Source organism: Psammomys obesus, unplaced genomic scaffold (assembly GCF_907164565.1).
Source record: "Psammomys obesus unplaced genomic scaffold, mPsaObe1.curated_primary_1811, whole genome shotgun sequence".
In the NCBI taxonomy this organism is placed as follows: Eukaryota; Metazoa; Chordata; class Mammalia; order Rodentia; family Muridae; genus Psammomys; species Psammomys obesus.
The window spans coordinates 1,536,491-1,593,505 of NW_026591497.1; the positions used below are offsets into that span (position 1 = coordinate 1,536,491).

At 54.3% G+C, this 57,015-nt stretch overlaps 1 protein-coding gene and 1 long non-coding RNA gene across 2 annotated transcripts; one reads left to right on the forward strand and one right to left on the reverse strand.

Moving 5' to 3' along the window:
• The first annotated feature begins 17,936 nt into the window (after window positions 1-17,936).
• On the forward strand, window positions 17,937-42,962 carry Rtn4r (reticulon 4 receptor). Its single transcript, XM_055610274.1, has 2 exons — window positions 17,937-18,184; window positions 41,303-42,962. The coding sequence occupies exons 1-2, from the start codon at window positions 18,163-18,165 to the stop codon at window positions 42,700-42,702; spliced, it is 1,422 nt and encodes a 473-aa protein (XP_055466249.1). The 5' UTR covers window positions 17,937-18,162; the 3' UTR covers window positions 42,703-42,962.
• A 7,713-nt stretch (window positions 42,963-50,675) lies between these two features.
• On the reverse strand, window positions 50,676-51,345 carry LOC129679286 (uncharacterized). The gene is made up of 2 exons (XR_008720536.1): window positions 51,084-51,345; window positions 50,676-50,955 (listed from the first exon to the last, which is right to left on the reverse strand). It is a non-coding gene; the product is annotated as an uncharacterized LOC129679286 (long non-coding RNA).
• Window positions 51,346-57,015: the final 5,670 nt, after the last annotated feature.

The window sequence follows — 57,015 nt, forward strand, 5'->3', positions numbered from 1 at the left end:
AGGAAGGAAGGAAGGAAGGAAGGAAGGAAGGAAGGAAGGAAGGAAGGAAGGGAGGGAGGATGGAAGGACGGAAGGAAGGAAGGAAAGAGAAAAGGAAGGAAGAAAGGAATAGTCTGTAGGCTTGCCAACAGGGTAGTCTAGTAGGGGCATTTTCTCGACTAAGGTTTCTTCTTCTCAACTCTAGGTTTCATCAAGCTGACAAAAAGCTAACAGGACACCCCTGGAGCTGCATGCTACACTGAGGCCCCGTCCCACTCCCTGCTCCACCTGGCTTCCTGCAGAGGCCAGTCCTGTCTGGGCCTAGACAGCTGGGCACGGTCGTGTAGAAGCCAGGCCAAGAAGGCTGCACAGTGGTCTGAGTCGGTACCATGACATTGGAGCCTAGGGTGGCTGATGGACTGCTAGGGAAAAAGCCGGATGGGTATGGCTGACTCACGGGCGGTATGACAAAGGAGACCTTGAAGAGCAGAGCTGGACTAATGCAAGCTTTGGGTTCTCTGTATGTCATGTAAAAACGCTTTTGTTTTACTCCCAAGTGTGGGGTTTTTAGTTGGGCTATGGTTTGTCCACACCCGTTAACTGTGATCTTTGCCAGTTGGTAAGGACCTTCCACACACCACACAAACAGGGGCGCGGTCTAGGACTCTGAGAGTATAAATACGAGGCTGAGAAAGAGACTGTGTGGTGTTCAGTGGAGTTTGGTGTGGAGTTCAGTGTTGGCGTGTGGTGTGTAGCAGTTTGGAGAGACCAGAGACCAGAGATGGTGTGGCGGTTTGGAGTTGACAGACAGAGAGAAACGCTTCGGGGCACAGCGGCGTGGAGGAGCCTGCTAGCTCTGCCTGCGGTTGACGGAGATTGGTGTAGAACCCTAAAAGAACCCCTTGACCCTCTAACTAGCCAGGAGAAGTAAAGGGGTCTGGGCCTCCTCTCCCCACTTTTCTCTCTCCTACTTACTAATAAGGTTGGGGGGGGGTTGGTAGAAGGAAGGCAGAGGCCTAAACACCCCAAGTAAAGTCAAGTTTTAAAAAGAGGGTGCCACCAGTTTCTTTCCGCCACAGTTGGACCCTGAACCCGGGGCTCCTGAAACCCACTCTCTGGGACTCTTCCCATGAGTCCCTCTTCCCCCACATAGTTCTGTGTCCTGCCCTGCTTCTGACCCCAGTGGAGAGTGTCTTCCCGCTTCCATGGCGCACTGAAGGCAACTTCCCGGAACCGGACCTGATGGGTGACACCTCTCCTCCCTGCCCCACCCAGACAGGCCCTCTGCTGAGCACGTCCCTTTCAGTCTGGGAATTGTAGTTTGGGGAGCGCAGTCAACCGGAGGGTCTCCCCCTGGGTCTACCTGCTGAGCCTTTGCCACCCTCTGGATGTCCCACTCCAGGGAGGCCCACAGAGAAAAATCTTGCTTGCCTAAAGACCGAAGTTTGAAGCCAGGGGTTCCTGCATACCTTATCACCAAGGTCTACTAGTCTACCGGGAGGAGATTCTAACCCAGGGTCTGCCTGCTCCGTGCCCCTGAGGGTTCCTGCTGCTTGTGTTCCTCTCTACCTGTTTTCCTCACACCTATGAGGGTATGGTGGCAATTCTGGGGCATATGCACATGATATGGCTGGAGGGAGTCGCCTGTTTTAATAAGAAACCCATTTTTTTAAAGATATGTTTGTTTTGTTGTATGCGTGTTTGGCCTGCCTGCATGTCTGTGCCACATGTGTGCCTGGTGGTAGATGGCACCAGACCCTTGTGAGCTGTCCTGTTGGCTCTGGGAATAGAACCCATAATGCCTCTGCTGAGAAGAGCTGGTCTAGGCACGTGAACTTGTGGTGAAGTATCTTGTGGATTTCCAAAAAGGAGGCGCAGAAGGGGTGAGGAACCCAGATTTCTCTCCCAAAGTCCTGGCTTCCTTGACTCCGTTGCTAAGTCAGCACTCACCAGACAGACAGGGGCACAGGGGACCCCCAATTAGGCTGCAGTTCAGTGGGCCTCCAAGTCTCCAGGTCCCAGGGTAACAGAGGTACTCCAGAGCTTGGCGCTACAGTCAAACGCCGTCTTTCCAATTATCTGCAGTGGCTTTGCCTTGGGGATAATTGGCTCCCTGCAGCTTGGCTCAGCCCTGGGCCACTGGAGGAAAGGCTGGCTGGGTTGGGACCAGAGATCTGCTCAGCAGGGCTGAGCATCCCCGAAGTCCCTGTACCTGCCACCAGCGCTGACCTTCTGCAGAGACGGCTGGAGGGAGGGTGTGTCCCCTGAAGATCACCAAGCCGTAGAATGCCTTGCTCTCAACTTTGTCTAGGCACTAGGGAGACCTCTACAGATGCCCTGCCCTTTCCTGGAGACAGGCTCCAGTTGCCACTCACAAAAATTTCAGTAGGCACTGGCCTTGCCCACTGCTTAATCCTTTTCACACATTTGTCCCCAAATACCTGCTGTCCTCGGGGCCCCTTGTCTCAACATTCAGAAGCCTGCAATGGCTGTCTGCAGCTCCCTGTGCCAGGGAACAGTCTACAGTCTACAGTTCCCTGTGCCAGGGCACACCAGGCAGGCTGGGTAAGGCCTGAGTGGTCACATGCAGCAAAGAGAGGCATGCCAGGGGCCTATGGTCTTAGCTGGGTTTCTGGTGACTTAAGGAAGGTAGTACTGGCTCTGTTCCCCTTGGTGGTCTGTGGTGCCCTCCACTCCTACATGGGCTGGGCTTTCTGCTCGCCACTGCTCTGGAAAGAGCCCCCACTGCACCTTTTTTGGGGTATAAGGCACCCTTAAGGCATCCCTGTCTGCTTCCTCTTTGGGCTGTGCATAAAGCCACCACCTACAGTCAGTGGGAGCAGCTTGGAGCAGGGAGGTGGGGAAGAAGCTCAGCTCTCCGCACCATTGGGTACCACTGCAGCGTATGGGAAAACCCAATAGGTTCCTGTAGATGTAGCACCCAGATCTGTGGCTGTACAAGGGGCAGGCTGTCCACACAGATGATGAAGGATGGAAGCCCTCCAAGTCTCAGAGGGCTCCTGAGCATTTCTCTAGGCAAGCATGGGCTGGGCTTCCTGTGGTAGGCTGGAGGCTGGCTGAACTGCCTCTCTCTACTAGGCCCCTAGCTTCATGGGTTCCTCATTTTGTAATGAGTTGAAGTGAGATGAAAGGGAAGTGGCATCCCTTGCCTCAGCAGGATGAGACAAGAGGAAGCCTCACAAGTGGCGAGACAAGGGCAGGAAAGCCTTGAGCAATAGTATGCACACATCCCAGGAGCCAGGGCCCTGTGGGAGCTTGCCCTCCATAGCTGTGCACAGTGGCCAGAGACTATCCAAAATATGTGCGATGCTGACACCATGGCCTGGGGAAGGTTCTCATTGGAATGGAAAGACCACAGCCATTCCTGACTACACAGAAGGAATTCTGAATGCCACCCCGCCATGCCTGGCGGCTCCCTCTGTGTAAATAGCTCTCACCCACTGTATTCTCTGCTGCCAGCCTCTCCAGGGCCCCTCCTCTCAGCCCTCCCTGTTCCCCCAAGCCCTCTCTCAGATCCCAAAATGTAACATGTCAAAGATTAAAGTGATCCCATCCAGTGGCCCTAGAGAGAGAGAGAGGTCTCCCCCGCGGTGAAGCCGGGCATGAAGGGCACCGCAGGACGCAGTCTGGTGAGCACACTGGCAGAAGGAAAGCCGGGGTAGCTGGAGCTCTCAGGCTCCAGCTCTAGGCTCCTCAGGAGACTTGGGGACTTGCAAGGCTCCAGGGCTCTGGCCTGAGGTAGGAAGCATGTCATATCTTTTATCAGTTCCCTCGGGCCCATGACTGGGGTTTTCACAAGTCTGAGGACCTTGAGGGCGGGTAGCCTTGGACACCCTTTCCCCCTCCTCAGGCTTTGGCAGAGAATACACAGGATAAATTAGTGGCTCAGTCCAGCACTGGCTTTGAATTGCCAGTGTGGTTGGTACACACTCTCACAAAGTCCTACTTCATGCATGTTTGCGGGAAAGAAATAGAGATAAGGGAGTTTAGCATGTGGATAAAGGGCATCTCCTCCCTCCCTCTTTTCCTCGCTCCTTTCCATCTGGATTAGAGCTTAAAAAAAAAACTGAAATACAATTTCTACTTCAGGATGGTAGTTCTCGTTGCCTCCTGTACCTGGGGTCAGTACCAGGAGTGTTATATCCAGTATTGTGGAGTCTGAGGGGAGGAGCCGGGAGGGAAGGTGAGGCCAAGGGTTAGAAACAGGAGTGGTTACAGCCTCATCTGCAACAAGAGAGACATAGCCACCAAGGCTCATGGTCCGCTGTGTGCAGAGCATGGATGGCTCTGCCCTTGAGCCCCTCACTCCCAGCCATCCTCAGATATGCCTAGTGTGGTCTGCTCCTGTGCCCTTGCACTCGCAGGTGATCCTCTCTGTCCATGTCTGGCTATCCCCAGTCTCTCTCTTTAAAAAGTTTTTATTAATTCTTTAAGCATGCATACAATGCTTTTTTAAATTTTAAGTTATATCCACCCCCGCTCACCCCTCTAACTCCTTCTGGATCCTTCTGGATGCAATACTCTCCCTCACATTGATCTCTTGTATGAGCTTTCCCCTTAAAATTGTCTTCTAAAAAAATTATTTCTTTGGGGCTGGAGAGATGGCTCAGAGGCTAAGAGCACTGGCTGCCCTTCCAGAGGTCCTGAGTTCAATTCCCAGCAACCACATGGTGGCTCATCTATAATGAGATCTGGTGCTCTCTTCTGGCATTCAGGCAGAACACTATATAATAAATAAATAAGTCTTTTTTTTAAAAAAAAGTTTCTTTTTGCTGGGTGGTGATCGCACATGCCTTTAATCCTAGCACTTGGGAGACAAAGATCTCTGTGAATGCCTGAGTGTATACATGCATACCACATGTATTTGTAAGAGCATGTACCTTCAGAGCCTAGAAGAGGGTGCTAGATTCCCTAGAAATGCAGTTATATAGGCCGTTATGATCTGCCCAATGTGTTCTGCAAACCAAACTCAGGTCCTTACTAGGTTCCATTTCTGCAGCAGCCTGTTCCTGGGGCTTCTCCCAGCTGGTCAGGAAGGTAACCATCATGGCACCTGTCCTGGTACACATACATAGACACTGGTGTGGTAGATGGCACAGGCTCCCTCATGGGGCAGCTCTCTGAGTGCTGGGTACCAGCCCTGCTCTTCAGCCGTCTAAGTTCTACCCATGGGCCAGTACTGTGCCTGGTGAAGGCTGGCACAGAGCCATGGGCTGTAAGTTGGGGCTACAACCTAAGGAACCGGGCCAGAACACAGCCGGGTTTCCACACGCTCCCTTCTCGCAGATAAGATTTTCTTCATCTTCCTAGCCTTGTGCAGCCACTGCCTGCTTACCAACCCAGCCCTTTGTGCCTGTGTTGTCATGGAGATGGGCCATTCACAAGCCCAGCGCTTTAGGGCTTAGCACCTCTCCTGGTAGGCTAGGGAGTGAGTATCCGGGATGATGGCCTGAGTTCCCAGCAGAAACTGCCTCCTCCTTTTGTCCAGCTGAATGCCACACCCTGCCAGAGCAAGTTTATCGAACCCAGTAATTCTCACGCTGGTGTGGGTGGCTGACTCTGAGCCCTACCTTAGGAACAGGTGTGCTTTTACAGAGATAGTCAAAGTGAATGGAATGAGGGAAACAAAAGCATCTAGTCTCTGAGGAGGGCTGGCCCCGCTAGTGACCCTGAAGCCTGGAAAAGTTCTTTACACACAGAGACACTGACAATGATTGATGGCTGACATGGAGATCCCTTCTTTTTTGAACCCAAACTGCCATTCCTGAGACAAACCCAGCTTCCTGCTGGGCCTGTGCACCCCAGAACATGACCTAGGATTCCTGTCGTCCTTCTTCCAGGCCCTAGAACCAGACAACTGACATGTGGGGGGCTTGGAGCAAGCTGAACCTGGCAACGGGGCTGGTTGCCACCCCTCTCCATGTGCCCTGGATGTCGACACTGTCTCTGAGTCACCCATCGAGAGCCTAGCAGGGCCTTTGAGGCTTTTCTGCTCCATCCTCTCCCTCCTGTGCACCACTCATAGTTTTTATCTCCCCGAAGCCTGTCCTTTAATCATCTCAACTCCTGCGCTAGGAAAAAAAATCTACAGCAGGGTTTTCCAATTGCAGCTAGACCCACTCCCCCACCCCTAAGGTAGGAGAGAAGTTGCTTCTCCCAGTGGCCCTCAGGGCAGGTCTGGGGACCACCCAGCCTCAGTTTCCCTTCTTGTCCTTCAGTCCATGCCCGTGGCTGTCTGGGGAGCTGAACTCTGTGATGTGCCCAGGAACAGGGTGTTTCTTTAGGTGTAGCTGCAGGCTTCCTAGTCCCAAGGTGGGCCTGCCATTCCACTGAGACAAAGACTTCCTGCAAGTTCACTCTGAGGGAGGAAGCCAGGAACGCAGGCAGCATCACAAGGTACAGGCCAGACAGCATCTGAGCTCCATGCCCAGCCCTTACCTATCCTAGACACCTGTCCCCCCTCAGCAGCCAGACTCAGGGCCGGCTCCAGGAGCGGACATGGAAAGTAGATCCAGCCAGATATGGTTGCAGTGTTTGGGTTGGTGTTGTACAGTGGGTTCTCCTTCTGAAAGGGTGCTGGAGATGGACTGTCTCTAGCTAGTGGAAAGGCCTGTCAATGCAAGGCAGGGCTGTCAAAACCCCACAAAGAGATACAAACCTCAGAAGACCTGATGTCTGATGTGTGCTTCCAGACTAGCTCAGACTCTGGCTCTGGCTCCCCTGGCAGGAGAGACAGCGTGCTGGCCACCCACTCCCCAGCCTCTGGGCATCCTTGGGGCCCCAAGCTATAGGCCTGGTTGTCTCTTGCATGAGACTTCAACAGGCCTACATGGACATGTCTGGAGGCCCGGAGGCTCAGACTTACCCCCAGACCCTAACAGGCTAGTCCCTGAGGTTCAGCACACAGCAACTCAGGAACAGAGCAGCCTTCCTGCCCCTCCACCCTGCACGCCACAAACAAGTTCCTAGGTGTTAACGGGGCCTGGCAGATGAAACCCCTGCCATAGATGGGGACCTATATGGCCTCTGCTAAGGTTAGAAATGAACTGTGAGGAAGCTAGATGGGTAGCTTCACTATCCAGAGAAGCCCCACCAACTGCGACAAGACCAGGCAGGGCTCCAGTTGGGAGCAGGGGGTTTGAATGTGGCCTCTCTGCTCTTCAGGCATCTCACCACTCCCTGCTTTGTGCTGAAGAAATGGAATGAAGCCAGTGAGGCCAGGAGTCTGCACCACAGCCACACTGAGGCCAGGTGGGAGGCTGCCCACCCTGGAGCCCCCACCTCCCACAGCTCAGGCGAGGACGCTGCTCTGCATCCGCCGTCTGCATCCTGGGGATGACCTCAGCCCGCTTCCACACAGCAGCGTGAAGGCACAGACATGGAACCCAGCAAGGCGGACATATGGATTAAGCCCACCAGGTCTCTCACCACTGACGAGAACGCTTCAGGATACTTCAGGCTGGGCTTGGTGCTCCCATGAGAGGGCTCTAGGACTCGGCAGGAATGGTCACAGACCACCTGAGCTGGGGCAAGTACTGCCCTGGGCAGCCTGGGGCAGGTTCTGCTTGGTATTGCTAATAAAGTCATCATTTTAAAATAAGCTTTTCTTTGAGAATAGTTCTAGATTTGCAGCAAAGACAGTACAGAAAGCTCCCATATGCCACATACCCAGTTTCCTGCTGTTAATACCGCACTCCTGCCATCTCTGATGAGCCAACACTGAGAATCCTAGCAACAAAATCATCCCTTCTCCAGATTCTCTTAGTTCTGACCCAATCTCTCTCTCTCTCTCTCTCTCTCTCTCTCTCTCTTTCTGTTCCACAGTCTGACTGTTGCTCACCAACTCCCCAAGAAGAGGGACAGACACACATTTGACTAGCTGGGCCTTCCACAGACACTCTGCACCCTGCCTCCTGGGCTTTCCAAGGCCTTCTCCAGGGGTCAGGCCTGCTAAGGTGGTAAGAAAACCCCCATCACATTAGGACACTTCTGCCTCTCAAGAAGCGCTGGAAACATCCTCCCAAGCTTGTTTCTTCATCTATGCCATGACCTTGGATGGCTGCTGTGACACCACACATGGCACCCTGAGGACCTTTTCTTATCTGTGTTATGATCATGGGGCAGGTGTCCCTTCCCAGAAGCCTGAGGGACCCACCGTGGGGTCTCTTTTGCCCACATCCAGATGGGAGGAGCTTGGGGGACAAAGCCTGCCCCCTTGAGGATGGTGTGGCTTCTAGAAGAGCCCTAGTTCTCATGCCCAATGTCACCTCCTGTGCACACAGCCATATTTCTGCCTCCAGATTAACCTTAGCTGAAAAGGTGACCTTTACCCAGAAATCAAGACACGGAGTGGGCAGAGCCATATGACTGATGGGTCTTGAAGAACAGTTTCAAGAACAGTTGCTAAGTCTCAGTCACCCCAGCAGCTGCCTTGTGTTCAGGCCTGTCAGGCACCTTGTCATCTACAAAGATAGCAAAATCTGTGTGTGTGTGTGTGAGAGGTCAGTCATGGGGCTGGGGCTGACCTCAGCCAGCTTCCAAGACACACAGGAATCTACACCAAGACACACATACGGCCTAAGCTGTAAGGAGGCCTGGTTCCCCACCCGTTGCACAGGTGGATAAGTGGCCTTGGTCACCATGGGTCAGGCACCCCACTGCTCTAACCATTGAGATTCTCTGAGTCAATACCAAGGCCTCTCTGGAACTCCCTCTCTCAAATCTCTCCTCTGGCCCTCTCCATTTTCAAGATTCTCCCTCACAGGAAGTAGGCGTCACTCTATGGTGATGATTCGTGCAAGTTTGGATTGAAAACCACCTAAGGGATCAATGAAAGATTTCCTAGTCACCTGTGTTGGTGTGGTGTGTGTGTGTGTCCCAGAGGGGATTGGATCACAGCAACCCTAGCCTAATGTAGGTGTGCCCAACCTGATGGGCTGATGGACTGATGCGCACTCTAGGACAGCTACGAATGTAGCCTAACAGAAAAGGGAAAGTCAGTTAAAACATGAGGTCGTCTGCTACTTTGGTGCGAACTTTGTAGACGGCAGCCCTGTGTCGTGATGTTCACAGCTGGATATGCCTGTGGGATTCACAATGCGATGTTACCGAGGCACTGCGCATGGTTGGAGAGAGTAGGTCCTGGGAGGTTGACCTTGGAGGCCGCTTCTGCTGTCTCCTCTATCTGACTCCTGTCCTTTATAAACCCGCTCTGCTTCACCATTCTCCTGCTGCCGTGACGGATGAAACCCTAAGCCAAACCAAATCTTGCCTCTTTTTTAAGTTCTGTGGGGGCTGGTGGTGGAGCGTCTGATTAGCATGCAAGAAGACCCGTGTTCAAGCCCTGGCACCTCCAGAACAAAAACAAAAACCTCGTTTAGAGTTTGTACATGGTCCACCTGCCCAGCTGTCAAGGTCCTTGTACTTATTGAAGCTGGAGCGTCAGAGCTGGGCTTGTTGGTGCCTGGTATAATCTCAGCACTTGGGAGGCGGAGGCAGGAGTGTTTCTGGGAGTTCAAGACTAGCCATCTCACTTGGTAAAGTGAGATGTCTCAACACCTGAACACAAACACACACATACCACGCACACACGCGCGCGCACACACACACACACACACACACACACACACACACACACACACACACGTTGCTAGGCATCTTTGTCACAACCTGCAAAAATAATATACCTCATTTCACTATCAGAGAAACCAAGGCTGGAAAAACAGAGACACTACCCAGGCCATGCCTTTGGGAGACCTGGTATTTCCTGGTCACAGATGACACACCTGGGATATGATGAGATGTAACTGGCTGGAGCATCAGGAAGGACAGAGGTGCTCACAGCCAGGGCTGGGGCCAGGAAAGGCCCCAGCTTAATCTGGCACTGCTCCTGAACAGCAGGACAAGAGCTAATTAATTAACACAGGCCATGGCTAACAGGGTGCTAATGAAGATAAAGAGGCTGAGCAAGCAGCTGTGAGCGCTTAGTATGGACCTTTTAGCAGATGGGACAGCCGAGGGTTCTCCTGCCACTGCAGCCTCACTGGTGGCAGCTCAAGGGTTGAGCGTCTGTCTCCCGTTCAAACGTTTCTTGTCAGGGACGGACACTCTCCCCCGGCCCTGCTGCGGTCACCACTGGAAGTCTCCTCATCCTGCCAGTTGGATCTGCAGGTGCTTCTTCTGTACATGTCCCCTCCAGCATCTCTCCAGCAAACCAGGTGTCCCCGAGCCAACCACCAGAGGGAGCAACCCAGCAGGATGGGCCCCCACCCTGGCCTCCCGGAGCGCGAGGGGAGGAGCTAGTGCCTAGAGACTTGCAAGGGGCATCTTACTATACCGTGGACAGGCATGCTTCTGGCTCAGTTTGGGTGAGGCTTGACGTATATTGGTGGGTCCCTTTAGTGTCTATGCCCCATTTCTCTCTGTTATAGCCCAGAACAGTCCTTTGTGAAATGAATTGCTGGTGCTTTTCACATTTTATCGTTTATCTGTTGATTTTGTTTCTCCCATGCAGCTACTTTTTTATTTTTATGAGGGTAAGTGTACTCTTTACTCACCTCTCACTTTACAGCTTTTAGGTTCTGTATAATTTCTAAGAGTGAGTTAAGATTTTGCAATTTTTTATTTGTGATTTGTTTGTTTGAGACAGGGTTTTACTAGGTAGCTCTGGCTGTCCTAGAACTGACTGTGTAGACCAGGCCACCCCCAAACTCACAGAGATCCTCTATACCAATACACCAGGCTTTGTGCTTTTGTTTTGTTTTTCAACACAGGGATTCTCAATGTAATAGCCCCGGCTGTTGGGCTCACTTTGTAAACCAAGCTGGCCTCGAATTCACAGAGATCCACCTGCCTCTGCCTCCTGAGTGCTGGGATTAAAGGCGTGTGCCACCACAACGAGCTTGCTTTGTGATTTTTTTCAAAAAGTAGTTTTATTGTTTTGTTTTTACTTCTTAAACCTTTGGTCCTTTGGAGACTTATTTTAATGTGAAGGATGGAGGCAGGGACCCAAACTTTCCAATTGGTTTGTTAATTCAGTTGTCCCCAAACCCTATCTTGATTGCGTATTTAGAATTAATATTTGAATAACTCACCTTTCTTCCCGGATTTTTATGTTTCTCCTTCTCATACCTGTAGTTGAGCCTTTTCCTGTACTTCTGTTTCCCATCATCTGATGCCCTAGCCTTCGAATGTAATGTGTTCTAGGCTTCAAAACAGCCTGTTTCTCCTTTCCTTGTCCTCTCTTTTCTCTCTCCCCTTCTTCTTCTTAACTCTTTTCTTTTTTAAAGAATTGTTCTTATGGGCATGGGTATTTTGCATACATATATGTCTGTACACCATATGCGTGCCTGGTGACCTCAGTGGCCAGAAGAAGGTGTCAGACCCTCTGAGACTGGAGTTACAGATGGTTGCAAGCTGCCGTGTGGGTGCTGGGAATTGAACCTGGGTCTTCTGGAAGTCCTTTTAATCACTGAGACATCTCTCCAGCCCTTTATTAAAACAAACAAACAGACAAAATAAAACTTTATTATTAAAAGCTTCAAATAAAAAATATCATACACATACCTGGTGCACACCTTAATCCCAGCCCTTGAGGGGCAGAGGCAGAAGGATCTCTAAGTTTGAGGACAGCCTGGTCTACATTGTGAGTTTCAGGACAGCCAGAGTGATGTAGAGAGAGCCCATTTCAAACAAACAAACAAACAATTATACACCATAATTAATCAAACCCAAAGACTCTAGAGATCAGTGAACTTTTGTGCCATTAGAGTAGCCATGTGGAACAGACGCTGTGGAAAGTTGGATCTTATACTTTCACTATCAAATAATTGTTATTTACTTAGTCACCACCAAAAATGAAAAATCCATGACACAGATAGAATTTTCAAAACAAGTAGGTTTATAATGCCGCTCATCACCTTCATCCCTCCCTCCCTTGCTCATCTCTTCTTTCCCGTGTCCTTCAGAACGCCTCTGCACAGATGCTCACACATTCAAAGGACAAGCAGTCAGGACCTCAGTGATGGGCTCCAGCACTGAGCTGTCCCCTGGGCTCATCACACCGGCCTTTCCCTTGCACCCTAGATGGATGACATTGGCATGGTGCTGTCCAGGGTGCTAACCCTGGCTCTGCCTCATCAGTGAGACAGAGAAGGGGCCTAAAGGGAGGGGCAGAGCAGAGGACCTTGTCCCTGAAGTCTCCTAGGACTAGAGATGCTCCTGGCTAACCTGAAAGCTCTGTGGCTTGAGATTTGGCCTCTATTGCATATCCACATGTATCCGGGTACTGTCAGCCTGGCCAAGCTGCTGAACCAGCACGAGAAGCCCAGTTACCAGAGCCTCAGAGGATGGTTCTGGACAAGGCTGTCACGGAAGGATCCAGGCCAAAGAAAGGTGGTTCTAGGCCTCCCAATGAGCTTTTCAGTCCAAAGCAGTATTTATGACAGGTAGAACACAGTAGTCTGTGATTCCAACTGAGCTTGGGGCTGGGAAGGGAAGCCTTTGGGAAACCTCACACCCAGTCTGAGAGTGGTGGCTGGGATCTCGGGGTCCAGGACACCCACAGCTCAAGATTCTGTGTCTAGTCCTTGACTAACCCCATTTCAGCCACACAGATTCAGTCCCATGGTGGGAGACTTGTCTGGGGTAAGCCAGTACATGACTGGGAAGGGTCAGGGCTGAAGGCAGGAATCAGGGCATGGAGCAGAGAGAGGATGGGACAGGCAGACCCTGTATGTCAAATACAAGCTAGGATACACGTGTACAAGACTGACAGAAAATCTTGGTCATCTTGGATGGTCAGCAGAATTCTGTCTAAAAACACCCCAGACTCAGAAGCCTGTCTGCTGCTTCCAACTCTACGAACTGTCTACACAGAGGAGTCATATGTGACCCTGACCTCTGCTACAATGGACAATGTGAAAAGGTGTGTTCTGTGCTCAGTGTATCCTATACCTGGGCCCCAGCTTTAGAACCTGCTTTTGGGACCTCTGTCTCACCTGAAAGCCAGGCCTGGTGACCCTGGACAGGAATCAGGGGTGGCTTGGTCTAGGTCGATCTTGGCAGCGGGGCTGTCCTGTGATTCTCAGGATGCTGAACTGCTTGCGGAAAGTGGAACAGAATATCGGGGTGCATAGCCATGTACACCTTTAGTCCCAGCACTCAGGAGGCAGAGGCAGAGGCAGGAGGATCTCTGTGAGTTCGAGGCCAGCCTGGTCTACAGAGCAAGTTCCAGGATAGCCAGGGCTACAAAGAGAAACACAAGACAACAAACAATATGGAGGTGCAGCTAGGTAAGAGCTAGGCAGTCTCTGTCCGGTCCCTTTGAGCTCCTGGTTGACCACATACTATGTATGGACAGACTCTTCACTCTGTGTTTTCTGAGGAATCTAGAGCAAGATCTTTCTCTCTTGGTCTCAGTTTCCCCATCTGTACCCTGAAGAGATGAGGAGGTCAAGGACTGGTAGGAGTGTGAACTAACCTCCCAAAGTATTGAATGACTAAATGTTGAGGGCAATAAGGAAGAGAAGGTGGATTCTCCTTAGTGCCCTGTGGATGGGACCACTAGGCTTTGGGTCAAGCTAGTCCAGTTATGTCCTCAGCTGGGCACGCTAAGGTTAACCACTGGAGTCCACATCTGGAAAAGAAAGCCGATTTGCACTCTCTGTGGGTGGCAGCGGGCCAAGCAGGTGCTTTGGGCCCTGGGGTGCTGGGAGATGCCGTACTGAACATGCGTAGCAGTGAAGGCGGCCTAGCAGAAGCCCTTTGCCGAGGGCCTAAGATCTCTGCAATGCCTTCTACACCCATTCGCATGGCTGCACGCTCCTGAGTCCACTCAGTGCCCTGACCCAGTTCTGACTGCCCTCTGGGCTCCTAGCCCGAACAGCAGCTCCCAGTGTAGTTAGCACTCTAGATGAGTGCTTCTAGAAAAGAATCCATATTCCCCACAGAGGCCGAGGAAGGGCCAGAAGCCACACCGATGATGTGTGTAGCCCTGCAGCCATGCTTCCCTGAGCCCTATCCCTGTACCAGATTCTGGGCCCTCTGGGCACAGGATTCATCTCCAGCTCCCCTGCTCTCCAGTGGGCTCTCTGTACCCACTCTAAGACCACCAGCTCAGCAGCATTCCCTAGGAGACAACCCTGAGAATCTGTCCCGCAGCAGCTATCAGTGTCCCAAGGATGTCCAAGGCCTGGAAGTATGGAGGACTCACTAATCCTTATGGGAGCTGGAAGGGACAGACCCAATCTTTGGGCCCAAGAGTCAGCACCAGCATCGTGCCTGGCCAGAGGCTCTACCTCCCTCTTTGCTCAGGCTCTTATCCTAGAGACAGGCCACACTGACCACAGTAAGAGCTGCCCCTGCAATGCGCATACCCTGCCAGGAGGTGTGCTCAGCACAGCAGAATCCAGGATGGTACCCTGTAGGAGGTCCTGACTCAGAGCCGGGTCCAGAAGTGTGGGGAGATGGGCAGACCCAGTGGGATTCTGGGACATGCCAGGCCCCTTCCCTGCACCAGCCCCGATTGCTGCTGTGTGTGCCTTTGATGAATAAGAGATGAGGAAGCTAATTAATTATGGCTTAATATGAACCAAAATTGGGCAGAGGGACTCGGGGTGGGGTTCCTCAGAGGTTCAGAGCTGATGACGGCAGGTCAGGAACCCAAGATGGAGGATGGCAGGAAGCTCCGGTAGGAAGAGGTGTGGATGATCCAAGAGGGGGCTGTCTAAACTCTCCAGTCCTCTGTTTCCTGTCTGGAAAAAATTCGTAGTGGTGTTGCCCTCACACAACCAATAGCACCGTGCACTTAGCAGGCCTGGCACAGAGTCCTCTCGGGCCTTGGGCACAATGCCACCTTCTGTGGTGAGAGCAGATGGCCCCCAGCTCCCTGGCACTGAGAGCTCACCCCCAGCCACCCCCTCAGGTTGGTGGCCTTGGCATGCTCAGGCAGCAGGTGCAGTCACACAGCCCGACCTTCTCCCTTCTTTTCTGGTTCCTCCTTGTACTGTCCCAGACTGGCCCGGAGCATGCGTAGCAAAAACCAACTCCCATTATTTCTTCCTTCCTTCCTAGAGCACCAACAGCCTGAGGGTGTGTGGGTGTCCTACAAGAATGCCCCAAGAGGGCTTATACCCATAAGCTCCTCAAGCCCTTGCAGCAGTGACCACCTTCCAAGAGTGTACCACATCCCCGTCGGCTTTGGCTGGCCCCACGCTGGATTCTAAGTGGACCTAGAGATTTAAGTCATCCCTGTAATCGCTGGTAGGATCCCACCCAGTTCTCTCAAGGGGCAGAAGAGGCAGACAAAGAAGGGACAGCAAACCGACCACACCCCAAAGCATTAATGTCTGCTTTATCCACATGCAAAGAGCTGGGCTGAGGCCACACCACTGGATAGGGCACTTTCATGCCACATACACATCACTGAGCTGAGTCTGAGGCCAGGGGAGGAAGAGACAGTGCTGGGCACTCCAGTGTCAGGAGGCAGTACCTGGGCAAGCTATTCCTGGGGCAGCAATTCAGACAGACCTCCAGCCTGGCCCTGCAAGCCCAGCCCAGGTAGGACATGACTGATACAGTCAACGCTCTGGGGAGAGCTGTCTTCAGACTCCACAGCCTCTTCTGAGCCGCAGGACCATCTGTGCACAAGGCTGGGAGAATTCACATCTCCCAGTCCAAATGCACCCATCAGCTCAGCCCTGCTGGTGCTTCCCGGAAAGCAGTCCCTGTAGACTTCATAAACAGGACAGTGAGTGGCTCGCTTCCCCAGCTGGGCCTCTGACTCTTCCCCCAGGGATCAACTAGGGCTGTTGGTGTGTCTTAACCAGGCTTCAGCCCCTATAAGCCCTCTATCAGCCCTTCGATAGCTGTCAGCTGTCCTCTCTCCCTCCTCCGTGGGGCCCTGGGTGGTGCTGGTGCTGTGTGTGCCTGGGGAAGGGCTCTGTTCCTCAAATTGCCCAGTACCTGCCCACATCCTGATAAATATGCCTCTCCAAACCTCCCACATCCCCCCCCCCTAAGAAGAGAGCCATGTCCTCCTGGGGGCAGCATGGCCAGCGTCCAGCTCCCTTTGCTCCCTATCTGATCCCCTTCAGAGCTGGCCAACACCTTAGCCTGCATACAGGTGTCCCGCAGACTCAGCCTCTAGAGCGGAGCGCCAAAGTGCTGACTGGAATGGGTATACAGACCACAGAAAAAACGCCTAAGACTATGGATGCCCACTTCACACTACAGAGCTCAGCTCTGCTGCCACTGCACAGACCTGTGGGCAGACAGGAGGTGTCCAGACTTCAGCCCAACGCACCCAGAAACGGCCATCTTTAACCTCTAGAGAGCTGTGGCATCGGAAGCCTCTGTGGTAGCAATGGCTCCCGTTTTCTTCCCATACCTATTCCATGCCCCAGCGATGGAAGGAGAGGTCACAATTAGCTCTCTTCTACTGGGCAGCTTGGCCATCGATGATAATAGTCAGCATGGAAATGTCCTCTCCACGCCTCTGTGCATTGTCCTCAGAGTTTCAGCCATGTCACATGACATGAGGTGGTCTTTGAGGAGAGTTCGGTTCCTGGTGGGCACTGCTGTATTCAAGGATGCTAGAAGGAAGGTGTTGGTCTAGATGATAGGCCATGGCCTTCTGCTGGCTCTGAGGTTGGCCTTGGGCTATCCACCTGCCATGGGTGTCAAACTTCCCATGTGGTGGGGGACACAACAATCTACTGAGCCACTTAAGGAGCCAACCTGGTGGCACTCAGTGACCAGTAGCCAATGAAGAAGTGGATGTGAGGCTGTGAGAGCCCATCTCGGCTCCTCCCCATCCCAGGTGACTGAAAACAGAACCCACTTTTCAGTGACCTGAAAATCCAAGACTGGGACAAGGGCAACTGGGCCACAGGGTGGCACTGAGCACTGTAGCTATCAAAGCTAGCCGGAGGCCTGTTTTCTGCAGGCACCTTAGTGGTCTCCACCCCTGAAGGCTATGTCACACCCGGTGTTTGCTTTCCCTAATGAGCAAGGCAGACCAGGAGCCTACCCAGCTCTCTGGCTGGGTTATGTGCAGGACAGACACAGACAATGGCCTGGCAGCCAGCTGAAGCCCCCCAACCCACTCCAGTGCACTTAAGAACTCCAGGTGGAGTACCCAAGCACGAATGGGAGATGGTGTGTGTGTGCGTGTGTGTGTGTGTGTGTGTGTGTGTGTGTGTGTGTGCGCGTAGGGTACTATTAGGATTATTGGCTTTTATATTGGTCTGGCTTGATGAAGGGTGGGTCCAGGGGAGTCTTCAGACTCCGTAATCTCCATTGCAAAAAGGAAAGAGATAGGGGCCTGTGTAGAGGCAGGGCCAGACAAGGCCCGAGTATCCTCCCTGGGACAGGAAAGTGGAGAGGGCTACAAAGCTGGGAAGGGAGCACTACTGAACTATTAAACCCTTGTCTCTCAATTTTCTTACCGAGTCTCCGAGGATAGTCCTCAATCAAAGGGCTTTAAGGGACAAGCAGGAGGCAGGCCACGCAAACGCCTGCTGCGGCACCCCGATGCCCACTCCCTTCGGGACCGGCCAGGCTGTGCTGCCACGCCCTCGAGCCCGCGCCCACGGCCGGTTCCGGGACGCGGTGCCGGCGGCTGCCTGCAGGGGCCGCCGCCTCTTCAGGAATGCGCCGCCTTTGTCTGGGACCGCGCGTGGCCCGTGCACCGGGTGGCTGAGCGCCTCCTGCCACCTGGACCGCGCACCGGGCACCCTGGCCTCCCCTCCCGCCGCCCGCCGGCTGGCCCCGCATCCGGTAGCCACCGGTCCGCGCCCGCGCCGCGCGCCCAGGTGAGCGCCCCGCCCGGCGCCAGGCCCCGCCCCTGCCCCGCCCCGCCCGAGCTGGCGGGGAGACCAGGCGGGTTCCGCGCGTCAAACCACATGATCCCATAAAACATTCATCCGCTCCCGGGCCCGCGCTGCGAGCGCCCCGCCAGTCCGCGCCACCGCCCTCGCCCTGCGCGCCCGCAGCCCGAGAGCCCAACCCGGCCCGGTAGAGCGGAGCGCCCGAGCCTTGTCCCGCGGCCGGGCCGGGACCGGGCCGGAGCGGCGGCGCCTGGATGCGGACCCGGCCGCGCGCAGACGGGCGCCCGCCCCGAATCCGCTTCCAGTGCCCGACGCGCCCCGCTCGACCCCGAAGATGAAGAGGGCGTCCTCCGGAGGTGAGTGTCCGCGCCGCCCCGGAGCCGGGCTGCAGCGGGGCGGCGGGGGGCGCAGGGTTACGGCCGGCGCTACCGTTGCCGGGGACTGGTCGCCGGTCACTCCCGAGGGCCACCGCAGTGCCACGCCGCGCGCTGGCCGCCAGCTACTGGGCCCCGGGAGGGCGGAGCCCGCGGCAGCCGCAAAAGTTGCGGCTTTGCGGGAAAGTTGACAGCGACGGCGGGGCCAGGAATGGAGGGGTCGGAGGTTCCAGATGTTGGACCAGGGCAGGGTGGAGACTGAGGGTTGGAAGGGCGGGGTCCCACCTGCGAGCGCACAGGCGGCGAATGGGTTAATGAGCGGGGTTGGCTGAAACGTGGCCGCTGGACCGAGATAGGGTATTTTTGTCTGCCCAGCGGACCCTGCTCAGAAGAAGCTGTTTCTGGGGGGTCAAACGGAATAGGGATGAATAGGGGTTGGCAGAGGGCGTGGGGGACAGGTAGCGAGGAGGACACACGCGCAGAGCAATGCCTTCTCCTCCCAGGCATCGCTTCTCCGGAGGGCTCCATTGAGGGGCGTTGGTGCTCCAAACACCCCCTCCCTGGCAGCCCTGTGGGATTCCCTCCTCCCATCTGGGTGCGAAGTCCCCGCAGTAGGGGCGAGGGAGGATGGGCTTCGTGTAGGCTGGGCATGCCTTACCTGGAGAATCTGGAGTGAACCCGTTGCCTTCATTGCCTTCCCCGGTGCCCACCCTAGCTACCCTGCTGCTGTGCATGGTGCCGCAGGCTGCACACACGTTTCCTTGCACGTGTCTACGTGGGCTACATACAGCCTTGCACACCTCCAGTGCGCCCTCACACCAAATCTGCCCTAGTGTGCACATGCCTAAACACTGTGGTTGCACACACACAGACTCGAAGGGTGCATTTCCCTGGCCTCACATCTTGCCTACACGCCTATGATCTCACGTGCACTGCTGCGATCTTCACGCTTAGCGCATGCTGGGGTCCCTTAGTAGGACCCCACTCCCATGAGACATGCTCAGGTTTTGAGTAGGGAGGCTGTGGGCAGCTGGACCCACGGACAGAGGGGCGAGTCCTGGAGCCCCCTTCACAGTGCTCGGGTCTGTGTGTGTGCAAGAATGTGTCTATAACATGGTGTGCATCTGCACATATGTGATTGTGTGCCTGATCAGGAGTGTCTGTAAGCCCAGCTTCATGTTTCAGTTTGCCTCTGGGTGTGGGTGTCCCTGTGTCCCCAGGAGGGCTGTGGCTGTGCCCTGCCCAAGTCTGGTCCAAAAGCCTCGGGAATGTGTTTAGGGGTTTTGCACAGTGTCCCCAGCCCAGGCTTCGAGGTGCAGAGGCAGCCAGCCACTCCCCCACCAGCCAGGGTTGGGTCAGCGGTGGCCTGTAACGGGCTGGAGTCTACCTGGGCAGGGGAGATCTGTTTCCGAGCTTGCGGTTACCACCATGATAAAGGGCTCCAACCCTGGGCACACTTGCTTGCCTCTGCAGTTTCACTAGCTAGGGCATTAGCTATTCCATCTGATGACCTTCCGGTGGTGAGCTGCTCTGTAGAGCTCACCTAGCTCAGGTGTGGGGTGGGCTAACTACTGGCCGCTCCCCTCATGAAGCCTCAGGCCTGTCTTCCCTCTAACCCTGCATTTTCTCTTGTCCTACCCCAGCCCAGGGGCAGAAAATGTGCCTCTGTGGGAGGACCTCGGGCAGGTGTGGGCCCACTTGGCAAAGGGTTGCTCACCTAGCCCGCTGCTGTTTTCTTAAAGAGCTCCCAGTCTCAGCCTTCCTCATCTGCGACTAGGCCAGTCATCTGGGGCTGTTGGTCACACTTCTGATACATGCCCAGTGGGGCGAGCCCACATTTCCTGAGGAAGTGGCTCTGTTTGTTTTAATTTTTTTCATACATGATGTTTTGATTATGTTCTTTCCTCTTCCTCAGCTCCTCCCAGATCCTCCTCCCAAACAACCAACTTCATGTTCTCCCATTTTCAAATAAACAAAACAAAGAAAACCACCAAAAAAAATACCCCCAAAAATGAAAATCAAAATAGACGAACTAAAGAAACAAAGAAAGAAAATCAGTAAGAAGGAGAAAAAAAAAAAAAAAAAACAAACCTGAACAAAACAAACGCACACAAAGAGGCCAGTTTTGTGTTGGCCAGTTTCTCCTGGACATGGTGCCTGTCCTGGATTGCGACAGGGACTCACTGTGGCCCCGGCTGGCTGGGTTCTCTCTGTGTAGAACAGAGGTCCTTGATCTCAGAGATCTGCCTGAGTGCTTGGATTAATGGCATGTGCCTCCATGCTCGGTTCCCAAGTAGTTCTTATTGTTTTGTTTTGCAGCAGGTGTAACCACAAAGCCTAGGCTGGCCCTATGCTTGGAATCATGCCTCAGCTTCCAGAGTATTGGAATTACCTATGTAAGCCACCAAACCTTGCTTCCCTAGGAGTTTTGGCCCCCAGCTTTAAAATTCCCCAAATACGTTTTTTTTTTTTGACTCCTAGTCAACAGGGGTTTTCCTGGGACTCCTGCCAATTTAGTCCCCTCCTTCCTCCTGGAAGGTGTGTTGGGGTGCTAAGGGGGTGGTGAGCATGGAGAGTGATGCTACTGAGCCTTAGGCTCTGCCCTGTACCAGTGGGGTCCTGGTAGCCCTGCCGAGTCTGTTTCCTTCAGGTGGGATGCATCTTCTGTGGTTACAGATGTGTTAGTGGGGGTCATCTAGCAAGAGGAGGAGGACCCCCTCAGGGCTGGCCCAGGGCCCCAGAAGGTGGTCACTAGCCTGTTATCTAAGGCTAAGGCTGACTCCTTGGCTGTGAAGAGGCCCAGGTTTGTTGCTGTTGTTTGTTGCAAGTGGTGAGTTGTCTGTGAGGAGCAGGGTTTGTGGGATCATGCCTCCCTCTTGCCATCCAGGCCTGGCTTCTAGCATCCATTGCTTGCCAGCCTTCTGGCACCATGCCTTCCTTCGGAGAGAAGGGGTCCAGCTGGGAGAGGAGGGATCCAGCTGGGGGAGGAGGCAGAGGGAGCCCTTCTGCAATCGTGGGCCTAGGGCCCAGAGAGTCTCCCAGGAACCTCAGGCTGCGCATTCAGGAAAAAGGACAGGAGGAGGAAGGGGTGTGTGTGTGTATGTGTGTGTTTGCAAGGACCTGACCCTGCCATACAGTTACCAATGCTCCTGGCACCAGGTTATGCCTGGTTAGTGAAGTTCATGCTGCCTTGCTCCCATTCTGTGAGTCCTGATTTTCAACCCAAGGCAGGGCTGCCTGGGCAGCCATCCAGGGCCTGGACCCTCAGATCTGTAGGAGCTGGGGTGGCAGCTGTGCGTGTCTCTTCAGGGCCTGGTACCGTCGGCACCCTTCAGCATGCCTGCCCTGTGGCCTGGCTACACCCAGCCAAGGTCACCTGTGCCATCCATGTGGCCAAATCCCAGATGCTGCATTTGCTCCCCACCCCTCCATTGCTCAGCCGCTCATTTGTGGCCTGCAGATCCTACTCTGATCAGACGATGAAGGGGGTGCTTACCTCGTGGACTCCAGGCTTAGAGTCTCAAGGGGCAGTCATCAGTGTCGAGGGACATGCCCTCCATCCCCCTGCCTGTCCCCAGAGTGCGTGGGCCTGGCTAGGTCCCGGCACACCCGGTGTTCAGCACTGCCGTTTCTTCTTTTGTCACTGTATTTTAAACACTTTGCACATCGGGAACTATTCTTGTGAATCATGCTTAACTGACTGGTGAGTGTGGAACCCCTTCCTGAGAAGGCACCAAAATGTACTTGTTTAAACCCGCTTTGGCCTTCTGCATTACCTTCAGCCACGCAGCTCTCCGCATTCATCCTCACAAGTCCTCAGTGAAGGGCCTCAGGGCCAGACATGTGCCCCTCTCTACACACTTGGGCCAACTTCCAGCCAGGGCCTAATTGTGCCCTGCCCTGTCCCCAAACCATCTGAGTCTTTTTATACACATCAGGTGGGTGACATGGTAAGTGGACCAGGATTCCAGCTGTAAGAAAGGCTATCTGTTCAGCTGGCCCTTTGGGGCCACCTCTCTCCAGCCCTATTCCCATAGCTCCTGGGTACCATGTCTGCTGTGGAGGGTTGGAGGCTGAGGTGACTGAGGTGTCCCCATGGCAGTACCCATAGTCTTCTCCCGGGGCAGCTGGACCCAGAAAGTGGAGTCAAGAAGCAGGGGCTGTTGGCACAGCTTCCCAAGTGTCCTTGGGAAGATGCCGAGCAGGTGAAGCCAGCCTCCCTGTGTTGACCCAGGTGGCCCTTGCAGCACCCTGGCACATGGAGGCTGGCAGAGGTGGGGTGGAGAAGTGTCAGGAGCTGGTCCAGCTTCAATGGGAGCAGCTGCCCAGGGGTGTTCCTTGACCCTCCAGGAAACTGGAATTTGAGTTCCACAGAATGTTGCTGGATTTCTTTTTCTTTTTTCTTTTTTTGAGGGGTGGGGGTTGAGACAGGATTTCTCTGTGCAGCCCTGGCCATCCTGGAACTCTCTGTAGACAAGGCTGGCCTCAACTCAGAGATCTGCCTGCCTCTGCCTCCTGAGTACTGGCACTAAGGTATGTGCCCCCACTGCCTGGCTGTTGCTGGATTTCAAACAAAGGTTTTACAATCAAATTTGGGGTGGGCAGGGTTAAGCTGCTGGTGCAGCGCCTTTCCCACGGGGCATCTTGGGGCCTTGGTTTCACAGGGGGCAGGCATCTCCAAACTATGCAACAGACTCCATGGCCTGGTGTACTCAAGAAGCCATTTTTGGAAATAGTAATGGGGTTCCTTACGGGGGTGGAGGGGTCAAGGGGTGGGCAGGCCATCCCACACCAAGCTACATCCATGGGGTACCTGGTGGATGGAGGGACAGGTTTCTCCTGGCATTGTAAGGCAATGTGCAAATTTAACCTTTGGATTTATGACTCTATTTCTTTGCAGCAAATGTCACGGGAAATGTCAGGCAAAGGCTGAAGCTGGGTGAGGGGCCCACTGAGGTAGAGGGTGGGGCTGAACATGTTAGAGTATCCAGGGTCTCAAACCAGAGTGAGGCCCTAGGGTGCTCACTGCCTCCTGGGAGCCCTCTCAGATTGTCCCTGATCTGCCTGCAATCCCCTGTCCTATGACCTCAATCTGTCCTAGCTTTTGTGACCTTGTGAAGATGTTGGCTTTCTTCACCCTCCTGCCAGGCCCCAGATGGGGCCAGCTTGGGAACCTGACAGAAGTTTCCCCTCCCCCGAGTCCAGGCAGCCATAAGATCATATCGTACCGGTGTGCTGTGTGACCTTGGGCCTCACCACCCTTTGCTGGTCACTGGAGATGGAGATGTCATCTGTAGTCCATGGCTGTTTACGTGAGGGTTTTTTTTTCCCAGCTTAGTGTCCTGAAGATCAGGAAAACACAGACTCCTCCTCAATATATAGGGTTCTGTTCTCTAGGAGAGATGGTGGGGAGCCAGGCATGGTAACGGTGGCACTGGCTTGTAGTATCTGTCACTGGCAGCTGGGCCAGGAGCAAGCCCTGTGCACTGTGTGTACACAGGGAACACGGATGGAGAGCAGAAAAGAAGAGCCTTCTAAGAACCCACAGCTCCTTACCCCTACCCCACATCGTGTCCAGCTCAACCTGGCCTGGCAGTACTTAATGAACAGGAACTGCCTCCCTGCCAAGTTCCAGGCTAGTGTGGCTGGCCAGAGGTCCTTAATTCCCAAGACTACTCAGCCTGCACATGCCTGAGCCAGCTAGGCTGCTATTTAGGGTCACCAGCTTGAGCATCTCCCAGGTGATGCGGGTGGACAGGCACCTGGGCACTGCTCACACCAGTGAGCAGCCAAGCTGCCTCCCAACTGATACCACAGTTCCCCAGCTGTGTTCCTCTGAGCCTCTCCAGTCCCCCAAATTCAGCCAGATGGTTTCATAGCCTCTGCATCCATTGTCCAAGCCCAGCGACCGTGTCTCCCCTTCTCACCCCCAAAGAAAGTCCATTCTGACCTCCTGCTATCCCCTTCTAGCCCTCACTGCAAACCCATCTCAGAACCTCCCTCCCCCCTCCGAGGGTGCCCATAGGCAGAGATGTCCTCCATTCCACCCCAGGCTCTCTGCCTGCCGTGTCGTCCTCCCCTTAGCTTCTGAGCCTGAAGTTCCCCTGGTGGCGCCTTGCTCATTTGCTCTCCAGGTGGGCTAGAAGATCTTGTGTCGGAGCCATTCCTCGCATCTCTCATGGGTTCCAGTGTCTCTCCATCTCCACACCCTCCAAGCAGCCCCACCCTGGCATGCAGGGTTAGGGGGCATGGGCAGTGGGCAGCCACACCAGCAGATACCTGCAGAGGGAGTCCAGGAGGCTGCTGGGTATCAGCGAAGAAAAACATTCTCCCCAGTCACCCGCTCACCCCTGTATGGGCTGGGAAACACCCAGGCTGGTGGCCTCAGGGCCGTCAGGGCAGCCTTGTTGGCCACCATGGCTGCAGGTGAGGGCTCCAGGAACCCAAAGGCGGATGCTGGCTCTTGAGCCTCCCTGTTGGTACGTGGACAGCATGAAGGTGGACCTGCTGACGAGAGCCAGCTGGCCACAGAGAGCTTGATTTGGCCATGCTGGCCAGTTCCTGCTCATCCGGATGATGGACTCCTCCCAACAGGCTGCAGTACTCATACTTCCAGCACAGACCACAGGAGCCAGCTGTGGAAACTGAGGCTGGAATGGCATTGGAGCCCTTGGTGGAAAACAGAGAACCCAATTCCTGTACTTTCTCTGGTTTGTGTTCAGTCCTGCCTACCTCTGCCCAAACTGCAGACAGAAAATGGGATTAGAAGTGCGGGCCCCCTGAGCTCCCTTATCACAAGCCCCCATGTAGCACTGAGGAGGATCCCATGTCTGGAGTTGCCCCCTCCCCCAGCAGCCTTTCTGCCAACAGTGTCTTTGCCTGTTGTCTTGAGGGGGAGTAATGTTCTTGCTCAGTGGATGAGAGGGTATGGTAGGGTGAGGATGGGGTACCCTGGCTCCGGGGAGGCCCAGCAGCTGGGGACGCAGAAAGGAAGCTAGGACCTCTGCCAGGGCTGGGGTACCTCCACACCCTTGAGAAATGTGAGGTACAGCTTGACCCCTGGGCAGGAACCTGGCCTTGGAAACTTGGCTGACTTGGGAATTTGGACACCTTTGTTTCTCCATTCAGTTTGCAGGACCGCTAGATGGGCTGCTTGTATTCCTTCTTGGTCCTTGGAGGAAATACAGGCAGTGGACCCCAAAACTGTAGCTGGGAACAATTACATAGAAAGACAGGGCAGCTGTTGTCCTGGTCCTGGCCAGCCTCCAGAGCAGCAGTCCAGAGAGGGCAGCAGGCCAGCCCAAGGCCTCCCAACGTGTGCCACTTCTGCTTCCACACTGCCCTGCTCAGGGTCTCCCTTCCATGGAGCTCTGTCACCCGCCCCTGACAGGTGCTCATTCTTCATCTACCCTGGCTCCGGTGTCCCCATCCTCAGAGAGTACAGCATAGGCTGGTGTCCCAACCCCATGATGGTGGCATGGGAGCCTGGCAGAGCTAACCTCTCAGGTCCCTCTGAAGGTTGTAGACACAACCTCCAGCATTGTCTGAGGAAGTATCAGGACTGTTGGTGGTCCCCACAGAGAGTGTCCCTTGCCTACCTGCATGGCTCTGGGCATGCCTGGTCCTCTGGGTGTGCCTGGCCCTGCCCTTCATAAAGCTGATGGGAATGGAGGTGCCTGCACCGTGAGGAGGTTGGGCTGTGGGGATGGTAGACTCCCATTGCAGAGGGCCTCAGGTGGCGCTGGCCTCTCCCTCCTTTCTTTCAGCAAAGTCTTCCTGGTTACACACCAGCCCTGGGCAGTAGAGACCTTGAGTCTTTGTAACATCTCTTCTCCTCAAGTCATCCAGGTTTCAAAGAGATGTCCTCAAATTTCAAGAGAGAGAAAGGGGTAGTGTGGGTGTCAACAGTGGGATAAGGACCCTGAGGCCTGTTCTCTGTGTGAGGTTCCTCCCTTCCTGGTGAAACTGGAGCTGTGGCCAAGGGGAGGGGGCCTGGCTGCTCTGGTGTCAGAGGAGATGTTCCCCTGCTCCACGGGAGGCAGGAGTGCCAGGGCAGGCTGGCCTTTGGGCAAGGGGAGAGAGGAGACAGGGGAGGAACCCAGTGCAGAGCCCCAGCAGGACGCCCTCACGGCTCTGTGTGTTCTGCGGCCTGACACGTGGTCTCTGCACACTGGGCCGTGTCCAGGCTGTCTTTCATCTCCCTGCCTCGGCCCCAATTTATGTCAGGCAGAGGCTGACACGAGGACAGGTGTGACAAGTGTCTGGCTTCCTGTTCGAAAATTGGCAAAAGAAAAACTCTTCCCATAAAGATATTCCATCTACATACCTCCTGGATGTCAGTAGAGAGCCTATCACAGCCGAGACAGATGGTGGCCCTAATGTACTTCATCCTTCACCTGCTGCTGGAGTCACAGCCTGGCTACGAGGTGGTTCGAGGTGGTTCAAGGTGGCTCGAGGTGGATGGATGGGTGGTGGGGCATCAGACCTCTTTAGAGCCCTCCCTAACACTGAAGGCTACTCCATTCCCACCCCTCCCATAGGGCCTCAGTCACATCCAGCAACTCCACACTCCCCTGCCCTCCCAAGACAGCTACCCAGACCCAAAGCTGCAGGAGATGACTTCCCAGGGATCCCCAGGCCCTCAGGTCATAGGACCATCTCGATCAGCTGTGATAACAGCCCAGGGAAGGCAGGGTTTCCTTCTGTGATGGCAAGTAGAGAAAAAGAGGCTCTCAGCCCAGGGCCTGCTTTCCTGCCAGGTTATGGGTATTCATTGTCCATGCCTTGCCTGGGAACATTTGTGGTACAGACCTGCTCTGGCCTAGCTGATGCCCTGGACGCTAGTGCCCCTTCTATAGAGCTTGTGGGCACTGATCCCAGAAGAGGGTCTCACATGTGGAAAGGTGGGCAGGGGTGATGAAGGAGTGAGAAGGGTCCAGCTCCTTAAAGTGATGGGTGAGGCTCAGGGGAGAAGAGGCTCCCTGAGGCCTTGGGCCTGGGAACAAGGGGGACATGCTTGAACAAAGGCCTGCAGGAGGTAAGGGAAGGGCAGGACAGGGTGTTCTCCTGCACAGGGAGAGGACGTTTTCTCAGGGAGAGGCAGAGTGCTGCTGGCAGTCCTGCATGAGCCAGGTGTGAACCTCATGAGATTTGCTGATCTCTATTTCCAGATGAAAGAATAAATTCAGAGGTTGGGGACTCCACCTGAGCCCCCTGAACCCAATGCAAGTGAATCCAGGGCTCTCAGAACCTGATAGGCTCAGGGCTGCGCTGTGGTGTGCAGGGATGTCAGGGCACAGAGCTGCTGGTTTATTTATCCTCTGCCTGTTCTGGCGTCAACACAAGACCAAACAGAACAAGCCAGAAACACTTTGGATCTTGCCAGATCCTACTCGTGTCTGAAAACCTGAAGAGAACCCTCCAAAGTTTTGAGAGGGAGGTTGTACTAGCTCATACTGCCGTAACAAAATACCGTGAACTGGGCATCACAAATAGCAGAGATTAATTTTCTCTCGGATCTAGAGGCTAGGACTGCAAGATCAGAGCGCCAACACAGTCGGGTGCTAGTGAGCTGCTTGTTCCTGACTGGCAGATGGTTCTCTTGCTGTAGGAAATGGCCTCTCTTGGGTTTCTTCTAGGCCACGAATCTTTCTCAAAGCCTCACCCTGAAGAGCTTATCCAACCTTAACCATCTCCCACCAACCTCCTTCAAATACATTCATATCAGGGGTAGGATTTGCTGGTAACACGCCTAAAGCTCCAGCATTTGGGGGACAAGGCACAAAGATCAAGAGTTCCAGGCTGGGGCTAGAGGCTTGCCTCAGCAGTTAAGGGCACAAGCTGCCCTTCCAGAGGACTTCCATGTTTGGTTCCCAGCATCCAGCACCCACATGTATCTGATAACCTTCTGTAACTCTGGTTCTAGGGGCTAGGATGCCCTCTTCTGGCCGCACCCACATGGTATACCCATACACAAACATTTTGAAAGGGAAAATAAAATAGTCCCAGGCTATTCTAGGCTTTCGCCTCACACAGGTCACATAATGCCCAGGCAAGGTGCCACTCAGGCCATTCATGGCTGTCACTATCAGGCCTCAAAAAAAAACGTGGCCCCATTCTGTTCCCTTCCTGGAGCCCAATGCAAGAGGGTCCCTAGAGAGCCTAGGCCTCTGGTGCTCTCAAAATGAATGAATGAATGAATGAACGAACAAATGAAATAATAAATAAAATCACACTGAGGATTGGGACTTTGGGCATATGTTTTGGGTGGAAACTGAGCATAGTAGCTCATGCTGTACTCCCACTACGTGGAAGGCTGAGGCAGGGAATCCTTATGAGTTTGTGGTGGTGGGGAGGGACAGTACAAACATCCATCTGTAACGGAAGCAAGGCCACTCGAGGCACGCTCAGAGCCTCAGCACTTGTATGCACGAGCCTCCCCCAACCAGGAAAGGACCAGTGCCTCATCTGCCCTGGGCATCCCCGGGGAATGCTGTCTCTACAGGCACACAAAGGCTGCCACTTGCCTATAGGGAGCATGTAATTGCATGTGACAAACACACACAGAGCTCCTACTGTATGCTTGTCACTAGGCATGGTTCTGCCCCCATGGTGCACACAGCCCAGTGACAGAAACAGGCTGCAGAGAGACTGGCTAGGCAAGCCACTTGCAGCCTGTGGGTCCAATGGGAACCCTGGCGCCCAGGGCCTCTGAGGTGTGTCTCACAGGTGTATCACCCTGGGAGCAGCTCTCCTGCCTCACACATAAGAAACCCAGGCTCCTGGGGCATTAGTGATGACTGAACTGGCCTAGATAGCTAGATTTCAGGGTGACACAGCTTCACTGCTGCCTTCCAAATCTTCAAGGGTCACATGGGAGAGATGAGTGCAGTCAGACCTGAACCTAAGCCCCAACACCTACTGGCCAAGTAATGACCTGCTGCGGCCACCCAAAACAGCTGAGGAGTGGGTGGGGCCTGGTTGGAGGGGGAGCTGTCTGGCCTGTTGGATCAAGGTTTGAAATAGGAATTCCCAAGAACAGGTGCTGGTGTAGGACCTGGTTACTGGGCCTCCATGCGTCAGAATAGAAAGCCGAGGCTCTCTAGGGACCCTCTTGCACTGGGCTTTGGGGAGGGGAAAGAATGGGGCCATGTTTTGTGGAGTCATTAAGACTAGGACCAGGAAAAAGGTAAGTGCTTTTTGAAGCTTGTGCTATGAGTGGCTTGAGTGGTGCCCAAAATGGACACGGGGTGTGACCTGTGTGAGGTGAAAGTCTGGCTCCCAGATCCCCAAGAATCACATAGAGAGATGGATACAGCCAGATCTGGGAGTGGCCTCTGGCACTGATGGCCATGCTATGGTCACTGGAGAGGGCCTCAGTAGGGCTTCGGGTCTGTTAGAGAGGGGCCTTCCCTGCCCTGGTCTTCCCTCAGCTCAAAAGGAGTGTGGGTCCTTGACTAGTAGTGGGAACTCTTCCCTTTTCTTTTGAGACGGGGTCTCTTACCAAACCCAGATCCCTAATTTGTCTGGTCTGGCTGACTGGTGAGCTCCAGGCATTCTCCTGCCCCTGTCTTCCCAGAACTGGAATTACAGGTTCACGCTACCATGTCTGGCTATTCTGTGGGTGCTCGGCTTTCTAACCCAGGTCCTCACATTTACACAGTGGGCACTTTATCAACGGAGCTTTGCACATTTTGGAGCTGTGGGTAGGGGCAGCGGGAAAGCCACACCGAGTGGCTGATCTGACCCCTCTTGCACCCTGGACGTAGGTGTGCCCAGGAGTGAGGTTAGAGGTACCTGGTCTCCCTGGCTTCACAGCCCCATGGCCACCACCCCTCCCCCGATGCCGGCCATAGCACCCTAAATGCATCAGCAGCAGGATGTAGCCAAAATACAGTGACCTCCTTTTCTGTATGAGGCAGTAGTGCCTGGCTTCCATCCGTGCAGGTGAGAAGCCGCCAACAATTTCCATTCCAAATTGATTTCAAATAAGCAAGCATTATCACAAACAATCATATAGGAATAATTTATCACTCGTTAATAAAAGAGCAATTACTTATTCACATTGCCCCTGCCTGTGTGCCATGGGCTCTGTTGCAGGTTAGGGCTCTGAGAAATAGAGATGCTGAGGCCCAGGGGTTACAGTCCTGACCCCAGTACAAGATGGCCCTTGTCCTGCCTCCCCACCCACCATGACAGCCTGAGACCGAAGCCCGAACGAAGAGGTAGCACTGTGACAGTGAGAAGAAAGTGTCTAGGTAGGGGCTGGTCAGGTTGATAGAAGCGGAGCTGAGTGCTTGTGGAGGGACATTTGGGTTGGCCAAGGGAGAGGGACCGCAGGGCTGGACCTGTGAGCATCCCTCCATAACGAAGAATGTAGAGCGGGCCAGAAACCAAGGTGCATTCCCGGCCACCCTCGGCTGAGCAGGCCCCGCACCAGTGAGCAGCTTGTCCCTGCTCAGGATGCAGGCGCTCCACTTTTCAGCCCACGTTCGACTCGGAAGGCTCCGTGTCCTCTTCTCTTTCATGTGCCCTTCATTTTTCCTCAGGTTACGGTTGTCTGTGGAATGTTTGTTTCTCCTCTTGCCCCGTCTCATAGGAGAGCAAGCCCTTTGTCTCTCTCTCTCTCATTTTCATCTGGGGCCCCATCCTAGACCCTTGCCTCTCCTTTCGTGGGATGCACATTAACGTCCATGAGTGTATGTGTTTGTCTTGGCTGAGGGTAGGTACAGTGAAGGGCCGTCGGAGCCCTTCCATACTTGCAAGTGTGTTCAAGCTGGACTGGCTGGGCCCAGAATTCCATATTTTGAAAGCATTTCTCCTGAATCTTGCAGCATTGCCATTACCTGGCACACAGTATGCTCTGGTGAGCCTTACTGCTACCTTGGCATTGCTTACACCAGCTTTTCCTTCTGGAATCTCTTGGTCACCAGGAGCCTGGAGTTTGCCATGAATGCCCAGTGAGGTTCCTTGGCCCTGAGAAAGTTTCTGGTATCCTCTCTTGGATATTTTTTATCCTCCATTTTCTGTTTTCTCTTCATAGAATTGCCCTAAAAGACATTTGACCTATATTTGCCCATTGAATCTCATTCAGTTTTTCTTTTTGTTTTTCTTTATGGAAGATTTTTCTTGACCTTGTTTTCCAACCCTTCTATTGATTCTTTTAATTTTAGCAATTCTATTTTTAATTTCTAGACACTCTTTCTGGTTCTCTGGTGACTCCTTGGGGCATGGCACCCTGTTCTTGTTTTAAATCCACTTCTATCCCTGAGTGGGCTAATTAGAATTTCCCCCTAATTTCTGACCCTCCATCTGCCACCTCTCACATTCCTTTGTTGTCTGCTCTGGTGCATTTTTTACACACTGATAATTGCTGGTCACCCTTTCAGGGGAAGTAGGGTAGGGTTCTGCTGAGATGGGGCATGTCAGCTGGCAGGTTCTGAGCCTTTAAGTAGGAGCTTCCCTGGGCTTCCCCATATGCAAAGGGAAGAGACCCTTTTTTTGCACGTTCTCTACTCCACAGGGCATGCTCCCTGGTCACTATCATTCTGGGGAGGAGTGAACACGTGTCTGTATATAACTCACTGAGTCTACTGTGTGCTGATGGTTGGGTAGAAGAGGGAGAACAGTGGTTCCTGATGATAAGGCAGCGGCAGCTGGGGTTGCCCGAGCTCAGGTGTGGAAGGCTGTGCAGGCTCCCTGCAGCAGGACAGCAAGCCTGCTAAGATGACTGTAGAGAAGGCAGGAAGGACACGGCTCCAAGTGTGTTTTAGGCACAGCCTAGCTGTCCGCTCTCCTTCAGTACAGGCACAGAGCAGGGACAGCAAAGACACTGTGTTGATCTGTGCCTCGCCATCTCCAACTCCTCACCTGAATCACAGTGAGCAAGGTCGGACATACAGGATGGCTGTATCAGTCTTGGATGTCAAGCCACAGGCTAACTTCTAGGGAGGCAGGACATTAGCCCAGCTCAGACCTGGCTAGCGACACTTCAGTGGGGGCTGCAAGGCTACAGGCAGCACTGGATTCTGGAAAGGTGGGGCTGACTCAGCATGATGCTCAAGTTGCTGGGGTGGTGACAGGCTCAGGGGGCCTGGCCTCTTCGCCAGCTACTCTAAAAGTTGGTGGAATCCTTGGGGCTTGGGTACAGTTGCAGGGATCCTGGAGCCCAAGTGTGCCTTGTCCCCTGGCCTCACTGGTACCCAACTGCGGTTTTGCCTCAAGGCCTTTATGTATGGCACAGGAGTAATGGTTACCTACTCATTGTGCAATGGGGTGTCTTGGTCATTGTTCTATTGCTGTGAAGAGACACCGGGGCTGAGGCAACTTGTATAAAAGAAAGCATTTAATTGGGTGCTTGCTTTCAGTTTCAGAGGCTTAGTCCATTATCATCATGGCAGGGGGCATGGCGGGAGCCAGGCATGGTGCTGGAGAGTAGCTGAGAGCTTTATCCTGATCCCCAAGTAGAGAGTAAGTGACTGCACCTGGCATGGGCTTTTGAAACCTCAAAGCCTACCCTCAGTTGACATACTTCCTCCAACAAGGCCACACCCCTAATCCTTCTAATCATTTCAAATAGTGCCATGCACTAAGCATTCAAATATATAAGTCCATATAAGCATGCAAATATAGAAGTCCATAGAGCCTATTCTTATTCAAACTGCCACATGGTAGTTGTACCACAAGGAGGTCATGAAACTCCCAGGAGCGAGCTGTCCAGGAATGCTCCCTTCTTCCTCTGTCCTGCCCTGCTATTGAGCCTCCTGTGAGGCTGGAGTTGTGGCTGTGATGACAGTGCCTCCCTAGGAAACGGCTGCTGATCAAAGATAGCCTTGAATGGCTTCAAGCCTCTGATGCCGGAATAGAACCTCCTTACTGGGCTGTGATTTCCTGCCTTTGTGTGAAGATGGCTGCTCTCCACGTGTGCTCCAAGCTTGCCTCAGGCTGTTTTCTAGCCAAGTGCTTTGCTTTTACTTGGTATAGTGCTTATAGTGTTGATGATGGGTGGTCAAGATGGTGGTGGTGATAAGGGAATCAAATCAGTAGTAACTACTACAGTTTGGATCCTGAATATCCCAAAGAGATTCTGAAGACCTAGCCCCTGTCCATGGTAATACTGGGAAGTGGCAAAATCTATAGAAGGTTATACCTAGGAAAGGGAAGTTAAGTCATTGAGTATGTGTCCTTAAAGGCATGTAAGGCTACATCCCCTCTCTTTCTTTCTCTTTTTGTTTCCTGGATGCCACAGAGTGAGCAACTTTCTTTGCTGTTTCTTCTGCCATGTTCTTGCTCTGGGCCCAAATTTCTAAAACTGAGCCAACATGAGCCTTACCTCCCCAAAACGTTGACTCAGATTTTGCCACAGTGACAGAAAGCTGACTAACGTAACACTGTGACTGTGATAACGATGGTGTGGTAATGACAGTGATGGTTGCAGCACAGTAATCATGGTGATCGAGACGGCAGTGATGCCAGTGACAGTGATGACGGTGATGACCGTAGTGATGGTGGTGGTGCTGATGGTGACGGTGGTGATGATGGAGATGCTAACATTGGTAATGAGAAGAGAAGGTGTGTATAGCTCACTCTCAGTTTGTGACCCTGGGATGGGTCTGCATGAGTAGCTGGTTCTGCGGTCATCAGAAGTGGTCCAGACCTTCCTTTTTGTCAAGAAGTAGTTAGTGCCTTCTCCTTTCCTGGGCTAAGCATTCTCACACACAATAAATCCTTTTTTCTGAATTGTGAATGCCAAGGCTAGGCTCTTGACATCTTGGGAAGTTTATCAGTGCTGACTTGCTCATGGCCCATGCTTTCATTCCTACCCAGTCCAAGGACTGATGTTAGCGGGTCAGAGAGCCAGCTCCACTGGACCTGGCCGGAGCTTCTGAGGCAGTTTACAGCAGAGAACCCTGCAGACATCCTGGAGGTGGTTACACTGGCGTAGCAGAACCATCACGCCAGCTGACCCCCATCTGAGCAGGGCCACACACAAACCCACCTCCCTTAGGTTTGCGCTCCCTCTAGTGCCATTATCCTTCCTTCCCAGTTGGGAACTGACCCCTACTACTTCCTCCTGATCCCTTCCTTAAAAACAGTTTTGGTCTTTTGCTTTGTTCTTTTTTTTTCTTTTTTTAAGTTTTTGAAAAAAAAAAAAAATTAAGTGTATGAGTGTTTTGCCTACGTGTATAGGTGTGAACTGTATGCTTGTCTCATGCCCTCAGAGATCAGAAGAAGGGATGAGATCCTCAGGAACTAGATTTAAATGAGATGCTGCGTGAGTGCTGGGGACCAAAGTGGCCCCTCTACAAGGGCAGCCACCTGTCCTGCCCCTGTTTGTTTGTTCTCAAGACAGGGTGGCCTTGAACTTATTATGTAGCCAAAGCTGGCCTTGAACTCCCGACCTTCCTGCCTCCACCTCCAAATTGCAAGATTAAGTGGTTCCTACTCCACCCAGCTTGTTTGGAGGGTTTTGAGACAAGGTCTTGCTATGATTTGACCTTGAACTCATAGTCTTCCTGTCTCAGCTTCCCTGTTTGATTTCCAAATTGTACTCTACTGTGCATGCTTATTTCCATGCCTCCTGACAGTGTTCCTAGCAGATACTTGATTTTTCCATAACCTGGACAGGATTTCAGTATTCACTACTCCCTTTCCACACAACTTCCAACCCCCTCCCCCAAATGCTGATGGTGCTCACTGTTCCTCAGAGCTAGCCCTGCACTAAGGTGAGACCACTGCACTCAGTCCACCCAGCCATGCGGGCTCGGCAGGATGAATGCTCCTCTTCGACCCTTAGTCAGGAGGCTGAACGGCCTTGGCAAGACCCTGTGAGTGTGAAGACAGCAGCGCCCCACACAGCAGGCGTTCCGTCACAAAGCGGGTCAGCAAACTTCCGGTAAGGAGGCCCCAGCATCGTGGGCCACACCATGTGTTGTGCCAGCGTCACTGTGCCGAAAGCGGCCCTGGATCGTGGGTGAACATATAGATGTGGCCGCATGCCAAACAAACAACAAAAAAAAGAACCACCCCAGCTGTAACAGCCAGCTCTTGGGCCAGGTCATCCAGGGCCCCTCAGCTTTCCTTCCAGCGACATGGACTCAGTGCTCTGGCATTCTGAGGGGGATTCCGCCAGGAACATGTAGATGGAGAGGATTGCATTCTCCCTCTTGGATCCTTTGTTCCCATTGGCACTCCCTGCCTGTCCTGCCGCTGCTACTGGCTCCATGACAGAGGTCTCAGGAGGCTAGGTGGCCCAGCTTAGGAGGTGTGCTGGCTCTTCATTAATCGGCCATCTCTAGCAGGGTCCTGTCTGCCAGGTTTTGTCCTGAGGACTGATCCACAGTCAGTGGGTCCCAGAGGGTAGACGCCAGAGGGTGCAAGCTGATGCTGGCCTCGAGACCTGCACTGCTGATGGTTTTTTTAATAGCAAAATAAGTTCAGCCTGGGCAGAGGCCGCCTGCCTGCTTGGCGGATGTGTTTTACACATGGGGAGGTGTCGCCTGCTTCCTCCCACTGCAGGGAAAGAAGACCCTCCACTAGCCCCCTCAGCCCCCTCAGCCCCCTCATACCGACCCATTTCTGCCTGTGCCCAAGGGACACTGGCTTCTGTGATTCCTTCATCCTGTTTTGCATTCTGCTTGTACTAACAACGCATGGCTGTACCTGCCTCCCCCCACCCCCCCGCCTTTGCTTGCCCCTATAGTATACGTTCTTATCTCTAGTCGAGGCCAAGCACCCAAGTTCTATACTTACCCCACGTATTATCATTCAGAGCGAGATCAACAGCAGATTCAGGGAGAGGGTGGGTGAGCCAGAGCTTGGTCTGGGATAGTCTGGGATACTTGTTCCAGAAATAGATATGAGACACGAATGGCAGAATCCAATACTATAGACCCTGCAGGTCAGGCACCCCATCCAGGATGGAATCAGAATGGGTAAGAGGGAAGAGGGCCATGTGTGTGGCAGTCCTGAGGCTTAGGCTATGACCTAAGGAGGTCTCCTTCACAGGATGCCTGTGGTAGGGATATGCCAGTCACTGGCGGGTTCCTCATTAGTGTCCTTGGGGACTGAAGCCTGGCCTGGAGGATGGATTGAATTAGCAGCAGGATCACAAAGGCCTAGGGGTGAGAGGCTTGTAATTAGGCAGCAGGTATTTGTTGGCTACCAGCTTCTCCTCAGAGAGGGGGCACTGATCGCCAGGTTAGATGGGCTTCATCTAACCTAATGGTGCTAGAGGTACTTGGCACCACAGGCCCACAGAGCAGGACTCACAGAGAGCTCCATGGAGGTGAGTACCAGAGTAGAATATGTTGCTGGACCTGGCGAGGCTCTGGAGCGTTTCAGGTAAGCAACAGGACAAAAAAATGAATTCTAGGGGAGACTGTTAGCACACACACCTGTAATCCCAGCTACCTGGGAGGCTGAGATAGGCATATCACAAGTTAAAAGCCAGCTTGGACAAATTCATGGTCTGTCAGTCTCAAAAACAGCAATGAAAGAGCAGGGCGTGGTGGTGTATGCCTTCAATTGCAGCACTCTGAAGTCGGAGGCAGGGGGGTTTCTGTGAGTTCTCTGAGGACAAGAGGATGACCTGACACAGTCAAAAGCTGTTTCCAACATCTCTGCTCCTATTGTAATACATCAACTGTAAGGCCTCAGTTTCCCAGCTGCTTAGGGCCAGGCCTGAGGCACATGGGCATGGGTCATATATCTGTCTACCATGTTAAATGACCTTGCCCACTGTCAACCTGGCCTGTCTGTTTTGCTCTGTAGTCAAGATCAATAAAGGACAAGGCCTCAAAGGACCAGGACAGGGCAGCGGAGGCTGGTGACCACACCCTCGGGAGAACCAGGGTAGGCTGAGTTCTGTAGGACCTGCCACCTTCCTGTCCCCATTTGTGCTCTGGGGAGCGCCCAGGAAGAACAGTGTGAAAACAAGCTGCCGCTGTGCGTGTCTGGACCCAGTGATGGATAGAAGGCGAGCAGTGTGTGTGTGTGTGTGTGTGCACGGTGTGTGTGAAATAAGTGAATGTGAGGGTACAGGTGGGGTGGGGCTCAGTAGTGATGGGCTGGCAGGAGTGAGGAATGGGCTCAGGGGAGGATGCCTTGACTGTCTGCAGTGTGGGGATGATACTGGTTCTCCACCCTCTGCTGGAGCTATTTCTGGTCTTCCATGCTGAGCTGTTCTGCCTTGTAACTGTGGTCTTTTCTGGACTGCCTCAGCAGTCCAGCCCCTCTCCAGCCTTCTGACCCCAGCCTTCCAGCCCTAGACAGCCAGGAGAGCCCATGCCCAAGTGCCTATCCAACAGAGCAGCAGTGGAGCAGTCCTGGCTGCCCAGGCCACACAACAGTCATCCTTCATGAGCTGGCTAGGCTCTCCTTGACAGCCCTCAAGGTGGTGCCCTGTCCCCCACCTCCCCTTCCTTTTAAACTGTCTCAGGACGGGGGCAGGGCTTCAGTCCTCACTGCCTCAGTTTCCCGATCTGTAAAGCGAGGCTGCTGATGATGGTAAGAGAATGGATTCCTCTGTGGCACCGACTTGAGGCCTTTATACCTCAACTAGTCTAACTGGTAGGCTCCCTCCAAAGTCCATGGGGTAGATACTTGTTCTTCGAGAGACACTTCGAACTCAAGGGCACCCAGCTGGTAGAAGGATGAAAGTCAGTGCCCTGGGTCTATGAGGATGTGAGCTTGCACTGTCTCTTGGCCTCATCAGGGTAGGACAAGAGGGCATGGTGTATGCAGGACCGCAGTGAGCTGGTCCTGTTAAAGAAGCTAAAGAAGGCAGCCTCCAGGGCTGCTGAGGCGAGCTGCTGACCTCAGCAGTGCCTGCCTGCTGGCTCAGGTGGCTGCTGGGCAAAGCCCCAGAAGCTTCCCCATCCTACCTACCCTTCCCTTTCTCCCCGTTCACGCCCCCCTCCCATTTCCTGGCTTCCTTCCCTCTGCCCAGGATTGCTTTCTGCCTTCTATTTCTCCCCCCACCACTCCTCTCTCCTTTTCTTCCATCTCTCTCCTTCCATTTCCCTACTGTCCTTTCGTCTCTCCCATCTCCTCCTTCCTCCCTCCCCACATTCCCTCCTCAATGAATGTGAATATGAGCTCTTGACTCAGAAGAGCTGTCGGTACCAGATGAGTGCATGTAGGCCAATGGCTGTATCCTACCTGATCTGGCTGCCCCGGGTAGAGAGGGACCCTGGGGTCTGTATCTAGTTATGGTCCTCCCTGGGGAATTTCAGAGCCGTGTGCACTAGGAAGCCAGCCCTTCCCACTGTACCCTCATGCCCCTGTGGCACCCTAGATGACCTGAGCTGAGCCAGAAGCCACTGGCTATGACCCAGTTCCAACATCCAGTGAGTTCCTCGTGGGAAAGCCCCGGAAGAGACCCACACACGTCTGTAGGAATAGCTAGAGAAATACCACTTTATGCATAGCACATAAGGCTGGCTCAGCTGGGTGTAAGGTCCTGGAGGGGTCTCTGCCTGGACTCCATGTAAGAGAGATGGACCTCCCAGGACCACTTCTGGCCCATGTGTACATGCCAGGTGCCTTCTGAGAATGGGGACTTGAATGAGAGTGTCTGGTGGAGGCTACAGGGAGGCAAGAGGCCGCTCCCACGAGAATCTGTGGGCATGTTTAGGAGTGAAAACCAAGTGGGTGTAGAGGGGTCCAGGCTCCACACTCAGGGCACTGCAGAAACCACAAGGATGAGCCTTCAGGAAGGCCTGCAAGGTGGCAGACAGAGATTGACCAGGGCAGCCCTTGGTGGGGTCAGGGAAACATCCTTACAACGCCTGGTCAGGTGTATTTGGGTATTTCCCCAAACCCCTGCTGTGAACACAAGCAATGCTGCAAAGTTGGGTTTGATTATCTCATAAAAAAAGATGCCCCCTCATGCTTGCTCAGCGCAGGGGTTGCTATGGAGACCAGCGGGCAGGCCCCAAGGGGGGCCAGGCTGGAGCCAATTACTGTGGCTACAGCGGAAGAGCCTACCCCAGCCCCTGTGCTGACAGGGTAGGTGAGAAGGGCCGCCTCTCCGAAGTTGATTTCCAACAGAAGCACAGCTGTGTCCTTTTCCTTCTGCCTGGCAAGGCTGAGCACCACGTAGCCACTCCTGGTTGCCCACCTCCCTGTTGTGGCTCAGCTCTGGACACCCGCTGACCCCAGCTGAGCTACTGTTGGACAACTAGGGGCTCTACCCTGTCTCAGTTTACCATCGATGGGGTGGATAGCACGGAGAGATCAGAGGTGCCTTTGGTGTTTGTGAGGTCCCAAGTTGGCACACACGTTGTGTGTGATAGGCAGACTGGTGTGACAGGGCTGATAATGTGACCCACCTGTCACCCACGGCGGTAAAATCTCCAGAAAGCCCCTCACTTACACAGCCCTGGGTTCTGAGGTCGGACCAGGAAATGCCGTGTATACGTATGGTGTCCTTTTGTGACAGCAGAATAAAGCATAACGGGGTACTGGCTGTCCCGGGGAGGACAGGCAAGAAGAGAATGTGAGGGGAAGTGAGCTGCTTAGAGTCTCAGGCCCCTGTGCTGCCCACACATGGCCAGCCCAGGAGGGGGCATCGCTGGGCCTGGCTTGCCACTGTGGTTGCCAATGAATGACCCCAGGCCCAGTAAACCCAGGCTAGTAGAAGAAAACCACTGAGTGTGAAGAGAGGAGCCCCAGAGCCTGAAAGCTCTTCTTGGCTGGTCGGCTCACCTGGCCTGTGGGGATCTGGATTTAGAGCAACAGTCTGCACTTGCAGAAGAGGACCCTTTGTGGTAAGGGACCTAGTGAAAAGTACAAGTCCCAGAGGCCAAGGATTGGTAGGGAAAGCTAGCTCCTGGTCTGTCCCCTCCTCCCTGGGGCTGCAACTCCAAGCAGTTAGCCAGCCTCGGCCTCCTGTCTGCAGAATCCTGCTCTTAGCTAGCTGCCAACACAGGTGTTAGCTGTCAATGGAGGTGTTAGCTGATAAGCCATAACCCTCCCAGGGGGATTCACATTTTAATAGACTCACTCCTGAAAGAGCCTTCGGCATTGAAAAGGGATGGGGCTCTAGTGACAGGCCAAGAAGCTGTATCCTAGGGACGAGGCACTCTGGCACTAGCTGCAGGCTGCTGCTGCTTATGTAGGTCCTTGGCCACACCCAGGTATATCTGGCCCAGAGACCTAGGATGGGGCATAATGCCTTGGGGCCACTAAGAGAAGTGGGATGGCAACAGGGATGGGCAGGGAGGCTGGGAAGGGATGGATCAGAGAATGAGGCCAGGGGAGGAAGCTGCGAAGGTGTTCACAGCCAAGTCAGGAAGTGCTTAAAAGGGAGGCTGTGTGGAGGAGGAGGAGCAGTCTGCCCTGGGGGCCTGCAAGAGGCTCCTGGGGTGGGATCTTGTACCCTCCCTTCCTCCCTCCCTCCCTCCCTCCCTTCCGACACCCAGGCTCCTTTTCCCTCAGAGGTGTTAGTGAGAAGACCTACCCCAGGCCTCAGGAGGCCTCTACAGGGCTTTCCTAGCCCTTCAGGGGCTGCAAATCCTCTGTTCAAGCTGCCAGGGGTAGTGAAGAGCTGTAGGGGTTTGGGCAGGGCATGGATTGTCCACACCTCTGCCGCAGCCTGGGCCGAGGGTCCTGGCAGACCTAAGGGCTGCATCTCAGACTCTCCCAGGGTGTTCTTCCATCTTAACCTGTAGTCTCGTGGGCTGATCTGGGTAGACTGAGGATAAAGCTAAGACTATTGGAGACAAACAGCAGCAGGTCCCAGGGGCTCTGTGTATGGTGCATGCAACTACCCCACAAGGCTTTCACATGTGTGCTTTTGGTGACCAACCAAGCTAACCCCGTCGGGTAAGCAACCGTGCAATAGTCATGCCAGCAGGTCTGAGGTAGGTGGGGGGTCTGGACGACATCACCAGTGTAGAATACTTGTCTCCAAGGACAACTTAAAGCCCAGTATTGTCTCTATGGTATGGAAGGCAGAGGTCCTCCATCCCCATTGCCAGGGCTGGCAGCCTTTAGACTCTGCCCAGTCCCTGGAGGCCCAACCCAAGAAGAACTGGTTCCAGCATCAATTCCCACCTCTTGGGGCTCCTGTCTGATCACCTTTTCCTCTGCCCACAGGAAGCCGGCTGTTGGCATGGGTGTTATGGCTACAGGCCTGGAGGGTAGCAGCACCATGCCCTGGTGCTTGTGTGTGCTACAACGAGCCCAAGGTGACAACAAGCTGTCCCCAGCAGGGCCTGCAGGCTGTGCCCATTGGCATCCCAGCCTCCAGCCAGCGGATCTTCCTGCATGGCAACCGAATCTCTCACGTGCCAGCTGCCAGCTTCCACTCATGCCGAAATCTCACTATCCTGTGGCTGCACTCTAATGCACTGGCCCGGATTGACGCCACTGCCTTCACCGGTCTGACCCTCCTGGAGCAGCTAGACCTCAGTGACAATGCACAGCTCCGTGCTGTGGACCCTACCACGTTCCGTGGCCTGGGCCACCTGCACACACTGCACCTAGACCGATGCGGCCTGCAGGAGCTGGGTCCTGGCCTATTCCGTGGACTAGCAGCTCTGCAGTACCTCTACCTACAAGACAACAATCTGCAGGCACTCCCTGACAACACCTTCCGTGACCTAGGCAACCTCACTCACCTCTTTCTGCATGGCAACCGTATCCCCAGCGTGCCTGAGCACGCTTTCCGTGGCCTGCATAGTCTTGACCGCCTCCTCTTACACCAGAACCATGTGGCTCGCGTGCACCCACACGCCTTCCGGGACCTTGGCCGCCTCATGACCCTCTACCTGTTTGCCAACAACCTCTCCATGCTTCCCGCAGAGGTCCTAGCGCCCCTGAGGTCTCTGCAGTACCTTCGACTCAATGACAACCCCTGGGTGTGTGACTGCCGGGCACGTCCACTCTGGGCCTGGCTGCAGAAGTTCCGAGGCTCCTCATCAGAGGTGCCCTGCAGCCTGCCCTCTCGCCTGGCAGGCCGTGATCTTAAGCGCCTGGCTGCCAGTGACCTCGAGGGTTGTGCTGTGGCTTCAGGGCCCTTCCGTCCCATCCAGACCAGTCAGCTCACTGATGAGGAGCTGCTGGGCATACCCAAGTGCTGCCAGCCGGATGCTGCAGACAAAGCCTCAGTGCTGGAACCTGGGAGGCCGGCTTCTGCTGGTAACGCCCTCAAGGGACGCGTGCCACCTGGTGACACTCCACCGAGCAATGGCTCAGGCCCTCGGCACATCAATGACTCTCCTTTTGGGACTTTGCCCAGCTCTGCAGAACCCCCACTGACTGCTCTGAGGCCTGGGGGTTCAGAGCCACCCGGACTGCCCACCACTGGTCCCCGCAGGAGGCCGGGTTGTTCCCGAAAGAATCGCACCCGCAGCCACTGCCGTCTGGGCCAGGCAGGAACTGGAAACAGTGGAGCCGGGGACGCAGAGGGTTCAGGTGCCCTGCCGGCTCTGGCATGCAGCCTTGCTCCTCTGGGCCTTGCACTGGTACTTTGGACAGTGCTCGGGCCCTGCTGACCAGCCACCAGCCACCAGGTGTGTGTACATATGGGGTCTCCCTCCATGCCTCCAGCCAGAGTCAGGGACAGGCTCTGCGGGGCAGGCCAGGCCCTCCCTGACAGATGCCTCCCCGCCAGCCCACCCCCATCTCCACCCCATCATGTTTACAGGGTTCCGGGGGCGGCATTTGTTCCAGAACGCTGCCTCCCACCCGGATCGCGGTATATAGAGATATGAATTTTATTTTACTTGTGTAAAATATCGGATGACGTGGAATAAAGAGCTGTTTTCTTAAGCTGTGGCCTCTTGGGCTGCGGTACTGTGGGTGGTGAGAAACGAGGGTGGGTCCCAGCATAGCATCTCCTTCAGACACTGGCACAGAAGGCCTAAGAGGAGCTAGAGCTGCCCACCCTTGTTGGTGGGGCAGTTTGGGCTGAGCGGGGGTGGGGAAGCTCATGTATGGAAGTGAGGTGACGTTCTCACCTCCTTCCAGCTGCAGCAGGGAGCTTGCCCCGGAGCTGACATCAGCCAACTTTTCCGAGAGCTGAGCTGACTAAGTGCCCGGCCCTCTGCTCCGGAACAAGCTGCTTTTTGTGGGGGTATCTACTCTGGGATTGTCCAGCCCCGGAGGGGGCCAAGAGTGAGGTGCAAAGACCAGGCTTCTCTTGCTGGGGGATGAGGTAGTTCCGAAGGAGAGCTGAAGATCAGGCAAGGGCTGTGTGCACCCTCCTGTAGCTGGCCCAGGTCACAGCCTTCACGCGTAGGCGCCTCATATACCCCACAGCCCTTGATGATCCATATGCCCGTGAGTACACGTGAGCGCATAACACACACATGGCAGAGCAGGAGCCACAAGACAACACGTGTGTACGCATGTGCTTAGAAACAGCACAGACAAGAAGATGCATGTGTGATTCCTGAAACCTGGGCTGGAAAGGACATGAAAGGAAAAGAGCCCCTTGGCCCAAAAACTGTGGGAGGAAGTAGTGGTGAGGGGAACAGGAAGGGGGGTGGCCTCCCCCACAGGGCAAGAGCTGGGAGAAAGGTGGGAGAAAGATGCAGGCACTTGGGGGAGAGAATTGGGGGAGCCAGATGGCCATGGGGGTGGCCACGTTTCTAGAAGCTCGGGGAGGAGGCTGGGGTGGAGGAATGCACTCAGCAGCCACCATCAGAGGAAGGAACCAGGGCAGAACTGGGGTGCGCAGGTCCTGTCTGGCCTTGCCCATCCTTACCAGGGACCTTTCCCAGGAAACCCCTGGGCCTGCTGGTGCTACCACACATAGCCACACAACTGCCCACATTTACACCTGCAGTTTGCCCCTCTGCACAGTGGGCTCTGACCTGAGCTCCAGGCCTGGGCATCACTGCATCATCCCAAACCTGGGGGTCGGGGGGTTGTTGTGCTGCAATTGGAGCAGTGTCACAGGTTAGAGCACTGTTAGCCTAAGGTGTGCCCAGCCCTCCTGTCTCCTCCCCCTCAGGAGACATCCTCCAACACCCTGTTCACGGTGGCTGAGGTGGCTCTGTGAGGAAGACAGCCTAGGACAGCACTACCCCGGTGCCCTAGGGGGCTGCCAGCTTGCACCTGGTGGGTGGGGGTCTTCATCAACTTTTCCCCTCAAGAAGCTCCCATCTCTTTGAGAAGACCAAGCCAGCCTGCTGAGTCCAGGTGAGGGCCAGTGCTGGGAAGTAAGGCTAAGTCAGGACCAAAAAGCTTCCATTGAGGAAATGCCTTAGGGGTCCTGAGCTGGCCATGTGCAGCAGATCTCGGCACTTTCAGTGCCTTACAGGACAGATCATCCGGTCTTAGTCCACATACCTTTAGGAACAGAGTTCACTACCTATGAACTCTCTGAGTATGCCGAGCTTACTCTTCATCAGCAGGCACTATCGGGCCTCAGGCCATTTTCTGTTTCTGTTAGCTGGCCCACGGTGGGGATTAGAAGCCAACGCCTGGAGATGGCAAAGAAGCCTGCTGGGGGAGAGGGAGGGGGAGGGGGGCACATGCTGTATTGTAAGAAAGCTGGCAGCCTGAGATGCATAACTTGGGTCCTGTCTCTTGATGCTCTGCACACACACATGCCCAGAGGGAGAAATCTGGGGGCATGTTATGGAGTGGGAACCATGGTCAGGCCAGGCTGCAGCCAAGGGTGGTGTGGAAGCTAAAGGTGAGGTAGGAAACAGGACACAGAGGCAATGGTCAGAGGTGTGTGTGTGTGTGTGTGTGTGTATGTGTGTGTGTGTGAAAAAGCACGCATTTTTTTTTTTTTTTTTAGACTTTGTCTCAAGGGGGAGTGGGCAGGGTCTAATTTCCTGGGATGGCTCTTCTGGCAGTGGTGTGCACTGTGGGACCAGCACACAGGAAGAGACTACAGAATTGCCACTTTCTAGCCAGACCTGAGGGGTGGAGGATCCAGAAGGCAGGGGATGTGTTTCAAGTTGGACTTGACAGGATGGTTGGAGGCGGTGGGCAGGGCTCCCAGGCGTCTGCCCTAAGCAGCCGGCAAGGGGCTCCTGTCCCTGAGAAGGGGGTGCCAGGAGGAGCGGCTTGTTGAGGCCCAGGAGACATCTGGGCGGGGGTGTCGCGTGGGCTGTGCAGGCTGAGCTCGGGAGAGGGGCCCGGCTGGAGGACACATTTGAGAGTCGTGAGCATTTGGGTGATATTTACAGCCCAGGAATGGATGAGATCACCGGCCGGTGATGGGGAGGGACCTGGAAGGAGTGGGGGTTGGGCCAATGCCCCAGGACTCCACTCTAGCCCACACTAACCCCTCTTTATCTCTACCCACCTAGTTTTGGCTCATCTGGCTCCCTTAGGTTCTGGACATCAGTTGGGCCACTGGCTAGTGTCCAGCCTGGGTCTCTGGGACCCGGAGGCTTGTGCACGAAGCTAATTAAAGCCATGCAAAGAACTGTGAAAAGCGTCAGCCCCTCCCCTGGGTGCCCACTGCTTGGTTACCATGCATACACCTGGCCCCCTTCCAAGGATCCTAGGCCGACCACAGGGCTCCCTGTGATATAATCCTTCCCTGTTCACAGGCCTGGCCCAGTGTGCCAAGCCCTGCCAAGGCCACACCACTGAGCATAATTTCTGAAGACTGACGGCCGGAGCCTGGCTCACAGTGACTATAGCTGCCCTGGGAAACAAGTCTGGAGCAAGCCCTTTAGGCACTGGGCTCAGAGCTAGCATTTCCTAAGGTCACTCAGGATCCTAGGAGGACAGTGAGACTCTTGCAGATGCTCAGGGGACCAAGGTGTCCTACAAGCTGTTTTGGGGCTGCACAGCTGGGCTTAGAGGACCATCTGCCCCATGTATCTTGCTGGTGGGGCTTTGTACTATAATTGGCGGAATTATTATTTTTTTAATCTTTAAATTAGTTCTAAAATAATAGAAGCAGCAGAATGCATAGTGGCTAATGTCCAGTGTGTGTCCAGTGAGACTGAGAATGTCTGCAGAGAAGTGAGAACTGGTCAGATCAGCTGGGCACAGGGGTAGCCCTCCTCACAGTGGGAGACATGTGCAGGCCTCTGCCTCCTCAGCATGCCATGGGAACCTTACATTCAAGGCCTCTTAGGGATGCCGCTGATGTCCCTTGCTTGAAGAGGCAAGTCTGAACAGGGGTGGAGCTGAGGGCACATTTGTTTACATAACTGGCTATGAGCTGAGGCTTGCCCGGGACACTCTGGAACACAGGAATGCCAGAGGATTCTGGGTGTTAGCCTCTCTTCGGTGCCAGGCAGCCGGGGATGTCTTTTGGGAGGGAAGACAATGCTCTTGGCCATGGTGAATATGTGACCAACACAATTACTTGTCTGGTCATGTGGCCCCAAGGTCATTTTCAGCCACTGTGGACTTAACTATCTCTATGGTGCCTGAGCCCTCTTCCCCAACCACACACACACACACACACATCAAGGGCAGCTCCAAGGGCCATCTTCTTGGCTCTTATACTCTACGTTTGAGTGGAGCAAGGGGCCCCCACAATCGTATAGCAACTGTCAGCACACAGTCACCTCTACGGGCACACCAACAAAACAATTCACTTGACATCCTGAGTGTCTCTCTCTCTCTCTCTCTCTCTCTCTCTCTCTCTCTCTCACACACACACACACACACACACACCTACACCTGTCTACCTACCTCCTTCCCTCTCTGGCTCAAATAGCATATTACACATGAGGGCTGGCGGGCTGTGCAGGACCAGCAGGCAGCCGGCTCCTGTTTGGACCCTGCCCCCTTGGCCAGTACTGTGGCTGGGCCTGGAGGCATGCTTCACGCTTCAGCACAGGCAGGGAGAGCAGGGCCCCACTCATCTGGCGCATGCATCTGGTAGGTACCTACCGTGTTCCAACAGAAGAAGCCACAGAAAAGAAGGCTTCCTAAGGTGCTGGAGGCTGCCTGGACAAGCGTGGGCCTGGGCTGTTGCAGGGCTACATGGGCAGGAGCAAGCCACACTGCAGGGTCAGCAGGTGGTACCCACACAAACAGAGGTAGAGGGGAAGAATGGCATCTTATTCCCTCATGTGGACCAAACTCAATTCCCCTACACAAAGCAAGAGGGCACGGGATGTGGCCTGACCCTCAACTCTCCAGAGCTGCTCCTGTGAGTACCAAGGCCCTAATTAAACCCACCGCCAGCCAGCCCAACAAACTCGAGGGACAAGGAGATTTGTCTTCACAGAGACTGTGCAGAGATTTATGGGCAATCAAAGAACATCCATCTTAGGGCTGGAAGAGAATGGCAGTCAGGCAGCCCCCTCCTCACACCAGAGTGCTAGAGTTGCATTAATGATGCCGCCAAGGCTTGCAGCACTGCTGACAAAGGAGGGAAGTAACCTCACACAATCAGAAAAGGATGACGACCTGACAGGGCAAACTGTCCACCCAGCCGCCACCCAGGCCACCCTGCAAGGGTCTGGGGCAAGGTCCAGCCACTGTCTGAAACAATTGCCTCACAATTATTTCTGAAAAATGATGGAGAGGGGCAAGAAGGAGGGGAGAGAGGGAAGGAGTGATAAGAGAGTGGAACTTGTGCCTCTGGTCAGGCTGTGGGATTCTGGGTAGCAGTCCCTGTGCTGCTAGGCAGAGGGTGCAAGAGGCTTGGGCAGCAGGTGCTTAGGGAACACTCCTTAGGAATCCTGCCTGGGGTTGCTTTACCAGACCCACCCCTTGAGGCTTTCTGGCCAGCCCTTCCTGGTTCCCAGTCCCATACCTCTACGCAGGGTCCTGCTGCTGTCACCTGTCGGCCTAGTTACATCTGAGCTCTCCCTCTGCTTCCTCTGACTAGCATATGTAAGCATGTAGCCTGTCCATCTGTCTACCTTCCACCTAATCCAGTCACTCGCCCTTCCCTATTTCCCCCTCAAAGGCTCCACCCTCGTGGAGCAACCAGGGCCTTCCTGCTCATCCTACTTCCATCTCATGCCCAGCCAAAGCCTCCCAGGACCCTGCCCTTCCCTGCTCCACCCAGGAAACCCTCCAGGCCTGCAGATGGACGGGCGAGTTGCCCGTGAGCCCTCACCCAGCCGAGGCAGATGTGCTGCGGCCCCTCCTGTCACCCTCCAGAAAGCCTGACATTAGCTCCCTGGGTTCCTCTTGATTCACCATTGGGTCTGGACTATTCAGGGGCTCAGGAGGGGCACAGCTGGTGTCACCCACCCGCGCACACACACACACCTAGGTGAATGAGAGCAGCTGCGTTAGGGCCCGGGTGAGAGGGGACAAGCAGCGCTGAGCACACGCCCTGAATTCAGGTCTGCAGCGGCCGCCACCACATTGGGTTTGCTCTGAACAGGCTAGTCCCAGGGAGCAAGCACTTCAGAGCGCAATGCTACACAGCAGAAGTGGGCCATACTTAGCATGCCTGCTGCCCTGAACCTCAGCCGGCATGGAAGAGCCAATGTGAATGCATCCCAGTCATCACCCCCACCCCCACCCCCACCCCCACCCCCACCCCCACCCCCACCCCCACCCCCACCCCCACCAAGGGACTGAAGGCCTCCTTCACTAACACATTGGCGACCCTCCTAGACCAGCAGAGGGACAGAAACACAGCTGGCTCAGAAGCCACAGGGACAGATGAAAAGAACAGTGAGGGGAAACAGACCGTGAAAGATCCCTGCACAAAGACTGCTACACTTAGCTGACTCCCTCAACCCCACCGCAGGCTGGTAAAGAGAGTCCACTTCTGCTCTGTGAAGGCTGAGCCTTGAAGGCAAGGCTCACCGGGCCACGGAGCTGGAATCAGGTAGTCTTCCTGGCCTGGCCAGCAGTGGGGAGACTCCAAGAGCTTGGTCAGGCAGAACACCTTCTGCATCCCAGAGTGCTAACGGTGACCCCATTCACCCTCAGCCCAGCGGGCCCTTGAGGCGGGGACAGAGGTGTGTGCTTGGCCAGGTGGAAAGGCAGGATTTTGCATGCCCATGGTTCAGGGTCTGAGACTCCCCCACCCCATCTCCTTTCCCAGCAGCTGTGCTGGACATCACAGTACCTTCTCTGGCTCCCGCTGGCCCCGGCTCACCCTATAGGAGACAGGAGCAGCTTGGAGACATGGGATTTTCCTTACAAAGTCGATGGAAAGCAGTGACACTATGAGGAGGCCCATAGGGGCTGCGGATAGGGCTGTATCAACACTGGGAAAGGACAGCCTGGGGCTGGGCAGTATAAAGGGGAATGGACGGGGCAGGACTCAGACACTCTGACCCATCACACTGGTCCCTAGTCCCTCCCCACTTACCATGAGAGAACACAGCTTTGTGAGTCCCATGGCTCAAACAGTAAATGGCGCACTGTCCCTCTTGTCAGTCGTATAGCCTTAGGTGGACAAAGCTGGGGTTTGTTGGAGTTATCTGGAGAGGTCCACCCCATCCTTCCCTGAGCCTTCGTGGTACCTGGACCTTCCCCAATACCATCTTGTCTTCTGTTCCCTCCTGCCTTGGCTGTCCCCCACCACAGGGACTCCAGGTGTTGCTGCTCTTCAGCAGCCTTCAGTCCCCCACCTCCCTCAGCTGCCCAGGGTCCACACCCAAATGAGGACTCCAGGACTAGGAGGAGCCAAGCCTAGTTCTGGAGTAGGGTGGCCCCAGGGTGTGATGTAGGGAAAGGGTGCTACATTAGCAGTGGCATAGACCCAGTTTATTGGACAGACTCTGCAACAGGGCAGAGTCAGGAGTGAGGACCTGCTCTTCTGGAGCCTGTGGAGGAGACGCCCTGTGGCAGGAATCTCCTTGGTGGACTCCCACAGCCCATGAAGTCTACACTCACTGGCCCCGGCTGTCAGTTACCCTCTTTCTTCCACCCTACCCCTGCTTGTCTGTGTCTCACTGCCAGCAGCACCTAGCAGGGTGTCCTGCCTGTGCTTTCGCCTGGAGAGCCCAGCCCAGGCTAGAAGCTGGGGCTGGCTGTCCAAAGAGGCAGGAAGCACTCAGTTCTGGCTCTGCCATCATTCTGGCAGATAACCCAGGGAAAAGCTTCAGAGCAACCAGAGGATATCCGCCAGGCTCTCTCCTACAGATATGACCCCTGATTGGGAGCCGCAGACGCCTCTGCCCCTCAGACCCTACTGTCCACAAGTGCTCTCCCTATTTTTTTTTTTTCAGACAGGGTTTCTCTGTGTAGCCTCGACTGTCCTGGTCTCGATTTGTAGACCAGGCTGGCCTCGAACTCACAGAGATCCACCTGTCTCTGCCTCTGCCTCTGCCTCTGTGAATGCTGGGATTACAGGCATGCAGCACTGTGCCTGGCTCTACAAGGGCCCTTAACTTTGGCCCTTGTCTCTGCTCAATACCGCTGCCTCTCTATAGCTGACTCCAACCTAGAGGGAACCAGGCATGCAACTACCGTATAGAATCTTTACATGTAGCCACTTGTAGAATTTGCCATGTCCTTCAGGACCACACTCCCCAGCAGCTCTGCTGGCTATGTGCTAGCACCCTGGGGACATTTGGCCCAGACCAGTTAATCCCTAGGGAAGAGGAGGTCCACAGGGTACTATGGTCTGTCCTGTTTATTGGAGCCCCATAGCCTGCTTCCTGGGACCCATGCTGAATCCTCCTCATAGGGAGCTGCTCTGGTAGGGGAAGACAGAGTCTGGGGTCAGGCAATGTCTGAGCAGCTTCCTTCCCCCACCTCACTACCCCGCATCTTCAGATAGTTCTAGAGAGCTAAACTGGCAGAAGGGAAGATTAGTCACCGAGCGAGATCTGTCTTGAAGTCTCCCTTCTAGGTCCCAGGCTGCAGGCCGTATACCATTTCTCCTCTGCACACTCAGCCTGGAAAGAGAATGAAAATAATTGGGGTTTGTGAGTTGAGGGACCCCCAGGCCTCCTAGGACATCAGACACAGCATGCCACCCCAAATTTCTATATGGTAAACTTGTACCCTAGAACCACATGGTTACCTGGACTACAGCAGAGCCCGTCATGATCTGCACCAGGTGGGTCTTAACACCCATCCACGTGCTTTTCCTCAGAGCTCGAGGTAAGGCCTGGTTGCCGTGTGCGCTCCTGGCGGCTCTGATGTTGCTGGGTGGCCTGGTTTCTCTGCGCTGAGTCCTGCCAGCGTGCCTGCAGGTGTGCCTCCTGGGCCACCCTTGTCATCATGGTGCAGTGGTAACCAAGCACTGCAGCCTGTGGGTGACGGCTGTGTGTGATCTTCCTGGACCCAAGCACTTCCTGTGTCATAGGCCCAGATGCCCTGCCCCCACAGCTACCCTCCTAATTGGGCATTCTCCCTGACAGAGCACCACGTGCTGTCTTGTTCTCATTCACATTCTGTTGACGTTGGCACAATCTACTCTTTGAATCCTGGCGGTTACAGAGAGGCTGGAGCAGTGAAACAGCTCCCAGCCCTGGGATCCCTCCAGTAGGTACAGTGAGGATTGCTTCTGGGCAGATGGGAATGGCAGATGGACATGACCTCACTAGCTCAGGCCAAGGCTTGGCCAGGCCCTGCAGTTCCCCAGACTCAGAGTCCAACCACAGCTAGTCAACACGGGACCAAGCCAGTATGTGTTGTCATCATGGACTGAGCCACGGTGGCAGGATTCGAGGGGCCCAGATCACCTACCTTCAGAAGCTGCGGGGCTCCACAGGCTGCTTCCTCCAGACTGCCTACTTCCAGCTCAGCCCACCTGGTCCACACAGTCTCTGGTTCCTGTTAGCACATGAGTCCAGCCTACTTTGCTAGAGGTCTGGCCCTAAGCCAGTGCCCTGGGTGGCTCCTATGCTGTGTATGTTTGGACCACTGGCTTCAGACTCATTCAGCAGTGCTCAGAGAGATTACAAGGCCAAGAGGAAAGGTATAGTCCAGATAGAGACTGTTCCATCTAGCTGGCCATCTGCTACTAGCTTTCCTGGTGGCCATGTCTCCTCCCTAAGACGCGATTCTTACCCCTTTAATAGGAGATGATAGTGACAGACTCCCTGAAATCCTTAAGGACAGAGACTGGGGGCTGAGAAGCTCATATGCTTGTTAAGCACTGGGACCCAGGGTTTGAGGAAACTGAGCTCTAGTCACAATCCATAAAGGGCAGGGGCAGGGCCGGGACCAGGCACCTGCTGTGTTAGGCAGTTCCAGCACCAGCCTCCCTGTTGCCAAGCTTCTCATCTCTCTAGGTTGAGAGTTTAACATAGTTTTAAAGATTTTGCATGCGAGTGTGTGTGTTTGTGTTGTGTGTGTGTGTGTGTGTGTGTGTGTGTGTGTGTGTGTGTAAATACAGGTGGCCAAGGACGCCAGAAATTAGAGGTAGTTGTAAGCTGCATTCTGGGAACCGAACCCCATGTCCTCTGGAGAGCAGCACACACTAAAAGCCATGAAACCAGCCCAATTTCAACACATTTGATATATTTTGGGGTTCCCCCAGCATGTGTCCCCTGGCCAGGCCTTATTCTTACACAGGTCTTTTCATATACAACTTCCGGCTGTTCCTAAGCAGTCTGTACTAAACCCAGCCTGGACACCGTCAGCCCAGGGACCCTCACTCAGGCTCTATGATGCCTCCCAGTTCCTCCATGGTACCTAGCTGCTTGAGAAGGCACCCCTTTGCTGTGCTAACTCCAGAAATTAATCTCTTGTCAGGATTTCTTGTCCTGTGTAGATCCTGTTGCTCCTCATCTCTGAGTCCGTAAGATGAGTAAGAGGACAGGCCTCACTTTTCACCCTCCCGTCTAGGTCAGCCTACTCCCAGCAGCCTACCGGGCTCTGATCAGCCATGCTAAGGCCTGGGAGTGTTCATCAGCTCTGGCCATCTTCTCTGGCGGCATCCCACCTATTCCTGGGGTCCTTGTTACCAGAAGGCTCAGGCAGCAGAGTCCCTGCAGCCTCAAGCATCTTTTCCACTGTGTGATGCACTGTCACTGTTTGGTGTTAGAATTAGAAGCTGCTGCTAAAACTGGCAAATCCCAGCCTACTGGACAGTACCTTCCTCAAGCTGTGGGCTTTAGAGAAGGGCAGGCCTGGCCTGGAGGGGCAGTCACATCCAGTCAGACTCTGGAAGTGGGCAGTGACCCCATTCTGGCCCTACAGCACAGTGACAAAGAGCCTAGAAATAAGGCTCCTGCCTGAGAGGTGAGACCCCCGCTGGGATTAGGGGCAAAATCATTCAGAAATAGCCATCCTGGGGATGGACACCGTGTGACGCGGCAGGAAGGCACCAGCTGTGGTCATAAGCATCTACAAGGAATCTGGGACTCACAGAGGGGACAGCTGTGCTGCAGGGACCCACAGAAGTCCAGCCTTTTTCTTTCTAACTCCTGTGGGCCTCCTGGGGATCAGACACATGTGCCCAGGAAGTGTGCCAGGCCAAGGGACCCGCAGCAATCCTGCCCAGCAGTTTCTGCCTCTTGCATCCAAAGCAGGGAGACACCTGACTTCTTTTTATCAGCAAGTTGGGCCTTAAGACAACAAGTAGCTGAAGGCCCTGGTTCTATCATTTCAACCTCCAGGCTCAGGTCCCAGGACCTTTTTAAAAGTCATCATGGTGGCCTGGCCAGGACTTCTAGGAGATATGGTAGCTGGGAGAAAGCAGCTGGATTCTTAACGGTGGCAGTCCACAGGGAATCTCCGGCCAATCCATGCCTTGCCCAGTCTTTCTGACCTCAAAGAATCCCTTAGAAAGTCTTTGGGTACTCTGGCCCAGGTCACCCAGTCCACCCATGCCTGGATGACACCCCCAAGCCAAACCTTGCTTCCTGGCCTCAACCTCCCCTGAAGTTCAAGACTTCTGAGGGTATAGGGGCCAAGGACACAAGCAACTATGTTAACTGGTCATCTTCAGCCCCTCTGGAGTTCTGTAGCAGGCTGGGGCCTTTGGATCTCAGAGGTATCCTGAGGTCTCTTCCTCTGCCCACACACTCCAGACCTTTGAACCCCTCTCCTGGACGTTCTTCCTACCGTACCTACAAACTGCTCCCTAGTTGCAAGAGTTGCAGGAGAGCACCTGTGTGCGCTGACCTGGGCCTTAGTGTTCTTTGTTGTACAGCCCTGTGCCATTCTTTTTGTTTGTTTGTTTGTTTGTTTGTTTGTTTGTTTGTTTGTTTTTATTTTGTGGATTTGGATTTTGGTTTTCGAGACAGGGTTTCTCTATGTAGCCTTGGCTGTCCTGAACTTGCTTTGAAGACCAGGCTGAGCTCAAACTTAGAGATTCACCTGCCTCTACCTCCTGAGTGCTGGCATTAAAGGCATGTGCCAGCCCCAGCACCTCCCTCTGGGCTTTCTCCAGCTAGTTCCTCCCTGTCCTTTCTATGTGCTCCCTCAGTCCATTCCTACAAGGCCCTCCTTACATCTCAGCATCTCCTCCGCCACTCCCTTCTCACAGCTCCTCTCACCCTGCTGCCCCAGCTCTCCACTGCATCTTCACAAACATCATCTTATTTTGCAAACTGCTGATCCCAGAGTGCCAGTGATAGAGGCTGATGGGACACGGGTGTGGCTAGAAGACTGTGGCCCTGCCCCAGTAGCCTGCATTGCCTACACTGGCACAAGACAGCCCTTCCTCACTGGCAACCAAGGGCTGGCTGTGTCCACCAACCCAGAGGTGCTCCCTCACTGACTGTAAACAGCGAGTCATTTCTTGAAGAGTAAAATAAATTGTCTTAACAGCAGAGCAGCTTCCTTCTCAGTACAGCTGGAGGCTGCACTCCAGGAGTTCCCACACCACGCTAGAGGGCCCTGAGCTCTGCCAGCGTGGACAGCTATGAAGACCACAAGCTTAGAGATAACAGTCTGGAAATAGAGGGTCACGTGTTGTTGTTTTTTTTTTCCTCCAGGGCATGATGGGTCCCACCCAGTCCCTTCTAGTTGCAGCTCGCAGCTCAAGGGTCTGGGCCCATGTCTCAGCACTGTGGGATGTGAGGGTGCTTTTAGAGCCGGGGCTCCCCCAGCCAAGCTCTGCCTTGAAGCCCACTCTGCAGAGCCCCATTTCATCCCACAGCTCCTGCCAACGGCACTAAGGGACCTCACAGACGCCTTCCCAGGACCAGGGAGTGGTGGCCACGCTTTTGGCTCTAGAGGAGACAAGTCAGGCTCATCTACCAGGAACCAATCTGTTAGTGCCCCACAGCCAGCTCTAGCCATCTAACACCTCTGCTGTGGGCTCCACATCGTGTTCTAAGGGCATATGTGTATGCGCATGTGTTCATTCATTATGGCAAGCATGGTGCGCGCTCTGGCTTTGCATACATGCAGCATGTCTGTGAGCAAGCTGCTTTTATGTCCGTATGTATTTACACGTGTATCAATTTATGCTGCTTTGAAGCCTATGGATACACGTGTCTATGAGCTTGCTGCGGTTGTGTGCAAATGTGTACGCCTGTGAGCATGGGGTCACGTGTGTGCACAACTGCCTGCTATTCCCCGTGTCTAGCTTTCTGAGCTCACCTCTGCACCTCCATCTCCATATTGGCCTCTCGTCCAGGTTTTCCCCTCTGCCCAGCGTATTCCCCTTTCCCACCCAGAAAGCCACACAGCTGTCTTCATCCGACTCAGAACCAGTGGAAGATATAGGAAGACGTGTACCTCTCTCATCTGACTGGACGGCCAGCACCCCACATCCCACTGCCTGTGAGGGAGGACATTTGTACCTGACACACCAGTTGAGCTCAGAGATTACACTCCTGTCACTCTGGCTTTGAAAAGGGCTTGGTCATTGGTCTCCTGTCCTGGAGCTGAATAGAGGAATCTAGCCTGTGATGAAGGGTGGGGTTTGGGCTAAACAGATGCCTCTGCTGTAGAGCAGACCACATTCAATGAACTATGCCCAGGAGTCCGAATGGCATCCAGGAAGAGGAGAACTATGGGGGTGGGTCCACACAGCCTCCATCCTCACCAGGGCCCGGCCAATATCTCAGCTCCATTGCCTGGCTGGCGCAGCAGGCTCAGAAAGACAGGAAATCCATACCGGGCTGAGGGGTGCTTCCAGAGAGGTCAGACCTCCTAGTGGGTAGGGGAGACAAAGGGAGCAGCTTGGCCCCACATGTCTTCCGAGTGAGCTATGCTGGACCATCACATGGCCAGGCCCCTCCTGTCTGCTTTCCCTCCCAAGAGACACCTGGCACAGGACCATGAGCTCAGGTCCTGACAGAAGCTGGTGGAAATCCAGGCTGTATCTACATCCTGGCAGGCACTAGCCCAGGAGGCCACGACAAGGGATACTTCACTAACCCAGGAAGACCTCCCCTTTTGTTTGACTACTACCCAGAGTGGTCCTTCTCTGCCCCTCACCCCACAGTCAGACAGGGCTTCAAAAGCCCCTTCCTGGGGCCCTTCTTGCTGCTGTTGCCTGAGGGCACAGCTCATCTTCTTCCCAGGGGATCCGTTGCCCTGGATACCACCTGCACCCCCACCCTTGGCTGTCAGTGCAGATCAGAGGGGCTCCCTCTTGCTCCCCAGGCCCCTGAGCTGAGGATGACTGATGGGCTCGGCATCTTTCCTCCCCAGGAGACCCACTTGCCAGTATGTCTGGGGTGTTGGGGAGTGTATGTAAATGAATAAGTATAGAAATAAGTGAATGAATGAGTGAATGATGCCCAAACCTGGAACTGCCCAAGGCACAAGAATCAGAAGTTTAGCATCTTGCAGGTAGGGAGCCCTGCAGCCCTAGCCCCAGCCTTGCAGTCAGGATGATAGAGCACCAGGCTAGGACGTCAGTGGCCAGGTGAATCTGCTCATGGTTGGCCAGGGATGACATAGGGTCTGAGGGGAGGGGACCCAGAGGGTCTTAGAAGCACCTGCTGCAGCTCCTCAAGCACTTTAAGACTGGCCCTGCCAGCCCTCTAAGGCCAGCATTGTGTGTGTGTGTGTGTGTGTGTGTGTGTGTGTGTGTGTGTGTGTGT

Excerpts from the sequence above, each read along its gene's own strand:
- Rtn4r (XM_055610274.1), top strand. The coding sequence starts at position 18,163 with ATGAAGAGGGCGTCCTCCGGAG. Across the intron at positions 18,185-41,302 it reads GAAGAGGGCGTCCTCCGGAG|GAAGCCGGCTGTTGGCATGG; the intron begins GTGAGTGTCCGC and ends CTCTGCCCACAG.